We start from the raw sequence: 68597 nt of genomic DNA on the forward strand, positions 1-68597 counted from the left end.
GTCTCAAGCCTCTCTCGCCAGTCCTTCTTGACTCTCTTCTCAAGCCTCTATCACCTGTCTTGCATGACTCTCGTCCCAAGACTCTCTCTCCTGTCTTTCCTGAGTCTCGTCCCAACACTTTCTCTCCTGCTCTCATTGAATCTCGTCGCAAGCCTCTTTCTCCTACCCTGCCTGACTCTCCTCTCAAGCCTCTCTCTCCAGTCCTTCTTGACTCTCTCCTCAAGCCTCTATCATCAATCTTGCCTGACTCTCGTCCCAAGACTCTCCTTTCCTGCCCGACTGTCGTCCCAAGCCTCTCTCTCCTGTCGTGCCTGACTCACTACTCAAGCCTCTCTCTCCTATCCTGCCTGACTCTCGTCCCAAGTCTATATCTCTTCTCCTGCCTGACTCTCGTCCCAAGCCTCTCTTCCCTGTCCTAACTGACTCTCACCTCAAACCTCTTCCTCCTCTCATACCTGACTCTTGTACCAACCCTCCCTCCCCTGTCCTCGACTGACATCATCACAAACCTTCTCTCTCCTATCATACCTGGACTCTCGTACCAACACTCTTCTCCTGCTCTCTGGAATCTCGTCGCAAGCCTCTTCTCCTACCCTGCTGACCTCGACTCTCTGTCCTAACTCCATCCAAGCCTCTCTCTCGTCTCATGTCATAACCTCTATCCAAGCCCTCTCCCTGTCTGCCTACTTCGTCCCAACCTATTTCTGTCCTGATCTCGTCCACAGACTCTTCTCTCCTGTCCTGCTGACTGTCGTCCCAGCCTATCTCTCCTGTCCTGACTGACTCTCGTCCATCATCCTCTTTCTCCTTTCCTGTTGACCTCGTCCCAAAGCCTCTCTCTCCTGTCCTGCCTGACTCTCTTGTCAAGAATCTCTCTCCTCTCCTGCTGACTTTCGTACCAAGCCTCTCTCTCCTCTCCTGCCTGACTCTCGTTCCAAGACTCTCTCCCTATCCTCTTGACTCTCGTCAAACCCCTCTATCCTGTTTGACCCCTTAATCTCTTCATCCCGCAAGTCTTCCTCAGCCTCGCTCCTCTCCTAACTTTCGTCTCAAGTCTCTCTCTCCTGTGCTGCCTGACTCTCTTCCCAAGCCTCTCTCTCCTGTCCTGGCTGACTCTCGTCCCAAGCCTCTCTCTCCTGTCTTGCCTGACTGTCGTCCCAAGCATCTCTCTCCTGTCTTGCCTGACTCTCGTCCCAAACCTCCCTCTCTTGACGTGGCTGACTCTCGTCCTAAGCCTCTCTCTCCTGTCCTGCTTGACTCTCTCGTAAAGCCTCTCTCTCCTGTCCTCCCTGACTCTCGTCCCAAGCTTTTCTCCCCTGTCCTGCCTGACTCTAGTCCCAATCCTCTCTGTCCTGTCCGGCCTGACTATCTTCCCATGCCTCTCCTGTCCTGCCTGACTCTCGGCCCATGCCTCTCTCTCCTGTCCTGCCTGACTCTCGTCCCAAGCCTCTCTCTCCTACCCTGCCTGACCGTTGTCTCAAGCCTCTATCTCCAGTCCTGCCTGACTCTCTTGTCAAGCCTCTCTCTCCTGTCCTGCCCGACTCTTGTACCAAGCTTTTCTCTCCTGTCCTGCCTGACTCTAGTCCCAAGCCTCTCTCTCTTGCCCTGCCTGACTCTCGTCCCATGCCTCTTTCTTCTGTCCTGCCTGACTCTTGTCCCATGCCTCTCTCTCCTGTCCTGCCTGATTGTCGTCCCAAGCTTCTCTCTCCTGTCCTGCCTGAATATCGCCCGAATCCCCTCTCTCATAACCTACCTGACTCTCGTTCAAAGTCTCTCTCCTGTCGAGTCTGACTTTCGTCCCAAGCCTCTCTCTCCTGTCCTGCTCGACTCTCGTCCCAAGCCCCTCTCTCCTGTCATGCCTGACTCTCGTCCCAAGCATCTTTCTCCTAATTGCCTGACTCTCGTTTCAAGACCTTCTCTCCTACCCTTCCTAACTCTCGTCCCAAGCCTCTATCTCCTCTCCTTCCTGACTATCGTAAAAACACTCTCTCTCCTGTCCTTCCTGACTCTCTTCCGAATCCTCTATCTCCTCTCCTGCCTGACTCTCGTCCTAATTCTCACTCTCCGGTTCTACCTGCTCTCGTCCCAGGTCTCTCTCTCCTGCCCTGCTGACTCTCGTCCAAGCCTCTCTCTACCTGTCCTACCTACTTCGTCCACAGCCTCTCTCCTGTCCTGCCTGACTCTCGTACCAAACCTCTCCTCCTCTCCTGACCTGACTCTCGTCCAACCTCTTTCTCCATTCCTGACTGACTCTCGTCCTAGGCATCTCTCTACTGTTCTGCCTGACTCTTGTCCCAGGGCTCTCTCTCCTGTTCCTGCCTGACTCTCGTCCCAAGGCTCTCTCTCCTGTCCTTCTTGATCTCGTCCAACACTCTCTCTCCTGCCTTCTGAATCTGTCGCAAGCCTTTCTCCTACCCTGCTGACTCTCGTCTCAATGCCTCTTATCCATCCTGCTGACTCTCTCCGTCAAACCTCTATCTCCTGTCTTGCCTGACTATCGTCCCAAGACTCTCTCTCTCTGCCTGCCTGACTGTCGTCCCAAGCCTCCTCTCCTGTCGTGCTGACTCTCGTTCCAAGACTCTCTCTCCTATCCTGCTTGACTCTCGTCTTAAACCTCTCTCTCATGTCCGGCCTGAGTCTCTCCTCAAGCCCCTCGCTCCTCTCCTGACTAACTTTCGTCTCAAGTCTCTCTCTCCTGTGCTGCCTGACTCTCTTCCCAAGCCTCTCTCTCCTGTCCTGGCTGACTCTCGTCCCAAGCCTCTCTCTCCTGTCTTGCCTGACTGTCGTCCCAAGCATCTCTCTCCTGTCTTGCCTGACTCTCGTCCCAAACCTCCCTCTCTTGACGTGGCTGACTCTCGTCCTAAGCCTCTCTCTCCTGTCCTGCTTGACTCTCTCGTAAAGCCTCTCTCTCCTGTCCTCCCTGACTCTCGTCCCAAGCTTTTCTCCCCTGTCCTGCCTGACTCTAGTCCCAATCCTCTCTGTCCTGTCCGGCCTGACTATCTTCCCATGCCTCTCCTGTCCTGCCTGACTCTCGGCCCATGCCTCTCTCTCCTGTCCTGCCTGACTCTCGTCCCAAGCCTCTCTCTCCTACCCTGCCTGACCGTTGTCTCAAGCCTCTATCTCCAGTCCTGCCTGACTCTCTTGTCAAGCCTCTCTCTCCTGTCCTGCCCGACTCTTGTACCAAGCTTTTCTCTCCTGTCCTGCCTGACTCTAGTCCCAAGCCTCTCTCTCTTGCCCTGCCTGACTCTCGTCCCATGCCTCTTTCTTCTGTCCTGCCTGACTCTTGTCCCATGCCTCTCTCTCCTGTCCTGCCTGATTGTCGTCCCAAGCTTCTCTCTCCTGTCCTGCCTGAATATCGCCCGAATCCCCTCTCTCATAACCTACCTGACTCTCGTTCAAAGTCTCTCTCCTGTCGAGTCTGACTTTCGTCCCAAGCCTCTCTCTCCTGTCCTGCTCGACTCTAGTCCCAAGCCCCTCTCCTCTGTCCTGCCTGACCCTCGTCCCAAGCCTCTTTCTCCTAATTGCCTGACTCTCGTTCCAAGCCCTTCTCTCCTACTCTTCCTGACTCTCGTCCACACGCCTCTATCTCCTGTCCTTCCTGACTGTTGTAAAAACTCTCTCCTCTCCTGACTGACTCTCGTCCCAAGCCTCTGTCTCCATTCCTGACTAACTCTCGTCCTAGGAATCTCTCTACTGTTCTGCCTTATTCTTGTCCCAGGGTTCTCTCTTCTTTCCTGCCTGACTCTCGTCCAAAGGCTCTCTCTCCTGTCCTTCCTGAGTCTCTTCCCAACACTCTCTCTACTGCCCTTCTTGAATCTCGTGGCAAGTCTCTTTCTCCTACCCTGCCTGACTCTCGTCTCATGCCTCTATATCCAGTCCTGCATGACTCTCTCCCGTCAAACCTCTATCTCCTGTCTTGCCTGACTATCGTCCCAAGACTCTCTCCTTGCCTGCCTGACTGTCGTCCCAAGCCTCTCTCCTATCGTGCCTGACTCTCTCCTCAAGCCTCTATCTCCTATCCTACCTGACTCTCGTCCCAAGTCTATCTCTCCTCTCCTCCCTGACTCTCGTCCCAAGCCTCTCTCTCCTGTCCTTACTGAATCTCACCTCAAGCCTCTCCCTCCCCTCATACCTGACTCTCGTACCAAACCTCCTTTCCTGCCTGACTCTCGTCCCAGGCCTCTTTCTCAAATCTTGCATAACTCTCGTCCGAAGCCTCTCCCTCCTGTCCTGCCTGACTCTCGTCCCAAGGGTCTCTCTCCTGTCCTTCCTGACTCTCGTCCAAAGCCTCTCTCTCCTGTCCTGCCTGACTTTCGTCCTAAGCCTCTCTCTCCTCTATTGCCTGTCTCTTGTCCCAAGCCTCTCTCTCCTGCCCTAATTGAGTCTCGTCGCAAGACTCTCTCTCCCATCCTGCCTGACTCCCGTCTCAAACCTCTCTCTCCTGTCCTGCCTGACTCTCTCCTCAAGCCTCTCTCTCCTATCCTGACTAACTCTCATTCCAAGTTTCTCTTCCGGTCCTACCTGACTCTCTTCCCAAGCCTCTCTCTACTGTCCTGGCTGACACTCGTCCCAAGCCTCTCTCTCCTGTCTTGCTTGACTGTCGTCACAAGCTTCTCTCTCCTGTCTTGCCTGACTCTCGTCGCAAAGCTCACTATCTTCTCCTGGCTGACTCCCTTCCCAAGCTTCTCTATCCTGTCCTGCTTGACTCTCTCGTCAGGCCTCTCTCTCCTGTCCTGCCTGACTCTCGTCCCAAGCCTGTCTCTCCTGTCCTTCCTGACTGTCGTACCAACACTCTCTCTCCTGTCCTGCCTGACTCTCGTCCAAAGCCTCTATCTCCTCTCCTGCCTGAATCTCGTCCTAAGTCTCTCTCTCCGGTCCTGCCTGACTCTCGTCCCAGGTGTCTCTCTCGTGTCCTGCCTGACTCTCGCCTGACTTTCGGACTAAGCATCTCTCTACGACTCTGCCCGACTCTTGTCCCAGGGCTCTCTCTCCTATCCTGCCGGACTCTCGTCCCAAGGCTTTCTCTCATGTCCTTCCTGAGTCTCATCCCAACACTTTCTCTCCTGCTTTTATTGAATCTCGTCGCAAGCCTCTTTCTCCTACCCTGCCTGACTCTCGTCTCAAGCCTCTCTCTCCAGTCCTTCTTGACTCTCTCCTCTCCTTTCTCTCTCCTGTCCTGCTTGACTCTCGTCCCATGCCTCTCTCTCCTGTCCTGCCTGACTCTCGTCCCAAGCCTGTCCCTCCTGTCGTGCCTGACTCTCTTGTCAAGCCTCTCTCTCCTGTCCTGCCTGACTCTCGTCCCAAGTCTGTCTCTCTACTTTTCTCTTTCCCATGTCCTGCCTGATTCTCGTCCAAAGCCTCTCTCACCTGTCCTACGCTGAATCTCGCGAGAATCCCCTCTGTCCTACACTATATGATTCTCGTCCCAAGCCTCTCTCACCTGTCCTGCCTGACTCTCGTCCCAACCCTCTCCCTCCTGTCCTGCCTGTCGTCCCACGCCTCTCTCTCCTGTCATGACGACTCTCGTACGAAACCTCCCTCTCCTGTCCTGCCTGACTCTCGTCCCCAAGCCTCTCTCCTATCCTGCCTGACTCTCGTCCCAAGTCTATATCTCTTCTCCTGCCTGACTCTCGTCCCAAGCCTCTCTCCCCTGTCCTAACTGACTCTCACCTCAAACCTCTCCCTCCTCTCATACCTGACTCTTGTACCAACCCTCCCTCCCCTGTCCTGACTGACTCTCACCTCAAACCTCTCCCTCCTCTCATACCTGACTCTCGTACCAACACTCTTTCTCCTGCCCTTCTGGAATCTCGTCGCAAGCCTCTTTCTCCTACCCTGCCTGACTCTCGTCCCAGGCCTCTCTCTCGTCTCATGCATAACTCTCATCCAAAGCCTCTCTCTCCTGTTCTGTCTGAATCTCGTACCAAGCCTCTCTCTCCTGTCCTGCCTGACTGTCGTCCCAAGCCTATCTCTCGTGTCCTGCCTGACTCGTCCACAACCTCTTTCTCCTTTCCTGGTTGACTCTCGTCAGAAGCATCTCTCTCCTCTCCTGCCTGACTCTCGCCCCAAGCCTCTCTCCCCTGCCCTAATTGACTCTCGTTCCAAGACTCTCTCTCCTATCCTGCTTGACTCTCGTCTTAAACCTCTCTCTCATGTCCGGCCTGAGTCTCTCCTCAAGCCTCTCGCTCCTCTCCTGACTAACTTTCATCTCAAGTCTCTCTCTCCGGTGCTGCCTGACTCTCTTCCCAAGCCTCTCTCTCCTGTCCTGGCTGACTCTCGTCCCAAGCCTCTCTCTCCTGTCTTGCCTGACTGTCGTCTCAAGCATCTCTCTCCTGTCTTGCCTGACTCTCGTCCCAAACCTCCCTCTCTTGACGTGGCTGACTCTCGTCCTAAGCCTCTCTCTCCTGTCCTGCTTGACTCTCTCGTAAAGCCTCTCTCTGCTGTCCTCCCTGACTCTCGTCCCAAGCTTTTCTCCCCTGTCCTTCCTGAATCTATTCCCAATCCTCTCTCTCCTGTCCGGCCTGACTCTCTTCCCATGCCTCTCTCTTCTGTCCTGCCTGACTCTCGTCCCAAGCCTCTCTCTCCTGTCCTGCCTGACTCTCGTCCCAAGCCTCTCTCCCCTACCCTGCCTGACCGTCGTCTCAAGCCTCTATCTCCTGTCCTGCCTGACTCTCTTGTCAAGCTTCTCTCTCCTGTCCTGCCAGACTCTTGTACCAAGCTTTTCTCTCCTGTCCTGCCTGACTCTAGTCCCAAGCCTCTCTCTCTTGTCCTGCCTGACTCTCGTCCCATGCCTCTTTCTTCTGTCCTGCCTGACTCTTGTCCCATGCCTCTCTCTCCTGTCCTGTCTGATTGTCGTCCCAAGCTTCTCTCTCCTGTCCTGCCTGAATATCGCCCGAATCCCCTCTCTCATACCCTGCCTGACTCTCGTTCAAAGTCTCTCTCCGGCGAGTCTGACTTTCGTTCCAAGCCTCTCTCTCCTGTCCTGCTCGACTCCCGTCCCAAGCCCCTCTCTCCTGTCATGCCTGACTCTCGTCCCAAGCATCTTTCTCCTAATTGCCTGACTCTCGTTCCAAGACCTTCTCTCCTACCCTTCCTGACTCTCGTCCCAAGCCTCTATCTCCTCTCCTTCCTGTCTGTCGTAAAAACACTCTCTCCTGTCCTGCCTGACTCTCTTCCGAATCCTCTATCTCCTCTCCTGCCTGACTCTCGTCCTAAGTCTCACTCTCCGGTTCTGCCTGACTCTCGTCCCAGGTCTCTCTCTCCTGCCCTGCGTGACTCTCGTCCCAAGCCTCTCTCTCCTGTCCTACCTGACTGTCGTCCCAAGCCTCTCTCTCATGTCCCGCCTGACTCTCGTCCCAAACCTCTCTCTCCTCTCCTGCCTGACTCTAGTCCTAACCCTCTTTTTTCATTCCTGACTGACTCTCGTACTAGGCATCTCTCTACTGTTCTGCCTGACTCTTGTCCCAGGGCTCTCTCTCCTGTCCTGCCTGACTCTCGTCCCAAGGCTCTCTCTCCTGTCCTTCCTGAGTCTCGTCCCAACACTCTCTCTCTCCTGCCATTCAAGAATCTTTTCGCAATCCTCTTTCTCCTTCCCTGCCTGACTCTCGCCTCATGCCTCTCTATTCAGTCCTGCCTGAGTCTATCCCGTCAAACCTCTAACTCCTGTCTTGCCTGACTATCGTCCCAAACTCTCTCTCCTGGCCTACCTGACTGTCGTCCCAAGCCTCTCTCCTGTCGTGCCTGACTCTCTCCTCAAGCCTCTCTCTCCTATCCTGCCTGACTCTCTTCCCAAGTCTATCTCTCTTCTCCTGCCTGACTCTCGTCCCAAGACTCTCTCTCCTGTCCTTACTGAATCTCAACTCAAGCCTCTCCCTCCTCTCATACCTGACTCTCGTACCAACCCTCTCTCTCCTTTCCTGCCTGACTCTCGTCCCAGGCTTCTTTCTCAAATCCTGCATAACTCTCGTCCCAAGCCTCTCTCTGCTGTCCTGCCTGACTCTCGTCCCAAGGGTCTCTCTCCTGTCCTTCCTGACTCTCGTCCTAAGCCTCTCTATTCTGTCCTGCCTGACTCTCGTCCTAAGCCTCTCTCTCCTCTATTGCCTGACTCTTGTCCCAAGCCTCTCTCTCCTGCCCTAATTGACTCTCGTCCCAAGACTCTCTCTCCCATACTGCCTGACTCTCGTCTCAAACCTCTCTCTCCTGTCCTGCCTGACTCTCTCCTCAAGCCTCTATCTGCTATCCTAACTAACTCTCATTCCAAGTGTCTCTCTCCGGTCCTGCCAGACTCTCTTCCCAAGAATCTCTCTCCTGTACTGGCTGACACTCGTCCCAAGCCTCTCTCTCCTGGGTTGCCTGACTGTCGTCCCAAGCTTCTCTCTCCTGTCTTGCCTGACTCCCTCTCTTGTTCTGGCTTACTCTCGTCCCAAGCCTCTTTCTCCTAATTGCCTGACTCTCGATCCAAGCCTTTCTCTCTTAACCTTCCTGACTCTCGTCCCAAGCCTGTCTCTCCTGTCCTTCCTGACTGTCGTACTAACACTCTCTCTCCTGTCCTGCCTGACTATCGTCCTAAGCCTCTATCTCCTCTCCTGCCTGACTCTCGTCCTAAGTCTCTCTCTCCGGTCCTGCCTGACTCTCGTCCCAGGTGTCTCTCTCGTGTTCTGCCTGACTCTCGTTCCAAGCCTCTCTCTCCTGTCCTGCCTGACCATCGCCCCAAGCCTCTCTCTCCTGTCCTGTCTGACTCTCGTCCCAAACCTCTCTCTCCTCTACCGCCTAACTCTCGTCCCAAGTATCTCTCTCCTGTCCTGCCTGACTTTCGGACTAAGCATCTCTCTACTGTTCTGCCTGACTCTTGTCCCAGGGCTCTCTCTCCTATCCTGCCTGACTCTCGTCCCAAGCCTCTCTCTCCTATCCTTCCTGAGTCTCATCCCAACACTTTCTCTCCTGCTTTTATTGAATCTCGTCGCAAGCCTCTTTCTCCTACCCTGCCTGACTCTCGTCTCAAGCCTCTCTCTCCAGTCCTTCTTGACTCTCTCCTCAAGCCTCTATCACCTGTCTTGCCTGACTCTCGTCCCAAGACTCTCTCTCCTTTCCTACCTGACTGTCGTCCCAAGCCTCTCTCTCCTGTCGTGCCTGACTCACTACTCAAGCCTCTCTCTCCTATCCTGCCTGACTCTCGTCCTAAGTCTATATCTCCTCTCCTGCCTGACTCTCGTCCCAAGCCTCTCTCCCCTGTCCTGACTGACTCTCACCACAAACCTCTCCCTCCTCTCATACCTGACTCTCGTACCAACCCTCTCTCCCCTGTCCTGACTGACTCTCACCTAAAACCTCCCCCTCCTCTCATACCTGACTCTCGTACCAACACTCTCTCTCCTGCCCTTCTTGAATCTCGTCGCAAACCTCTTTCTCCTACCCTGCCTGACTCTCGTCCCATGCCTCTCTCTCGTCTCATGCATAACTCTCATCCAAAGCCTCTCTCCTGTTCTGTCTGAATCTAGTCCCAAGCCTCTCTCTCCTGTCATGCCTGACTGTCGTCCCAAGCCTATCTCTCCTGTCCTGCCTGACTCTCGTCCACAACCTCTTTCTCCTTTCCTAGTTGACTCTCGTCAGATGCCTCACTCTCCTGTCCTGTCTGATTCTCACCCTAAGCCTCTTTCACCTCTCCTGCCTGACTCTCGTCCTTAGCCTCTCTCCCCTGCCCTAACTGTCTCTCGTTCCAAGACTCTCTCTCCTATCCTGCTTGACTCTCGTCTCAAACCTCTCTCTCATGTCCGACCTGAGTCTCTACTGAAGCCTCGCGCTCCTGTCCTGACTAACTTTCGTCTCAAGTCTCTCTCTCCGGTGCTGCCTGACTCTCCTCCCAAGCCTCTCTCTTCTGTCCTGCCTGACTCTCGGCCCATGCCTCTCTCTTCTGTCCTGCCTGACTCTCGTCCCAAGCCTCTCTCTCCTACCCTGCCTGACCGTCGTCTCAAGCCTCTATCTCCTGTCCTGCCTGACTCTCTCCTCAAGCCTCTCTCTCCTGTCCTGCCTGACTCTCGTAACAAGCTTTTCTCTCCTGTCCTGCCTGACTCTAGTCCCAAGCCTCTCTCCCTTGTCCTGCCTGACTTTCGTCCCATGCCTCTTTCTTCTGTCCTGCCTGACTTTCGTCCCATGCCTCTCTCTCCTGTCGTGCCTGATTGTCGTCCCAAGCATCTCTCTCCTGTCCTGCAAGAATATCGCCCGAATCCCCTCTCTCGTACCCTGCCTGACTCTCGTCCAAAGGCTCTCTCCTGTCGAGTCTGACTTTCGTCCCAAGCCTCTCTCTCCTGTCCTGCTCGACTCTCGTCCCAAGCCCCTCTCTCCTGTCCTGCCTGACCCTCGTCCCAAGCCTCTTTCTCCTAATTGCCTGACTCTCGTTCCAAGCCCTTCTCTCCTACCCTTCCTGACTCTCGTCCCAAGGCTCTATCTCCTGTCCTTCCTGAATGTTGTAAAAACACTCTCTCTCCTCTCCTGACTGACTCTCGTCCCAAGCCTCTGTCTCCATTCCTGACTAACTCTCGTCCTAGGCATCTCTCTACTGTTCTGCCTTATTCTTGTCCCAGGGCTCTCTCTTCTTTCCTGCCTGACTCTCGTCCCAAGGCTCTCTCTCCTGTCCTTCCTGAGTCTCTTCCCAACACTCTCTCTCCTGCCCTTCTTGAATATCGTGGCAAGCCTCTTTCTCCTACCCTGCCTGACTCTCGTCTCATGCCTCTCTATCCAGTCCTGCCTGACTCTCTCCCGTCAAACCTCTATCTTCTATCTTGCCTGACTATCGTCCCAAGACTCTCTCCTGGCCTGCCTGACTGTCGTCCCAAGCCTCTCTCATGTCGTGCCTGACTCTCTCCTCAAGCCTCTCTCTCCTATCCTGCCTGACTCTCGTCCCAAGTCTATCTCTCCTCTCCTCCCTGACTCTCTTCCCAAGCCCTGTCCTTACTGAATCTCACCTCAAGCCTCTCCCTCCTCTCATACCTGACTCTCGTACCAAACCTCCTTTCCTGCCTGACTCTCGTCCCAGGCCTCTTTCTCAAATCTTGCATAACTCTCGTCCCAAGCCTCTCCCTCCTGTCCTGCCTGACTCTCGTCCCAAGGGTCTCTCTCCTGTCCTTCCTGACTCTCGTCCAAAGCCTCTCTCTCCTGTCCTGCCTGACTTTCGTCCTAAGCCTCTCTCTCCTCTATTGCCTGTCTCTTGTCCCAAGCCTCTCTCTCCTGCCCTAATTGAGTCTCGTCGCAAGACTCTCTCTCCCATCCTGCCTGACTCCCGTCTCAAACCTCTCTCTCCTGTCCTGCCTGACTCTCTCCTCAAGCCTCTCTCTCCTATCCTGACTAACTCTCATTCCAAGTTTCTCTTCCGGTCCTACCTGACTTTCTTCCCAAGCCTCTCTCTCCTGTCCTGCCTGACTTTCGGAATAAGCATCTCTCTCCTGTCCTGCCTGACTCTCGTCCCAAGCCTCTTTCTCCAGTCCTTCCTGAGTCTCGTCCCAACACTTTCTCTCCTGCTCTTATTGAATCTCGTCGCAAGACTCTTTCTCCTACCCTGCCTGACTCTCGTCTCAAGCCTCTCTCTCCAGTCCTTTTTGACTTTCTCCTCAACCTTTTATCACCTGTCTTGCCTGACTCTCGTCCCAAGACTCTCTCTCCTTTCCTACCTGACTGTCGTCCCAAGCCTCTCTCTCCTGTCGTGCCTGCCTCACTACTCAAGCCTCTCTCTCCTATCCTGCCTGACTCTCGTCCTAAGTCTATATCTCCTCTCCTGCCTGACTCTCGTCCCAAGCCTCTCTCCCCTGTCCTGACTGACTCTCACCACAAACCTCTCCCTCCTCTCGTACCTGACTCTCGTACCAACCCTCTCTCCCCTGTCCTGACTGACTCTCACCTAAAACCTCTCCCTCCTCTCATACCTGACTCTCGTACCAACACTCTCTCTGCTGCCCTTCTTGAATCTCGTCGCAAGCCTCTTTCTCCTACCCTGCCTGACTCTCGTCCCATGCCTCTCTCTCGTCTCATGCATAACTCTCATCCAAAGCCTCTCTCCTGTTCTATCTGAATCTAGTCCCAAGCCTCTCTCTCCTGTCATGCCTGACTGTCGTCCCAAGACTAACTCTCCTGTCCTGCCTGACTCTCGTCCACAACCTCTTTCTCCTTTCCTGGTCGACTCTCGTCAGAAGCCTCTCTCTCCTGTCCTGTCTGACTCTCACCCTAAGCCTCTCTCACCTCTCCTGCCTGACTCTCGTCCTTAGCCTCTTTCCTCTGCCCTAACTGACTCTCGTTCCAAGACTCTCTCTCCTATCCTGCTTGACTCTCGTCTCAAACCTCTCTCTCATGTCCGACCTGAGTCTCTACTGAAGCCTCGCGCTCCTGTCCTGACTAACTTTCGTCTCAAGTCTCTCTCTCCGGTGCTGCCTGACTCTCTTCCCATGCCTCTCCTGTCCTGCCTGACTCTCGGCCTATGCCTCTCTCTTCTGTCCTACCTGACTCTCGTCCCAAGCCTCTCTCTCCTACCCTGCCTGACCGTCGTCTCAAGCCTCTATCTCCTGTCCTGCCTGACTCTATCCTCAAGCCTCACTCTCCTGTCCTGCTTGACTCTCGTAACAAGCTTTTCTCTCCTGTCCTGCCTGACTCTAGTCCCAAGCCTCTCTCCCTTGTGCTGCCTGACTTTCGTCCCATGCCTCTTTCTTCTGTCCTGCCTGACTTTCGTCCCATGCCTCTCTCTCCTGTCCTGCCTGATTGTCGTCCCAAGCATCTCTCTCCTGTCCTGCAAGAATATCGCCCGAATCCCCTCTCTCGTACCCTGCCTGACTCTCGTCCAAAGGCTCTCTCCTGTCGAGTCTGACTTTCGTCCCAAGCCTCTCTCTCCTTTCCTGCTCGACTCTCGTCCCAAGCCCCTCTCTCCTGTCCTGCCTGACCCTCGTCCCAAGCCTCTTTCTCCTAATTGCCTGACTCTCGTTCCAAGGCCTTCTCTCCTACCCTTCCTGACTCTCGTCCCAAGCCTCTATCTCCTGTCCTTCCTGAATGTTGTAAAATCACTCTCTCTCCTCTCCTGACTGACTCTCGTCCCAAGCCTCTGTCTCCATTCCTGACTAACTCTCGTCCTAAGCATCTCTCTACTGTTCTGCCTTATTCTTGTCCCAGGGCTCTCTCTTCTTTCCTGCCTGACTCTCGTCCCAAGGCTCTCTCTCCTGTCCTTCCTGAGTCTCTTCCCAAAACTCTCTCTCCTGCCCTTCTTGAATCTCGTGGCAAGCCTCTTTCTCCTACCCTGCCTGACTCTCGTCTCATGCCTCTCTATCCAGTCCTGCCTGACTCTCTCCCGTCAAACCTCTATCTTCTATCTTGCCTGACTATCGTCCCAAGACTCTCTCCTGGCCTGCCTGACTTTCGTCCCAAGCCTCTCTCATGTCGTGCCTGACTCTCTCCTCAAGCCTCTCTCTCCTATCCTGCCTGACTCTCGTCCCAAGTCTATCTCTCCTCTCCTCCCTGACTCTCTTCCCAAGCCTCTCTCTCCTGTCCTTACTGAATCTCACCTCAAGCCTCTCCCTCCTCTCATACCTGACTCTCGTACCAAACCTCCTTTCCTGCCTGACTGTAGTCCCAGGCCTCTTTCTCAAAACTTACATAACTCTCGTCTCAAGCCTCTCCCTCCTGTCCTGCCTGACTCTCGTCCCAAGGGTCTCTCTCCTGTCCTTCCTGACTCTCGTCCAAAGCCTCTCTCTCCTGTCCTGCCTGACTTTCGTCCTAAGCCTCTCTCTCCTCTATTGCCTGTCTCTTGTCCCAAGCCTCTCTCTCCTGCCCTACTTGAGTCTCGTCGCAGACTCTCTCTCCCATCCTGCCTGACTCCCGTCTCAAACCTCTCTCTCCTGTCCTGCCTGACTCTCTCATCAAGCCTTTCTCTCCTATCCTGACTAACTATCATTCCAAGTTTCTCTTCCGGTCCTACCTGACTCTCTTCCCAAGCCTCTCTCCCCTGTCCTGACTGACTCTCACCACAAACCTCTCCCTCCTCTCATACCTGACTCTCGTACCAACCCTCTCTCCCATGTCCTGACTGACTCTCACCTAAAACCTCTCCCTCCTCTCATACCTGACTCTCGTACCAACACTCTCCTGCCCTTCTTGAATCTCGTCGCAAACCTCTTTCTCCTACCCTGCCTGACTCTCGTCCCATGCCTCTCTCTCGTCTCATGCATAACTCTAATCCAAAGCCTCTCTCCTGTTCTGTCTGAATCTAGTCCCATGCCTCTCTCTCCTGTCATGCCTGACTGTCGTCCCAAGACTATCTCTCCTGTCCTGCCTGACTCTCGTCCACAACCTCTTTCTCCTTTCCTAGTTGACTCTCGTCAGAAGCCTCTCTCTCCTGTCCTGTCTGACTCTCACCCTAAGCCTCTCTCAACTCTCCTGCCTGACTCTCGTCCTTAGCCTCTCTCCGCTGCCCTAACTGACTCTCGTTCCAAGACTCTCTCTCCTATCCTGCTTGACTCTCGTCTCAAACCTCTCTCTCATGTCCGACCTGAGTCTCTACTGAAGCCTCGCGCTCCTGTCCTGACTAACTTTCGTCTCAAGTCTCTCTCTCCGGTGCTGCCTGACTCTCTTCCCATGCCTCTCTCTTCTGTCCTGCCTGACTCTCGGCCCATGCCTCTCTCTTCTGTCCTGCCTGACTCTCGTCCCAAGCCTCTCTCTCCTACCCTGCCTGACCGTCGTCTCAAGCCTCTATCTCCTGTCCTGCCTGACTCTATCCTCAAGCCTCACTCTCCTGTCCTGCTTGTCTCTCGTAACAAGCTTTTCTCTCCTGTCCTGCCTGACTCTAGTCCCAAGCCTCTCTCCCTTGTCCTGCCTGACTTTCGTCCCAAGCCTCTTTCTTCTGTCCTGCCTGACTTTCGTCCCATGCCTCTCTCTCCTGTCCTGCCTGATTGTCGTCCCAAGCATCTCTCTCCTGTCCTGCAAGAATATCGCCCGAATCCCCTCTCTCGAACCCTGCCTGACTCTCGTCCAAAGGCTCTCTCCTGTCGAGTCTGACTTTCGTCCCAAGCCTCTCTCTCCTGTCCTGCTCGACTCTCGTCCCAAGCCCCTCTCTCCTGTCCTGCCTGACCCTCGTCCCAAGCCTCTTTCTCCTAATTGCCTGACTCTCGTTCCAAGGCCTTCTCTCCTACCCTTCCTGACTCTCGTCCCAAGCCTCTATCTCCTGTCCTTCTTGAATGTTGTAAAATCACTCTCTCTCCTCTCCTGACTGACTCTCGTCCCAAGCCTCTGTCTCCATTCCTGACTAACTCTCGTCCTAGGCATCTCTCTACTGTTCTGCCTTATTCTTGTCCCAGGGCTCTCTCTTCTTTCCTGCCTGACTCTCGTCCCAAGGCTCTCTCTCCTGTCCTTCCTGAGTCTCTTCCCAACACTCTCTCTCCTGCCCTTCTTGAGTCTCGTGGCAAGCCTTTTTCTCCTACCCTGCCTGACTCTCGTCTCGTGCCTCTCTATCCAGTCCTGCCTGACTCTCTCCCGTCAAACCTCTATCTCCTGTCTTGCCTGACTATCGTCCCAAGACTCTCTCCTGGCCTGCCTGACTGTCGTCCCAAGCCTCTCTCATGTCGTGCCTGACTCTCTCCTCAAGCCTCTCTCTCCTATCCTGCCTGATTCTCGTCCCAATTCTATCTCTCCTCTCCTCCCTGACTCTCTTCCCAAGCCTCTCTCTCCTGTCCTTACTGAATCTCACCTTAAGCCTCTCCCTCCTCTCATACCTGACTCTCGTACCAAACCTCCTTTCCTGCCTGACTCTAGTCCCAGGCCTCTTTCTCAAATCTTACATAACTCTCGTCCCAAGCCTCTCCCTCCTGTCCTGCCTGACTCTCGTCCCAAGGGTCTCTCTCCTGTCCTTCCTGACTCTCGTCCAAAGCCTCTCTCTCCTGTCCTGCCTGACTTTCGTCCTAAGCCTCTCTCTCCTCTATTGCCTGTCTCTTGTCCCAAGCCTCTCTCTCCTGCTCTAATTGAGTCTCGTCGCAAGACTCTCTCTCCCATCCTGCCTGACTCCCGTCTCAAACCTCTCTCTCCTGTCCTGCCTGACTCTCTCCTCAAGCCTCTCTCTCCTATCCTGACTAACTATCATTCCAAGTTTCTCTTCCGGTCCTACCTGACTCTCTTCCCAAGCCTCTCACTCCTGTCCTGGCTGACACTCGTCCCAAGCCTCTCTCTCTCCTGTCTTGCTTGACTGTTGTCCCAAGGGTCTCTCTCCTGTCCTTCCTGACTCTCGTCCAAAGCCTCTCTCTCCTATCCTGCCTGACTTTCGTCCTAAACCTCTCTCTCCTCTATTGCCTGTCTCTTGTCCCAAGCCTCTCTCTCCTGCCCTAATTGAGTCTCGTCGCAAGACTCTCTCTCCCATCCTGCCTGACTCCCGTCTCAAACCTCTCTCTCCTGTCCTGCCTGACTCTCTCCTCAAGCCTCTCTCTCCTATCCTGACTAACTCTCATTCCAAGTTTCTCTTCCGGTCCTACCTGACTTTCTTCCCAAGCCTCTCTCTCCTGTCCTGGCTGACACTCGTCCCAAGCCTCTCTCTCCTGTATTGCTTGACTGTCGTCCCAAGCTTCTCTCTCCTGTCTTGCGTGACTCTAGTCGCAAACCTCACCATCTTCTCCTTGCTGACTCTCTTCCCAAGCCTCTCTATCCTGTCCTGCTTGACTCTCTCGTAACGCCTCTCTCTCCTGTCCTGCCTGACTCTCGTCCCAAGCATGTCTCTCCTGTCCTTCCTGACTGTCGTACCAACACTCTCTCTCCTGTCCTGCCTGACTCTCGTCCAAAGCCTCTATCTCCTCTCCTGCCTGAATCTCGTCCTAAGTCTCTCTCTCCGGTCCTGCCTGTCTCTCGTCCCAGGTGTCTCTCTCGTGTCCTGCCTGACTCTCGTCCCAAGTATCTCTCTCCTGTCCTGCCTGACTTTCGGACTAAGCATCTCTCTACTACTCTGCCTGACTCTTGTCCCAGGGCTTTCTCTCCTATCCTGCCTGACTCTCGTCCTAAGCCTCTCTCTCCTGTCCTTCCTGAGTCTCATCCCAATACTTTCTCTCCTGCTTTTATTGAATCTCGTCGCAAGCCTCTTTCTCCTACCCTGCCTGACTCTCGTCTCAAGCCTCTTTCTCCTACCCTGCCTGACTCTCGTCTCAAGCCTCTCGCTCCAGTCCTTCCTGACTCTCTCCTCTCCTTTCTCTCTCCTGTCCTGCTTGACTCTCGTCCCATGCCTCTCTCTCCTGTCCTGCCTTACTCTCGTCCCAAGCCTGTCTCTCCTGTCCTGCCTGACTCTCGTCAAGCCTCTCTCTCCTGTCCTGCCTGACTATCGTCCCAAGCCTGTCTCTCTACTTTTCTACCTGACTCTCGTCCGAAGACTCTCTTTCCCATGTCCTGCCTGATTCTCGTCCCAAGCCTCTCTCACCTGTCCTACGCTGAATCTCGCCAGAATCCCCTCTGTCCTACACTATATGATTCTCGTCCCAAGCCTCTCTCACCTGTCCTGCCTGACTCTCGTCCCAACCCTCTCCCTACTGTCCTGCCTGTCGTCCCACGCCTCTCTCTCGTACGAAACCTCCCTCTCCTGTCCTGCCTGACTCTCGTCCCCAAGCCTCTCTCTCCTATCCTGATTGACACTGTCCCAAGCCTCTCTCTCCTCTCCTGCCTGACTCTCGTCCCATGCTTCTCTCTCCTGTCCTGCCTAACTCTCGTCCCAAGTCTCTCTCTCCTGTCCTGTCTGACTCTCGTCCCAAGCCTCTCTCTCCTCTGATGCCTGACTCCTGTCCCAAGCTTCTCTCTCTTGTCCTGCCTGCGTCTCGTCCCAAGCCTCTTTCTCCTACTTGCATGACTCTCGTCCATAGCCCTTCTCTCCTACTCTGCCTGACTCTCGTCCCAAGCCTCTCTCTCTTATCCTGCCTAACTCGTGTTTCAAGTCCCTCTCCCCTGTCCTGCCTGACTCTCGTCTCAAGCCTTTCTCTTGTATCCTACCTGACTCTGGTCCCAAGTCTCTCTTTCCGGTCCTGCCTGACTCTCGTCCCAAGCCTCTCTATCCTGTCCTGCCTGACTCTCTCATGTCCAGTCTGACTCTCGTCACAACCCTCTCTCTCCGGTCAAGCCTTATTCTCGTTCCCAGCCCCTCTCCCCTGTCCTGCCTGACTCTGGTCCTAAGCCTCTCTCTTGTAACCTACCTGACTCTCGTCCCAAGTCTCTCTCTCCGGTCCTGCCTGACTCTCGTCCCAAGCCTCTCTATCGTGTCCTGCCTAACTCTCGTCCCAACCCTCTCCCTCCTGTCCTGCCTGTCGTCCCAAGCCTCTCTCTCCAGTCATTCCTGACTCTCGTACGAAACCTCCCTCTCCTGTCCTGGCTGACTCTCGTCCTAAGGCTCTCTCTCCTGTCCCGCCTTTCTCTCGTCCCAAGCCTCTCTCTCTCCTGTCCTGCTTGACTCTCGTCCCATGATTCTCTCTCCTGTCCTGCCTGACTCTCGTCCCAAGCCTGTCTCTCCTGTCGTGCCTGACTCTCTCGTCAAGCCTCTCTCTTCTGTCCTGCCTGACTCTCTTCCCAAGCCTGTCTCTCTACTGTTCTACCTGACTCTCGTCCGATGACTCTCTCTCCTGCCCTGCCTGATTCTCGTCCCAAGCCTCTCTCACCTGTCCTGCGCTGAATCTCGCCCGAATCCCCTCTGTCCTACACTGTATGATTCTCGTCCTAATCCTCTCTCACCTGTCCTCCCTGACTCTCGTCCCAAGCCCCTCTTTATTACCCGGCCTGAAACTCGTCCACATGCTCTCTCCTATCGAATCTGACTTTCGTCAATAGCTTTTCTCTCCTCTCCTGCCTGACTCCTATCCCAAGCTTCTCTCTCTTGTCCTGCCTGACTCTCGTCACAAGCTTCTTCTATTTGCCTGACTCTCGTCCATAGCCCTTCTCCCCTACCCTGCCTGACTCTCGTCCCAAGCCTCTCTCTCCTGTCCTACCTGACTCTGGTCTCAAGCCTCTCTCTCCTGCCCTTCCTGACTGTCGTACAAACACTCTCTCCTGTCCTGCCTGACTCTCGTACCAAGCTTCTCTCTCCTGTCCTGCCTGACTCTCGTCCCAAGCCTCTCTCTCCTGTCATGCCTGACAGTCGTCCCAAGCCTCTCTCTCCTGTCCCACCTGACTCTCGTCCCTAAACTCTCTCTCCTATCCTGCCTGACTCTTGTCCCAAGCCTCTCTTTCCTGTCCTGCCTGACTCTCGTCCTAAGCATTTCTCTACTTTTCTTCCTGACTGTTGTCCCAGGGCTCTCTCTCCTCTCCTGCCTGACTCTCGTCCCAAGCCACTCTCTTCTCTCCCTCCTGAGTCTCCTCCCAAGACTCTCTCTCCTGCCCTCCTTGAATCTCGTCGCAAGCCTCTGTCTCCTACCCTGCCTGACTCTCGTCTTAAGCCTCTCTCACCAGTCCTGCCTGACTCTCTCAACAAGCCTCTATCTCATGTCTTGCCTGACTCTCGTCCCATCCCTCTCTCTCCTGTCCTGCCTGACTCTCGTCACAAGCCTCTCTCTCCTGTCGTGCCTGACTCTCTCCTAAAGCCTCTCTCTCCTATCCTGCCTGACTCTTGTCCCAAGTCTATGTCTCCTCTCCTGTCTGACTCTCGTTCCAAGCCTCTCCCTCCTGTCCTGACCTACTTTCACCTCAAGCCTATCCTTCCTCTCATACCTGACTGTCACCTCAAGCCTATCCTTCCTCTCATACCTGACTCTCGTACCAACCCTCTCTCTCCTGTCCTACCTAACTCTCGTTCCCAGGCCTCTTTCTCCTGTCCTGCATAACTCTCGTCCCAAGCCTCTCTCTCCTGTCCTGCCTGACTCTCGTCCCAAGCCTCTCTCTCCTGTCCTGCCTGAATGACGTCCCAAGCCTCTCTCTCCTGTCCTGCTTGACTATCGTCCCAACCTCTTTCTCCTCTCCTGGTTGACTCTCGTCCCAAGCCTCTCTTTCCTCTCCTGCCTGACTCTCGTCCTAAACCTCTCTTTCTTCTCCTTCCTGAATCTCGTCCCAAGCCTCTCTCTCCTACCCTGCATGACTGTCGTCAAAAGCCTTCCTCTCCTATCCTGCCTAACTCTCTCTTCAAGTCTCTCTTTCCTGTCCTGCCTGACTCTCGTCCCAAGCCTCTTTATCCTGTCCTGCCTGACTCTCTCATGTCCAGTCTGACTCTCGTCACAACCCTCTCTCTCCGGTCAAGCCTTATTCTCGTTCCCAGCCCCTCTCCCCTGTCCTGCCTGACTCTGGTCCTAAGCCTCTCTCTTGTAACCTACCTGACTCTCGTCCCAAGTCTCTCTCTCCGGTCCTGCCTGACTCTCGTCCCAAGCCTCTCTATCGTGTCCTGCCTAACTCTCGTCCCAACCCTCTCCCTCCTGTCCTGCCTGTCGTCCCAAGCCTCTCTCTCCAGTCATTCCTGACTCTCGTACGAAACCTCCCTCTCCTGTCCTGGCTGACTCTCGTCCTAAGGCTCTCTCTCCTGTCCCGCCTTTCTCTCGTCCCAAGCCTCTCTCTCTCCTGTCCTGCTTGACTCTCGTCCCATGATTCTCTCTCCTGTCCTGCCTGACTCTCGTCCCAAGCCTGTCTCTCCTGTCGTGCCTGACTCTCTCGTCAAGCCTCTCTCTTCTGTCCTGCCTGACTCTCTTCCCAAGCCTGTCTCTCTACTGTTCTACCTGACTCTCGTCCGATGACTCTCTCTCCTGCCCTGCCTGATTCTCGTCCCAAGCCTCTCTCACCTGTCCTGCGCTGAATCTCGCCCGAATCCCCTCTGTCCTACCCTGTATGATTCTCGTCCTAATCCTCTCTCACCTGTCCTCCCTGACTCTCGTCCCAAGCCCCTCTTTATTACCCGGCCTGAAACTCGTCCACATGCTCTCTCCTATCGAATCTGACTTTCGTCAATAGCTTTTCTCTCCTCTCCTGCCTGACTCCTATCCCAAGCTTCTCTCTCTTGTCCTGCCTGACTCTCGTCACAAGCTTCTTCTATTTGCCTGACTCTCGTCCATAGCCCTTCTCCCCTACCCTGCCTGACTCTCGTCCCAAGCCTCTCTCTCCTGTCCTACCTGACTCTGGTCTCAAGCCTCTCTCTCCTGCCCTTCCTGACTGTCGTACAAACACTCTCTCCTGTCCTGCCTGACTCTCGTACCAAGCTTCTCTCTCCTGTCCTGCCCGACTCTCGTCCCAAGCCTCTCTCTCCTGTCATGCCTGACAGTCGTCCCAAGCCTCTCTCTCCTGTCCCACCTGACTCTCGTCCCTAAACTCTCTCTCCTATCCTGCCTGACTCTTGTCCCAAGCCTCTCTCTCCTGTCCTGCCTGACTCTCGTCCTAAGCATTTCTCTACTTTTCTTCCTGACTGTTGTCCCAGGGCTCTCTCTCCTCTCCTGCCTGACTCTCGTCCCAAGCCACTCTCTTCTCTCCCTCCTGAGTCTCCTCCCAAGACTCTCTCTCCTGCCCTCCTTGAATCTCGTCGCAAGTCTCTGTCTCCTACCCTGCCTGACTCTCGTCTTAAGCCTCTCTCACCAGTCCTGCCTGACTCTCTCAACAAGCCTCTATCTCATGTCTTGCCTGACTCTCGTCCCATCCCTCTCTCTCCTGTCCTGCCTGACTCTCGTCACAAGCCTCTCTCTCCTGTCGTGCCTGACTCTCTCCTCAAGCCTCTCTCTCCTATCCTGCCTGACTCTTGTCCCAAGTCTATGTCTCCTCTCCTGTCTGACTCTCGTTCCAAGCCTCTCCCTCCTGTCCTGACCTACTTTCACCTCAAGCCTATCCTTCCTCTCATACCTGACTGTCACCTCAAGCCTATCCTTCCTCTCATACCTGACTCTCGTACCAACCCTCTCTCTCCTGTCCTACCTAACTCTCGTTCCCAGGCCTCTTTCTCCTGTCCTGCATAACTCTCGTCCCAAGCCTCTCTCTCCTGTCCTGCCTGACTCTCGTCCCAAGCCTCTCTCTCCTGTCCTGCCTGAATGTCGTCCCAAGCCTCTCTCTCCTGTCCTGCTTGACTATCGTCCCAACCTCTTTCTCCTCTCCTGGTTGACTCTCGTCCCAAGCCTCTCTTTCCTCTCCTGCCTGACTCTCGTCCTAAACCTCTCTTTCTTCTCCTTCCTGAATCTCGTCCCAAGCCTTTCTCTCCTACCCTGCATGACTGTCGTCAAAAGCCTTCCTCTCCTATCCTGCCTAACTCTCTCTTCAAGTCTCTCTTTCCTGTCCTGCCTGACTCTCGTCCCAAGCCTCTTTATCCTGTCCTGCATAACTCTCGTCCGAAGCCTCTCTCTCCTGGCCTGCCTGACTCTCGTCCCATGCCTCTCTCTCCTGTTCTACCTGGCTCTGCACCCAAGCCTCTCGCTCTTCTCCTGCCTGACTCTCGTCTAAAGCCTCTCTCTCCTGTCCTGCCTGACTGTCGTCCCAAGTTTCTCTCTCCTGTACTGCATGACTATCGTCCCAAGCCTCTCTCTCCTGTCTTGCTGAACTTTCGTCCCAAGCCTCTCTCTCCTGTCCAGTCTGACTCTCGTCCCAAGACCCTCTCTCCTTTTCTGCCTAACTGTCGTCCCAAAACTCTCTCTCCTGTCCTGACTGACTCCCACCTCAATCCTCTCTCTCCTCTCATGCCTGACTCTCGTACCAACCCTCTCTCTCCTGTCCTGCCTGACTCGCGTCCCAGGCCTCGTTCTCCTGTCCTGCATAACTCTCGTCTCAAGCCTCTCTCTCCTGTTTTGCCTGACTCTCACCTCAGTCCTCTCTCTCCTCTCACACCTGACTCTCGTCCCAAGCCTCTCTCTCCTGTCCTGTCTGACTCTCGTCCCCAACCTCTTTCTCCTCTCCTGGTTGACTCTCGTCACAAGCCTCTGTTTCCTGTCCTGCCTGACTCTCGTCTCAAGCCTCTTTCTCCTCTCCTGCCTTACTCTCGTCCCAAGCTCCTCTCTCCTGTCCTTCCTGAGTTTCGTCCCAAGCATCTCTCTCCTGCCCTAATTGACTCTCGTCCCAAAACTTTCTCTCATATCCTGCCTGACTCTCGTCTCAAACCTCTCCTTCAATTCCTGACTGACTCTCTCCCCAAGCCTCTCTCTCCTATCCTTCCTAACTCTCCTCCCAAGTCTCTCTCACTGATCATGCCTGACTCTCTTCCCAAGCCTCCCTCTCCTGTCCTGGCTGACTCTCGTCCCAAGCCTCTCTCTCCTGGCTTCCCTGACTGTCGTCCTAAGCCTCTCTCTCCTGTCCTGCCTGACTCTCGTCCCAAGACTATATCTCTCCTGTCCTGCTTGACTCTTGTCCCAGGCTTCTCTCTCCTGTCCAGTCTGACGCTCGTCCCAAGCCTCTCTCTCCTGTCCTGCCTGACTGTCGTCCCAAGTCTTTCTCTCCTGTCCTGCCTGATCATCGTCCCAAGCATCTCCCTCCCGTCGTGCCAGACTCTTGTCCCAAGCCTCTCTCTCTTGTCCAGTCTGACTCTCGTCCCAAGCCCCTCTCTCCTCTCCTGCCTGACTGTCGTCTCAAGCCTCTATCTCCTGTCCTGACTGACTCTCACCGCAAGCCTCTCTCTCCTCTCATGTCTGACTCTCGTACCAACCCTGTTTCTCCTGTCCTGCCTGACTCTCGTCCCAGGCTTCTTTTTCCTGTCCTGCATAACTCTCGTCCCAAGACTTCCTCTCCTGTCCAGCCTGATTCTCGTCCCAAAACTCTCACTCCTGACCTGCCTGACTCTCGTCCGAAGACCCTCTCTCATACCCTGCATCATTCTCGTACCAAGCCTCTCTCTCCTGTCCTGCCTGGCTTTCGTCCTAGCCCCCTCTCTCCTACCCTGCCTGACTCTCGTCCAAAGCCTCTCTCCTGTCGAGCCTGAATCTCGTCCCAAGCCTCTGTCTCCTGTCATGCCTGACTCTTGTCGCAAGCCTCTCTCTCCTGTCCTGACTGATTCTCGTCCCAAGCCTCTCTCTCCGGTCCTGTCTGACTCTCGACACAAGCCTCTCTTTCCTGTCTTGCCTGACTCTCGTTCCAAGCCTCTTTTTCCTGTCCTGTCTGACACTCGTCCCATGACTCTATCTCCTGTTATGACTGACTGTCGTCCTAACCCTCTCTCTCCTGTCCTGAATGACTCTCGTCCTAAGCATGTCTCTCCTACCCTGCCTGACCGTCATCCCAAGCCTCTCTCTCCTGTCTTGCTTGACTCTCTTGTCAAGCCTCTCTCTCCTGTCCTGCTTGACTCTCGCCCCAAGCTTTACTCCCCTGTCCTGCCTGACTCTAGTCCCAAGCCTCTCTCTCCTTTCCTGCCTGACTCTCGTCCCATGTCTCTCTCTTCTGTCCTGCCTGACTGTCGTCCCATGCCTCTCTCTCCTGTCCTGACTGATTGTCGTCCGAAGCCTCTCTCTGCTGTTCTGCCTGAATCACGCCCGAATCCCCTCTCTCCTACCCTGTATGATTCTCGTCCCAAGCCTCTCTCACCTGTCCTGCCTGACTCTCGTCCCAAGCCCCTCTCTCCTACCCTGCCGGACTCTCGTCCAAAGGCTCTCTTCTATCGAGTCTGACATCCGTCCCAAACCTCTCTCTCCTCTCCTGCCTGACTCTCGTCCCAAGCCTCTCTCTCCTTTCCTGCCTTACTCTAGTCCTAAGCCTCTCTGTCCGGTCCTGCCTGACTCTCGTTCCAAGCCCTTTTCTCCTACCCTTCCTGACTCTCGTCCCAAGCCTCTCTCTCCTGTCCTTCCTGACTGTCGTACCAACAATCTCTCTCCTGTCCTGCGTGACTGTCGTCCCAAGACTCTCTCTCCTGTCCTGCCTGACTCTCGTCACAAACCTCTCTCTCCTCTCTTGCCTGACTCTCGACCCAAGCCTCTCTCTCCTGTCCTGCCTGACTCTCGTCCTAAGCATCTGTGTACTGTTCTGCCTAACTCTTGTCCGAAGGCTCTCTCTCCTGTACTGCCTGACTCTCGTCCTAAGCCTCTTTCTCCTGTCCTTCCTTATTATCGTGCCCTCCTTGAATCTCGTCGCAAGCCTCTCTCTACTACACTGCCTGACTCTCCTCTCAAGCCTCTGTCTCCAGTCCTGCCTGAATCTCTCCTCAAGCCTCTATTTCGTCTTGCCTGAATCTCGTCCAAAGCCTCTCTGTCCTGTCCTGAGTGATTATCACAGCAAGCCACTCTCTCCTCACATGCCTGACTCTCGTACCAACCCTCTTTCTCATGTTGTGCCTGACTCTCGTCCCAGGCTTCTTTCTCCTGTCTTGGATAATTCTCGTCCAAAGACTTCCTCTCCTGTCCAGCCTGATTCTCGTCCCAAAATTCTCCCTCCTGAACTGCCTGACTCTAGTCCGAAGACCCTCTCTCATACAGTGCATGATTCTCGTCCCAAGCATCTCTCTCCTGTCCTGCCCGGCTTTCGTCCAAGCCCCTCTCTCCTACCCTGCCTGACTCTCGTCCAAAGCCTCTCTCCTGTCGAGCCTGACTCTCGTCACAAGCCTCTGTCTCCAGTCCTGCCTGACTCTTGTCACAAGCCTCTCTCTCCTGTCCTGACTGACTCTCGTCCCAAGCCTCTCTCTCCGGTCCTGCCTGACTCTCGTCCCAAGCTTCTCTCTCCTGTCCTGCCTGACTCTCGTCCCAAGCCTCTTTTTCCTGTCCTGCCTGACACTCGTCCCATGATTCTATCTCCTGTTATGACTGACTGTCGTCCTAACCCTCTCTCTCCTGTCCTCCATGACTCTCGTCCCAAGCCTGTCTCTCCTACCCTGCCTGACCGTCATCCCAAGCCTCTCTCTCCTGTCCTGCCTGACTCTCGTCCCATGCATCTCTCTTCTGTCCTGCCTGACTCTCGTCCCATGCCTCTCTCACCTGTCCTGCCTGATTGTTTTCCGAAGCCTCTCTCTCCTATCCTGCCTGAATCTCGCCTGAATCCCCTCTCTCCTACCCTGTATGATTCTCGTCCCAAGCCTCTCTCAACTGTCCTGCCTGACTCTCGTCCCAAGCCCCTCTCTCCTACCCTGCCGGACTCTCGTCAAAAGGCTCTCTCCTATCGAGTCTGACATTTGTCCAAAGCCTCTCTCTCCTCTCCTGCCTGATTCTCGTCCCAAGCCTCTCTCTCCTTTCCTGCTTGACTCTCGTCCTAAGCCTCTCTTTCCAGTCCTGCCTGACTCTCGTTCCAAGCCCTTTTCTCCTACCCTTCCTGACTCTCGTCCCAAGCCTCTCTCTCCTGTCCTTCCTGACTGTCGTACCAACACTCTCTCTCCTGTCCTGCCTGACTGTCGTCCAAAGCCTCTCTCTCCTGTCCTGCCTGACTCTTGTCACAAACCTCTCTCTCTTCTCCTGCCTGACTCTCGTCCCAAGCCTCTCTCTTCTGTCCTGTCTGACTCTCGTCCTAAGCATCTCTCTACTGTTCTGCCTAACTCATGTCCGAGAGCTATCTCTCCTGTCCTGCCTGACTCTCGTCCTAAGCCTCTTTCTCCTGTCCTTCCTGATTCTTGTCCCAAAACTCTCTGTCCTGCCCTCCTTGAATCTCGTTGTAAGCCTCTCTCTCCTACCCCGCCTGACTCTCCTCTCAAGCCTCTCTCTCCAGTCCAGCCTGACTCTCTCCTCAAGCCTCTATCTCGTCTTGACTGACTCTCGTCCCAAGCCTCTTTGTCCTGTCCTGGCTGACTCTCACCTCAGTCCTCTCTCTCCTCTCACACCTGACTCTCGTACCAACCCTCTCTGTCCCGTCCTGCCTGACTCTCGTCCCAGGCCTCTTTCTCCTGTCCTGCAACACTGTCGTCCCAAGCATCTCTTTCCTTACCTGCCTGACTCTCGTCACAGGCCTCTCTCTCCTGTCCTGCCTGACTCTCGTCCCAAGCCTCTCTCTCCTGTCCTGCCTGACTCTCGTCCCCAACCTCTCTCTCCTCTCCTGGTTGACTCTCTTAACATGCCTCTGTTTCGTGTCCTGCCTGACTCTCGTCCCAAGCCTCTCTCTCCTATCTCGTCTGCCTCTGGTCTCAAACCTCTTTCTCCTGTCCTTCCTGATTCTCACTTCAAGCCCCTCTCTCCTATCCTGCTTAACTCTCCTCCCAAGTCTCTCTCTCCGGTCCTGCCTGACTCTCTTCCCAAGCCTCTCTCCCCTGTCCTGGCTGACTGTCGTCCCAAGCCTCTCTCTCCTGTCCTGCCTTACTCTCGTGCGAAGCCTCTCTCTCCTCTCCTTCCTGACACTCGTGCCAACCCTCGCTCTTCTGCCCTCCCTGATTCTCGTCCCAAGCCTCTCTCTCCTGTCCTGCCTGAATCTCGTCTTATGCCTCTCTCTCCTGTTCTGCCTGAGTCTCCTCCCAAGCCTTTCTCTCTTGTCCTGCCTGACTCTTGTCCCAAGCCTCTTTCTCCTGTCCTGCCTGACTGTCGTCCCAAGTGTCTTTTTCCTGTCCTGCCTGACTCTCGTCCGAAGCCTCTCTCTCGTGTCCTGCCTAACTGTCATCCCAAGTCTCTCTCCCCTGTCCTGCCTGATTATAGTCCCAAGACTCTCTCTCTTGTCCTGCCAGACTCTCGTCCCAAGTCTCTCTCTCTTGTCCAGTCTGACTCTCGTCCCAAGCCCCTCTCTCCTCTCCTGCCTGACTGTCGTCCCAAGCCTCTCTCTCCTCTCAAGCCTGACTCTCGTACCAATCCTCTTTCTCCTGTCCTGCCTGACTCTCGTCCCTGGATTCTTTCTCCTGTCCTGCATAACTCTCGTCCTAAGCCTTCCTCTCCTGTCCAGCCTGATTCTCGTCCCAGAACTCTCCCTCCTGACCTGCCTGACTCTCGTCTGAAGACCCTCTCTCCTACCTTGCATGATTCTCGTACCAAGCCTTTCTCTCGTGTCCTGCCTGACTCTCGTCCCAGCTCCCTCTCTCCTACCCTGCCTGACTCGTGCAAAGCCTCTCTCCTGTCGAGCCTGACTCTTGTCCCAAGCCTCCCTCTCCTATCCTGCCTAAATCTCTAGTCAAGCCTCTCTCTCCTGTTTTGCCTGACTCTCGTCCAAAGCCTCTCTCTCCTCTCCTGCCTGAATCTCGTCCTATGCCTCTCTCTCCTGTTCTGCCTGACTCTCCTTCCAAGCTTCTGTCTGTGTTCCTGCCTGACTCTCGTCCCAAGCCTCTCTCTCCTGTCCTGCCTGACTGTCATCCCAAGTCTTTCTCTCCTGTCATGCCTGATCATCTTCCCAAGCTTCTCCCTCCTATCATGCCAGACTCTCGTCCCAAGCCTCTCTCTCTTGTCCGGTCTGACTCTCGTCCCAAGCCCCTCTCTCCTCTCCTGCCTGACTGTCGTCTCAAGCCTCTCTTTCCTGTCCTGACTGACTCTCACCGCAAGCCTCTTTCTCCTCTCATGCCTGACTCTAGTACCAACCCTCTTCCTCCTGTACTGCCAGACTCTCGTCCCAGACTTGTTTCTCCTGTCCTGCATAACTCTCGTCCCAAGACTTCCTCTCCTGTCCAGCCTGATTCTCGTCCCAAAACTCTCCCTCCTGACCTGCCTGACTCTCGTACGAAGACCCTCTCTCATACCCTGCATGATTCTCGTACCAAGCCTCTCTCTCCTGTCCTGCCTGGCTCTCGTCCTAGCCCCCTCTCTCCTACCCTGCCTGACTCTCGTCCAAAGCCTCTCTCCTGTCGATCCTAACTCTCGTCCCAAGCCTCTGTCTCCTGTCCTGCTTGACTCTTGTTGCAAGCCTCTCTCTCCTGTCCTGACTGATTCTCGTCCCAAGCCTCTCTCTCCGGTCCTGCCTGACTCTCGACACAAGCCTCTCTTTCCTGTCCTGCCTGACTCTCGTTCCAAGAACCTTTTTTCCTGTACTGTCTGACACTCGTCCCATGACTCTATCTCCTGTTATGACTGACTGTCGTCCTAACCCTCTCTCTCCTGTCCTGCATGACTCTCGTCCCAAGCTTGTCTCTCCAACCCTGCCTGACCGTCATCCCAAGCCTCTCTCTCCTGTCCTGCCTGACTCTCGTCCCATGCCGCTCTCTTCTGTCCTGCCTGACTCTCGTCCCATGCCTCTCTCACCTGTCCTGCCTGATTGTTTTCCGAAGCCTCTCTCTACTGTCCTTCCTGAATCTCGCCCGAATCCCCTCTCTCCTACACTGTACGATTCTCGTCCCAAGCCTCTCTCACCTGTCCTGCCTGACTCTCGTCCCAAGCCCCTCTCTCCTACCCTGCCGGACTCTCGTCCAAAGGCTCTCTCCTATCGAGTCTGACATTCGTCCCAAGCCTCTCTCTCCTCTCCTTCCTGACTCTCGTCCTAAGCCTCTCTATCCGGTCCTGCCTGACTCTCGTTCCAAGCCCTTTTCTCCTACCCTTCCTGACTTTCGTCCCAAGACTCTCTCTCCTGTCCTTCCTGACTGTCGTACCAACACTCTCTCTCCTGTCCTGCCTGACTCTCGTCCCAAGCCTCTCTCCCCTATCCTGCCTGACTCTCGTCACAAACCTCTCTCTCTTCTCCTGCCTGACTCTCGTCCCAAGCCTCTCTCTCCTGTCCTGTCTGACTCTCGTCCTAAGCATCTCTCTACTGTTCTGCCTAACTCTTGTCCGAGAGCTATCTCTCCTGTCCTACCTGACTCTGGTCCTAAGACTATTTCTCCTGTCCTTCCTGATTCCCGTCCCAACACTCTCTGTCCTGCCCTCCTTGAATCTCGTCGCAAGCCTCTCTGTCCTACCCTGCCTGACTCTCCTCTCAAGCCTCTCTCTCCAGTCCAGCCTGACTCTCTCCTCAAGCCTCTATTTCGTCTTGCCTGACTCTCGTCCCAAGACTCTCTGTCCTGTCCTGGCTGTTTCTCACCTCAGTCCTCTCTCTCCTCTCACACCTGACTCTCGTACCAACCCTCTCTCTCCTGTCCTGCCTGACTCTCGTCCCAGGCCTCTTTCTCCTGTCCTGCAACACTGTCGTCCCAAGCATCTCTTTCCTTACCTGCCTGACTCTCGTCAGAAGCCTCTCTCTCCTGTCCTTCCTGACTGTCGTACCAACACTCTCTCTCCTGTCCTGCCTGACTGTCGTACCAAGCCTCTCTCTCCTGTCCTGCATGACTCTCGTCCCAAGCCTGTCTCTCCTACCCTGCCTGACCGTCATGCCAAGCCTCTCTCTCCTGTCCTGTCTGACTCTCGTCCTAAGCATCTCTCTATTGTTCTGCCTAACTCTTGTCCGAGAGCTATCTCTCCTGTCCTACCTGACTCTCGTCCTAAGCCTCTTTCTCCTGTCCTTCCTGATTCTCGTCCCAACATTCTCTATCCTGCCTTCCTTGAATCTCGTCGCAAGCCTCTCTCTCCTACCCTGCCTGACTCTCCTCTCAAGCCTCTCTCTCCAGTCCTGCCTGACTCTCTCCCCAGGCCTCTACCTCGTCTTGCCTGACTCTCGTCCCAAGACTCTCTGTCCTGTCCTGGCTGTTTCTCACCTCAGTCTTCTCTCTCCTCTCACACCTTACTCTCGTACCAACCCTCTCTGTCCTGTCCTGCCTGACTTTCGTCCGAGGCCTCTTTCTCCTGTCCTGCAACACTGTCGTCCCAAGCATCTCTTTCCTTACCTGCCTGACTCTCGTCACAAGCCTCTCTCTCCTGTCCTGCCTGACTCTCGTCCCAAGCCTCTCTCTCCTGTCCTGCCTGACTCTCGTCCCCAACGTCTTTCTCCTCTCCTGGTTGACTCTCTTAACATGCCTCTGTTTCTTGTCCTGCCTGACTCTCGTCCCAAGCCTCTCTCTCCTATCCCGCCTGACTCTGGTCTCAAACCTCTTAGTCCTGTCCTTCCTGATTCTCACTTCAAGCCCCTCTCTCCTATCCTGCTTGACTCTCCCCCCAAGTCTCTCTCTCCAGTCCTGCCTGACTCTCTTCCCAAGCCTCTCTCTCCTATCCTGGCTGACTGTCGTCACAAGCCTCTCTCCCCTGTCTTGCCTGACTGTCGTCCCAATCCTCTCTCTCCTGTCCTGCCTTACTCTCGTGCGAAGCCTCTCTCTCCTCTCCTTCCTGACACTCGTGCCAACCCTCTCTCTTCTGCCCTCCCTGATTCTCGTCCCAAGCCTCTCTCTCCTGTCCTGCCTGAATCTCGTCTTATGCCTCTCTCTCCTGTTCTGCCTGAGTCTCCTCCCAAGCCTTTCTCTCTTGTCCTGCCTGACTCTCGTACCAAGCCTCTCTCTCCTGTCCTGTCTGACTGTCGTCCCAAGTGTCTTTTTCCTGTCCTGCCTGACTCTCCCTCTCTCTCGTGTCCTGCCTAACTGTCATGCCAAGTCTCTCTCTCCTGTCCTGCCTGATTATCGTCCCAAGCCTCTATCTCTTGTCGTGCCAGACTCTCGTCCCAAGTCTCTCTCTCTTGTCCAGTCTGACTCTCGTCCCAAGCCCCTCTCTCCTCTCCTGCCTGACTGTCGTCCCAAGCCTCTCTCTCCTCTCATGCATGACTCTCGTACCAACCCTATTTCTCTTGTCCTGCCTGACTCTCGTCCCTGGCTTCTTTATCCTGTCCTGCATAACTCTCGTCCCAAGCCTTCCTCTCCTGTCCAACCTGATTCTCGTCCCAGAACTCTCCCTCCTGACCTGCCTGACTCTCGTCTGAAGACCCTCTCTCCTTCCCTGCATGATTCTCGTACCAAGCCTTTCTCTCGTGTCCTTCCTGACTCTCGTCCCAGCTCCCTCTCTCCTACCCTGCCTGACTCGTGCAAAGCCTCTCTCCTGTCGAGCCTGAATCTCGTCCCAAGCCTCTTTTTCCTCTCCTGCCTGACACTCGTCCCATGACTCTATCTACTGTTATGACTGACTGTCGTCCTAACCCTCTCTCTCCTGTCCTGCCCGAATCTCGTCCCAAGACTGTCTCTACTACCCTACCTGACCGTCATCCCAAGCCTCTCTCTCCTGTCTTGCCTGACTCTCTCGTCAAGCCTCTCTCTCCTGTCCTGCTTGACTCTCGCCCCAAGCTTTGCTCCCCTGTCCTACCTGACTCTAGTCCCAAGCCTCTCTCTCATGTCCTGCCTGACTCTCGTCCTATGCTTCGCTCTTCTGTCCTGCCTGACTCTCGTCCCATGCCTCTCTCTCCTGTCCTGCCTGATTGTCGTCCCAAGCCTCTCTCTCCTGTCCTGCCTGAATTTCGCCCGAATCCCCTCTCTCCTACCCTCTATGATTCTCGTCCCAAGCCTCTCTCATCTGTCCTGCCTGACTTTCCCCCCAAGCCCCACTCTCCCACCCTCCCTGACTCCCGTCCAAAGGCTCTCTCCTATCGAGTTTGACATTCGTCCCAAGCCTCTTTCTCCTCTCCTGCCTGACTCTCGTTCCAAGCCTCTCTCTTCTTTCCTACCTGAATCTCGCCCTAAGCCTCTCTATCCGGTCCTGCCTGACTCTCGTTCCAAGCCCTTCTCTCCTACACTTCCTGGTTCTCGTTCCAAGCCTCTCTCTCCTGTCCTTCCTGACTGTCGTACCAACACTCTCACTCCTGTCCTGCCTGATTCTCGTAACAAGCTTCTATCTCCTCTGCTGCCTGACTCTCGTCCTAAGTCTCTCTCTCTTGTTGTGCCTGACTCTCGTCCCAGGTCTCTCTCTCATGTCCTGCCTGACTCTCGTCCCAAGCCTCTCTGTCCTGTCATGCCTGACTGTCGTCCCAAGCGTCTCTCTCCTGTCCTGCCTGACTTTCGTCCTAAGCATCTCTCTACTTTCCTGCCTAATTCTTGCCTTAGGGCTCTCTCTCCTGTCCTGCCTGACTCTCGTCCTAAGCCTCTTTCTCCTGTCCTTCCTGATTCGCGTCCCAACACTCTCTCTCCTGCCTTCCTTGAATCTCGTCGCAAGCCTCTCTCTCCTCCCCTGCCTGACTCTCTTCTCAAGCCTCTTTCTGCAGTCCTTCCTGACACTCACCTCAAGCCTCTATCTCGTCTTGCCTGACTCTCGTCCCAAGCCTCTCTGTCCTGTCCTGGCTGACTCTCACCTCAGTCCTCTCTCTCCACTCGCACCTGACTCTCGTACCAACCATCTCTGTCCTGTCCTGCCTGAGTGTCGTCCCAGGCCTTTTTCTCCTGTCCTGCAACACTGTCGTCCCAAGCATCTCTTTCCTTACCTGCCTGACTCTCGTCACAAGATTCTCTCTCCTCTCCTGCCTGACTCTCGTCCGAAGCCTCTCTCTCCTGTCCTGCCTGACTCTCGTCCCCAACCTCTTTCTCCTCTCCTGGTCGACTCTCTTCCTGTGCCTCTGTTTCCTGTCCCGCCTGACTCTCGTCCCAAGCCTCTCTCTCCTATCCCGCCTGACTCTCACCTCAATCCTCTTTCTCCAGTCCTTATTGATTCTCTCATCAAGCCCTTCTCTCCTATCCTGCTTGAGTCTCCTCCCAAGTCTCTCTCTCCGTTACTGCCTGACTCTCTTCCCAAGCCTCTCTCTCCTGTCCTGGCTGATTCTCGGCCCAAGCCTCTCTCCCCCGTCTTGCCTGACTGTCGTCCCAAGCCTCTCTCTCTCTCCTGTCTTGCCAGACTCTCGTCCCAAACCCCCCTCTCTTGTCCTCGCTGACTCTTGTCCCAAGCCTCTCTCCTGCCCTGCCTGATTCTCGTCCTAAGCCTCTCTCTCTCCTGTCCTGCTTGACTATCGTCCCAGGCCTCTCTCTCCTGTCCTGCCTTACTCTTGTCCCTGACCTCTCTCTCCTGTCCTGCCTTAATCTCGTCCGAAGCCTCTCTCTCCTCTCCTTCCTGACACTCGTGCCAAGCCTCTCTCTTCTGCCCTCCCTGATTCTCGTCCCAAGCCTCTCTCTCCTGTCCTGCCTGAATCTCGTCTTATGCCTCTCTCTCCTGTTCTGCCTGACTCTCCTCCCAAGCCTTTCTCTCTTGTCCTGCCTGACTCTCGTCCCAAGACTCTCTCTCCTGTCCCGTCTGACTCTCGTCCAAGGTGTCTTTTTCCTGTCCTGCCTAACTGTCATCCCAAGTCTCTCTCCCCTGTCCTGCCTGATTATCGTCCCAAGACTCTCTCTCCTGTCGTGCCAGACTCTCGTCCCAAGTCTCTCTCTCTTGTCCAGTCTGACTCTCGTCCCAAGCCCCTCTCTCCTCTCCTGCCTGACTGTCGTCCCAAGCCTCTCTCTTCTCTCATGCCTGACTCTCGTACCAACCCTCTTTCTCCTGTCCTGCCTGACTTTCGTACCAACCCTCTTTCTCCTGTCCTGCATAACTGTCGTCCCAAGCCTTCTCCTGTCCAGCCTGATTCTCGTCCCAAGCCATCCTCTCCTGTCCAGCCTGATTCTCGTCCTAGAACTCTCCCTCCTGACCTTCCTGACTCTCGTCTAAAGACCCTCTCTCCTACCCTGCATGATGCTCTTACCAAGCCTTTCTCTCATGTCCTGCCTGACTCAGTCCCAGCTCCCTCTCTCCTACCCTGCCTAACTCGTGCAAAGCCTCTCTCCTAACGAGACTGACTCTCGTCCCAAGCCTCTGTCTCTTGTCCTGCCTGACTCTTCTCCCAAGATTCTCTCTCCTGTCCTGCCTGACTCTCGTCCCAAGCCTCTCTCTCCGGTCCTGCCTGACTCTCGTCACAAGCTTTTCTCTCCTGTCCTGCCTGACTCTCGTCTAGGCCTTTTTCCTGTCCTGCCTGAAACTCGTCCCATGACTCTATCTCCTGTTATGACTGACCGTCGTCCTAACCCTCTCTCTCCTGTCCTGCCTAACCGTCATCCCAAGGCTCTCTCTCCTGTCTTGCCTAACTCTCTCGTCAAGCCTCTCTCTCCTGTCCTGCTTGACTCTCGCCCCAAGCTTTGCTCCCCTGTCCTGCCTGACTCTAGTCCCAAGCCTCTCTCTCATGTCCTGCCTGACTCTCGTCCCATGCCTCTCTCTTCTGTCCTGCCTGACTCTCGTCTCAAGCTTTTCTCTCCTGCCCTGCCTCACTCTCATCCCAAGCCGCTTTTTCCTGTCCTGCCTGACACTCGTCCCATGACTCTATATCCTGTTATGACTGACTGTCGTCCTAACCCTGTCTCTCCTGTCCTGCCCGAATCTCTTCCCAAGCCTGTCTCTCCTGTCCTGCCCGAATCTCGTCCCAAGCCTGTCTCTCCTACCCTGCCTGACCGTCATCCCAAGCCTCTATCTCCGGTCCTGTCTGACTCTCGACACAAGCCTCTCTTTCCTGTCTTGCCTGACTCTCGTTCCAAGCCTCTTTTTCCTGTCCTGTCTGACACTCGTCCCATGACTCTATCTCCTGTTATGACTGACTGTCGTCCTAACCCTCTCTCTCCTGTCCTGAATGACTCTCGTCCTAAGCATGTCTCTCCTACCCTGCCTGACCGTCATCCCAAGCCTCTCTCTCCTGTCTTGCTTGACTCTCTCGTCAAGCCTCTCTCTCCAGTCCTGCTTGACTCCCGCCCAAAGCTTTGCTCCCCTGTCCTGCCTGACTCTAGTCCCAAACCTCTCTCTCATGTCCTGCCTGACTCTCGTCCCATGCCTCTCTCTCCTGTCCTACCTGATTGTCGTCCCAAGCCTCTCTCTCCTGTCTTGCCTGAATCTCGCCCGAATCCCCTCTCTCCTACCCTGTATGATTCTCGCCCCAAGCCTATCTCACCTGTCCTGCCTGACTCTAGTCCCAAGCCCCTCTCTCCTACCCTGCCTGACTCTCGTCCAAACGATCTCTCCTATCGAGTTTGACATTCGTCCCAAGCCTCTCTCTCCTCTCCTGCCTGACGCTCGTCACAAGGCTCTCTCTCCTTTCCTACCTGACTCTCGTCCTAAGGCTCTCTATCCGGTCCTGCTTGACTTTCGTTCCAAGCCCTTCTCTCCTACACTTCCTGACTCTCGTCCCAAGCCTTTCTCTCCTGTCCTTCCTGACTGTTGGACCTAACCCTCTCTCTCCTGTCCTGTCTGATTCTCGTCCCAATCTTCTATCTCCTCTGCTGCCTGACTCTCGTCCTAAGTCTCTCTCTCCGGTTGTGCTTGACTCTCTTCCCAGGTCTCTCTCTCGTGTCCTGCCTGACTCTCGTCCCAAGCCTCTCTGTCCTGTCCAGCCTGACTGTCGTCCCAAGCCTCTCTCTCTCCTGTCCTGCCTGACTCTCGTCACAAACCTCTCCTCTCCTGCCTGACTCTCGTCCCAAGCCTCTCTCTCCTGTCTTGCCTGACTCTCCTCCTAAGAATCTCTCTACTTTCCTGCCTAACTCTTGTCCTAGGGCTCTCTCTCCTGTCCTGCCTGACTCTCGTCTTAAGCATCTCTCTACTTTCCTGCCTAACTCTTGTCCGAGGGCTGTTTCTCTAGTCCTTCCTGATTCTCGTCCCAACACTCTCTCGCCTGCCTTCCTTGAATCTCGTCACAAGCCTCTCTCTCCTACCCTGCCTGACTCTCCTCTCAAGCCTCTCTCTCCAGTCCTGCCTGACTCTCTCCTCAAGCCTCTATCTCGTCTTGCCTGACTCTCGTCCCAAGCCTCTCTGTCCTGTCCTGGCTGACTCTCACCTCAGTCCTCTCTCTCCTCTCACACCTGACTCCCGTACCAAACCTCTCTCTCCTGTCCTGCCTGACTGTCGTCCCAGGCCTCTTTCTCCTGTCCCGCAACACTGTCGTCCCAAGCATCTCTTTTCTTACCTGCCTGACTCTCGTCACAAGCCTCTCTCTCCTGTCCTACCTGACTCTCGTCCCAAGCTTCTCTCTCCTGTCCTACCTGACTCTCGTCCCCAACCTCTTTCTCCTCTCCTGGTTGACTCTCTTCCCATGCCTCTTTTTCCTATCCTGCCTGACTCTCGTCCCAAGCCTGTCCCGCCTGACTCTCGTCTCAAAACTCTTTCTCCTGTCCTTCCTGATTTTCTCCTCAAGCCCCTCTCCTATCCTGCTTGACTCTCCTCCCAAGGGTCTCTCTCCGATACTGCCTGACTCTCTTCCCAAGCCTCTCTCTCCTGTCCTGGCTGACTCTCGTCCCAAGACTCTCTTCCCATGTCTTGCCTGACTCTCGTCCCAAGCTTTTCTCTCCTGTCCTGCCTCACTCTCATCCCAAGCCTCTTTTTCCTGTCCTGCCTGACACTCGTCCAATGACTCTATCTCCTGTTATGACTGACTGTCGTCCTAACCATATCTCTCCTGTCCTGCCCGAATCTCGTCCCAAGCCTGTCTCTCCTACCCTGCCTGACCGTCATCCCAAGCCTCTATCTCCTGTCTCGCCTGACTCTCTCGTCAAGCCTCTCTCTCCAGTCCTGCTTGACTCCCGCCCAAAGCTTTGCTCCCCTGTCCTGCCTGACTCTAGTCCCAAACCTCTCTCTCATGTCCTGCCTGACTCTCGTCCCATGCCTCTCTCTCCTGTCCTACCTGATTGTCGTCCCAAGCCTCTCTCTCCTGTCTTGCCTGAATCTCGCCCGAATCCCCTCTCTCCTACCCTGTATGATTCTCGCCCCAAGCCTATCTCACCTGTCCTGCCTGACTCTAGTCCCAAGCCCCTCTCTCCTACCCTGCCTGACTCTCGTCCAAACGATCTCTCCTATCGAGTTTGACATTCGTCCCAAGCCTCTCTCTCCTCTCCTGCCTGACGCTCGTCACAAGGCTCTCTCTCCTTTCCTACCTGACTCTCGTCCTAAGGCTCTCTATCCGGTCCTGCTTGACTTTCGTTCCAAGCCCTTCTCTCCTACACTTCCTGACTCTCGTCCCAAGCCTTTCTCTCCTGTCCTTCCTGACTGTTGGACCTAACCCTCTCTCTCCTGTCCTGTCTGATTCTCGTCCCAATCTTCTATCTCCTCTGCTGCCTGACTCTCGTCCTAAGTCTCTCTCTCCGGTTGTGCTTGACTCTCTTCCCAGGTCTCTCTCTCGTGTCCTGCCTGACTCTCGTCCCAAGCCTCTCTGTCCTGTCCAGCCTGACTGTCGTCCCAAGCCTCTCTCTCTCCTGTCCTGCCTGACTCTCGTCACAAACCTCTACTCTCCTGCCTGACTCTCGTCCCAAGCCTCTCTCTCCTGTCTTGCCTGACTCTCCTCCTAAGAATCTCTCTACTTTCCTGCCTAACTCTTGTCCTAGGGCTCTCTCTCCTGTCCTGCCTGACTCTCGTCTTAAGCATCTCTCTACTTTCCTGCCTAACTCTTGTCCGAGGGCTGTTTCTCTAGTCCTTCCTGATTCTCGTCCCAACACTCTCTCGCCTGCCTTCCTTGAATCTCGTCACAAGCCTCTCTCTCCTACCCTGCCTGACTCTCCTCTCAAGCCTCTCTCTCCAGTCCTGCCTGACTCTCTCCTCAAGCCTCTATCTCGTCTTGCCTGACTCTCGTCCCAAGCCTCTCTGTCCTGTCCTGGCTGACTCTCACCTCAGTCCTCTCTCTCCTCTCACACCTGACTCCCGTACCAAACCTCTCTCTCCTGTCCTGCCTGACTGTCGTTCCAGGCCTCTTTCTCCTGTCCCGCAACACTGTCGTCCCAAGCATCTCTTTTCTTACCTGCCTGACTCTCGTCACAAGCCTCTCTCTCCTGTCCTACCTGACTCTCGTCCCAAGCTTCTCTCTCCTGTCCTACCTGACTCTCGTCCCCAACCTCTTTCTCCTCTCCTGGTTGACTCTCTTCCCATGCCTCTTTTTCCTATCCTGCCTGACTCTCGTCCCAAGCCTATCCCGCCTGACTCTCGTCTCAAAACTCTTTCTCCTGTCCTTCCTGATTTTCTCCTCAAGCCCCTCTCCTATCCTGCTTGACTCTCCTCCCAAGGGTCTCTCTCCGATACTGCCTGACTCTCTTCCCAAGCCTCTCTCTCCTGTCCTGGCTGACTCTCGTCCCAAGACTCTCTTCCCATGTCTTGCCTGACTCTCGTCCCAAGCTTTTCTCTCCTGTCCTGCCTCACTCTCATCCCAAGCCTCTTTTTCCTGTCCTGCCTGACACTCGTCCCATGACTCTATCTCCTGTTATGACTGACTGTCGTCCTAACCATATCTCTCCTGTCCTGCCCGAATCTCGTCCCAAGCCTGTCTCTCCTACCCTGCCTGACCGTCATCCCAAGCCTCTATCTCCTGTCTCGCCTGACTCTCTCGTCAAGCCTCTCTCTCCTGTCCTGCTTGACTCTCGCCCTAAGCTTTGCTCCCCTGTCCTGCCTGACTCTAGTCCCAAACCTCTCTCTCATATCCTGCCTGACTCTTGTCCCATGCCTCTCTCTCCTGTCCTACCTGATTGTCGTCCCAAGCCTCTCTCTCCTGTCTTGCCCGAATCTCGCCCGAATCCCCTCTCTCCTACCCTGTATGATTCTCGTCCCAAGCCTCTCTCACCTGTCCTGCCTGACTCTAGTCCCAAGCCCCTCTTTCCTGCCCTGCCTGACTCTCGTCCAAAGGCTCTCTCCTATCAAGTTTGACATTCGTCCCAAGCCTCTCTCTCCTCTCCTGACTGACTCTCGTCACAAGGCTCTCTCTCCTTTCCTACCTGACTCTCGTCCTAAGGCTCTCTATCGGGTCCTGCTTGACTCTCGTTCCAAGCACTTCTCTCCTACACTTCCTGACTCTCGTCCCAAGCCTTTCTCTCCTGTCCTTTCTGACTGTTGGACCTAACCCTCTCTCTCCTGTCCTGTCTGATTCTCGTCCCAATCTTCTATCTCCTCTGCTGCCTGACTCTCGTCCTAAGTCTCTCTCTCCGGTTGTGCCTACTCTCTTCCAAGGTCTCTCTCTCGTGTCCTGCCTGACTCTCGTCCCAAGCCTCTCTGTCCTGTCCTGCCTGACTGTCGTCCCAAGCCTCTCTCTCTCCTGTCCTGCCTGACTCTCGTCACAAACCTCTACTCTCCTGCCTGACTCTCGTCCCAAGCCTCTCTCTCCTGTCATGCCTGACTTTCCTCCTAAGCGTCTCTCTACTTTCCTGCCTAACTCTTGTCCTAGGGCTCTCTCTCCTGTCCTGCCTGACTCTCGTCTTAAACATCTCTCTACTTCCCTGCCTAACTCTTGTCCGAGGGCTGTTTCTCTAGTCCTTCCTGATTCTCGTCCGAACACTCTCTCGCCTGCCTTCCTTGAATCTCGTCACAAGCCTCTCTCTCCTACCCTGCCTGACTCTCCTCTCAAGCCTCTCTCTCCAGTCCTGCCTGACTCTCTCCTCAAGCCTCTATCTCGTCTTGCCTGACTCTCGTCCCAAGCCTCTCTGTCCTGTCCTGGCTGACTCTCACCTCAGTCCTCTCTCTCCTCTCACACCTGAATCCCGTACCAACCCTCTCTCTCCTGTCCTGCCTGACTGTCGTCCCAGGCCTCTTTCTCCTGTCCTGCAACACTGTCGTCCCAAGCATCTCTTTTCTTACCTGCCTGACTCTCGTCACAAGCCTCTCTCTCCTGTCCTGCTTGACTCTCGCCCTAAGCTTTGCTCCCCTGTCCTGCCTGACTCTAGTCCCAAACCTCTCTCTCATATCCTGCCTGACTCTTGTCCCATGACTCTCTCTCCTGTCCTACCTGATTGTCGTCCCAAGCCTCTCTCTCCTGTCTTGCCCGAATCTCGCCCGAATCCCCTCTCTCCTACCCTGTATGATTCTCGTCCCAAGCCTCTCTCACCTGTCCTGCCTGACTCTAGTCCCAAGCCCCTCTTTCCTGCCCTGCCTAACTCTCGTCCAAAGGCTCTCTCCTATCAAGTTTGACATTCGTCCCAAGCCTCTCTCTCCTCTCCTGACTGACTCTCGTCACAAGGCTCTCTCTCCTTTCCTACCTGACTCTCGTCCTAAGGCTCTCTATCGGGTCCTGCTTGACTCTCGTTCCAAGCCCTTCTCTCCTACACTTCCTGACTCTCGTCCCAAGCCTTTCTCTCCTGTCCTTCCTGACTGTTGGACCTAACCCTCTCTCTCCTGTCCTGTCTGATTCTCGTCCCAATCTTCTATCTCCTCTGCTGCCTGACTCTCGTCCTAAGTCTCTCTCTCCGGTTGTGCCTACTCTCTTCCAAGGTCTCTCTCTCGTGTCCTGCCTGACTCTCGTCCCAAGCCTCTCTGTCCTGTCCTGCCTGACTGTCGTCCCAAGCCTCTCTCTCTCCTGTCCTGCCTGACTCTCGTCACAAACCTCTCCTCTCCTGCCTGACTCTCGTCCCAAGCCTCTCTCTCCTGTCATGCCTGACTTTCCTCCTAAGCGTCTCTCTACTTTCCTGCCTAACTCTTGTCCTAGGGCTCTCTCTCCTGTCCTGCCTGACTCTCGTCTTAAGCATCTCTCTACTTCCCTGCCTAACTCTTGTCCGAGGGCTGTTTCTCTAGTCCTTCCTGATTCTCGTCCCAACACTCTCTCGCCTGCCTTCCTTGAATCTCGTCACAAGCCTCTCTCTCCTACCCTGCCTGACTCTCCTCTCAAGCCTCTCTCTCCAGTCCTGCCTGACTCTCTCCTCAAGCCTCTATCTCGTCTTGCCTGACTCTCGTCCCAAGCCTCTCTGTCCTGTCCTGGCTGACTCTCACCTCAGTCCTCTCTCTCCTCTCACACCTGAATCCCGTACCAACCCTCTCTCTCCTGTACTGCCTGACTGTCGTCCCAGGCCTCTTTCTCCTGTCCTGCAACACTGTCGTCCCAAGCATCTCTTTTCTTACCTGCCTGACTCTCGTCACAAGCCTCTCTCTCCTGTTCTGCCTGACTCTCGTCCCAAGCTTCTCTCTCCTGTCCTACCTGACTCTCGTCACCAACCTCTTTCTCCTCTCCTGGTTGACTCTCTTCCCATGCCTCTTTTTCCTATCCTGCCTGACTCTCGTCCCAAGCCTATCCCGCCTGACTCTCGTCTCAAAACTCTTTCTCCTGTCCTTCCTGATTCTCTCCTCAAGCCCCTCTCTCCTATCCTGCTTGACTCTCCTCCCAAGGGTCTCTCTCCGATACTGCCTGACTCTCTTCCCAAGCCTCTCTCTCCTGTCCTGCCTGAATCTCGTCTTATGCCTCTCTCTCCTGTTCTGCCTGACTCTCCTCACAAGGCTTTCTCTCTTGTCCTGACTGACTCTCGTCCCAAGCCTCTCTCTCCTGTCCTGTCTGACTGTCGTCCCAAGTGTCTTTTTCCTGTCCTGCCTGACACTCGTTCGAAGACTCTATCTCCTGTCCTGCCTAACTGTCAACCCAAGTCTCTATCCTATGTCCTGCCTGATTATCGTCCCAAGCCTCTCTCTCTTGTCGTGCCAGACTCTCGTCCCAAGTCTCTCTCTCTTGTTCAGTCTGACTCTCGTCCCAAGACCTTCTCTCCTCTCCTGCCTGACTGTCGTCCCAAGCCTCTCTCTCCTCTCATGAATGACGCTCGTACCAACCCTCTTTCTCCTGTCCTGCCTGACTCTCGTCCCTGGCTTCTTTCTCCTGTCCTGCATAACTCTCGTCCCAAACCTTCCTCTCCTGTCCAGCCTGATTCTCGGCCCAGAACTCTCCCTCCTGACCTGCCTGACTCTCGTCTGAAAACCCTCTCTCCTACCCTGCATGATTTTTGTACCAAGCCTTTCTCTTGTGTCCGTCCTCACTCTCGTCCCAGCTCCCTCTTTCCTACCCTACCTGACTCGTCCAAAGCCTCTCTCCTGTCGAGCCTGACTCTCGTCCCAAGCCTCTGTCTCCTGTCCTGCCTGACTCTTGTCCCAAGCCTCTCTCTCCTGTCCTGCCTTACTCTCGTACCAAGCCTTTCTCTCCGGTCCTGCCTGACTCTCGTCCCCAGCTTCTCTCTCCTGTCCTGCCTGACTCTAGTCCCAAGCCTCTTTTTCCTGTCCTGCCTGACACTCGTCCCATGACTCTATCTCCTGTTATGACTGACTGTCGTCCTAACCCTCTCTCTCCTGTCCTGCCTGACTCTCGTCCCAAGCCTGTCTCTCCTACCCTGCCTGACCGTCATCCCAAGCCTCTCTCTCTTGTCTTGCCTGACTCTCTCGTCAAGCCTCTCTCTCCTGTCCTGCTTGACTCTCGCCCCAAGCTTTGCTCCCCTGTCCTGCCTGACTCTAGTCCCAAGACTCTCTCTCATATCCTGCCTGACTCTCGTCCCATGCCTCTCTCTCCTGTCCTGCCTGATTGTCATCCCAAGCCTCTCTCTCCTGTCCTGCCTGAATCTCGCCCGAATCCCCTCTCTCCTACCCTGTTTGATTCTCGTCCAAAGCCTCTCTCTCCTCTCCTGCCTGAATCTCGTCCCAAGCCTCTCTCTCCTTTCCTATCTGACCCCCGTCCGAAGCCTCTCTATCCGGTCCTGCCTGACTCTGGTTCCAAGCCCCTCTCTCCTACACTTCCTGACTCTCGTCCCAAGACTCTCTCACCTGTCCTTCCTGACTGTCGTAACAACACTCTCTCTCCTGTCCTGCCTGATTCTCGTCCCAAGCTTCTATCTCCTCTGCTGCCTGACTCTCGTCCTAAGTCTCTCTCTCCGGTTGTGCCTAACTCTCTTCCCAGGTCTCTCTCTCGTTTCCTGCCTGACTCTCGTCCCAAGCCTCTCTGTCCTGTCCTGGCTGACTGTCGTCCCAAGCTTCTCTCTCCTGTCCTCCCTGACTCTCGTCACAAACCTCTCTCTCATCTCCTGCCTGACTCTCGTCCCAAGCCTCTCTCTCCTGTCCTGCTTGACTTTCGTCCTAAGCATCTCTCTACTTTCCTGCCTAACTCATGTCCTAGGGCTCTCTCTCCTGTCCTGCCTGACTCTCGTCCTAAGCCTCTTTCTCCTGTCCTTCCTGATTCTCGTCCCAACACTCTCTCGCCTGCCTTCCTTGAATCTCGTCGCAAGCCTCTCTCTCCTACCCTGCCTGATTCTCCTCTCAAGCCTCTCTTTCGAGTCCTGCCTGACTATCTCCTCAAGCCTCTATCTCGTCTTGCCTGACTCTCGTCCCAAGCCTCTCTGTCCTGTACTGGCTGACTCTCACCTCAGTCCTCTCTCTCCTCTCACACCTGACTCTCGTACCAACCCCCTCTCTCCTGTCCTGCAACACTGTCGTCCCAAGCATCTCTTTTTTTACCTGCCTGACTCTCGTCACAAGCCTCTCTCTCCTGTCCTACCTGACTCTCGTCCCAAGACTCTCTCTCCTGTCCTGCCTGACTCTCGTCCCCAACCTCTTTCTCCTCTCCTGGTTGACTCTCTTCCCATGCCTCTGTTTCCTGTCCTGCCTGACTCTCGTCCCAATTTTCTCTCTCCTATCCCGCTTGACTCTCGTCTCAAACCTCTTTCTCCTGTCCTTCCTGATTCTCTCTTCAAGCCACTCTCTCCTATCCTGCCTAACTCTCCTCCCAAGTCTCTCTCTCCGATACTGCCTGACTCTCTTCCCATGCCTCTCTCTCATGTCCTGGCTGACTCTCGTCCCAAGCCTCTCTCCCCATGTCTTGCCTGACTGTCGTCCCAAGCCTCTCTCTCCTGTCCTGCCTGACTCTCGTCCCAAACCTCGATCTCTTGTCCTGGCTGACTGTCGTCCCAAGCCTCTCTCTCCTGTCCTGCCTGATTCTCGTCATAAGCCTCTCTCTCTCCTGTACTGCTTGACTTTCTTCCCAGGCCTCTCTCTCCTGTCCTGCCTTACTCTTGTCCCAGGCCTCTCTCTCCTTTCCTGCCTTACTCTCGTGCGAAGCCTCTCTCTCCTCTCCTTCCTGACACTCGTGCCAAGGCTCTCTCTTCTGCTCTCCCTGATTCTCGTCCCAAGCCTCTCTCTCCTGTCCTGCCTGAATCTCGTCTTATGCCTCTCGCTGACTGACTCTCCACCCAAGGCTTTCTCTCTTGTTCTGACTGACTCTCGTCCCAAGCCTCTCTCTCCCGTCCTGCCTAACTGTCATCCCAAGTCTCTCTCCCCTGTCCTGCATGATTTTCGTCCCAAGCCTCTCTCTCTTGTCGTGCCAGACTCTCGTCCCAAGTCTCTCTCTCTTGTCCAGTCTGACTCTCGTCCCAAGCCCTTCTCTCCTCTCCTGCCTGACTATCGTCCCAAGCCTCTCTCTTCTCTCATGATGACTCTCGTACCAACAATCTTTCTCCTGTCCTGCCTAACTCGTCCCTGGCTTCCTTCTCATGTCCTGCATAACTCTCGTCCCAAGCCTTCCTCTCCTGTCCAGCCTGATTCTCGTCCCAGAACTCTCCCTCCTGACCTGCCTGACTCTCGTCTGAAGACCCTCTCTTCTACCCTGCATGATTCTCGTACCAAGCCTTTCTCTCGTGTCCGTCCTGACTCTCGTCCCAGCTCCCTCTCTCCTGTCCTGCCTGACTCGTCCAAAGCCTCTCTCCTGTCGAGCCTGACTCTCGTCCCAAGCCTCTGTCTCCTGCCCTGCCTGACTGTCCCAAGCCTCTCTCTCCTGTCCTGCCTGACTCTCGTCCAAACCCCTTCTCTCCGATCCTGCCTGACTCTCGTCCCAAGCCTGTCTCTCCTACCCTGCCTGACCGTCATCCCAAGCCTCTCTCTCCTGTCTTGCCTGACTCTCTCGTCAAGCCTCTCTCTCCTGTCCTGCTTGACTCTCGCCCCAAGCTTTGCTCCCTGTCCTGCCTGACTCTAGTCCCAAGCCTGCCTCTCATGTCCTGCCTGACTCTCGTCCCATGCCTCTCTCTTCTGTCCTGCCTGACTCTCGTCCCATGCCTCTCTCTCCTGTCCTGCCTGATTGTCGTCCCAAGCCTCTCTCTCCTGTCCTGCCTGAATCTCGCCCGAATCCCCTCTCTCCTACCCTATATAATTCTCGTCCCAAGCCTCTCTCACCTGTCCTGCCTGACTCTAGTCCCAAGCCCCTCTCTCCTACCCTCCCTGACTCTCGTCCAAAGGCTCTCTCCTCTCGAGTTTGACATTCGTCCCAAGCCTCTCTCTCCTCTCCTGCCACACTCTCGTCCCAAGCCTCTCTCTCCTTTCCTACCTGACTCTCGTCCTAAGCCTCTCTATCCGGTCCTGCCTGACTCTCGTTCCAAGCCCTTCTCTCCTACACTTCCTGACTCTCGCCCCATGCTTCTCTCTCCTGTCCTTCCTGACTGTCGTAACAACACTCTCTCTCCTGTCCTGCCTGATTCTCGTCCCAAGCTTCTATCTCCTCTGCTGCCTGACTCTCGTCCTAAGTATCTCTCTCCGGTTGTGCCTGACTCTCTTCCGAGGTCTCTCTCTCTCGTGTCCTGCCTGCCTCTCGTCCCAAGCCTCTCTGTCCTGTCCTGCCTGACTCTCGTCCCAAGCCTCTCTGTCCTGTCCTGCCTGACTCTCGTCACAAACCTCTCTCCTCTCCTGCCTGACTCTCGTCCCAAGCCTCTGTCTCCTGGCCTTCCTGACTTTCGTCCTAAGCACCTCTCTACTTTCCTGCCTAACTCTTGTCCGAGGGCTCTCTTTCTTGTCCTGCCTGACTCTCGTCCTAAGGCTCTTTCTCCTGTGATTCCTGATTCTCGTTCCAACACTCTCCCTCCTGCCTTCCTTGAATCTCGTCGCAAGCCTCTCTCTCCTACCTTGACTGACTCTCCTCTCAATCCTCTCTTTCCAGTCCTGCCTGACTCTCTCCTCAAGCCTCTATCTCGTCTTGCCTGACTCTCGTCCCAAGCCTCTCTTTCCTGTCCTGGCTGACTCTCACCTCAGTCCTCTCTCTCCTGTCCTGCCTGACACTCGTCCCTGGCCTCTTTCTCCTGTCCTGCATAACTGTCGTCCCAAGCATCTCTTTTCTTAACTGCCTGACTCTCGTCCCAAGACTTTCTCTCCTGTCCTGCCTGACTCTCGTCCAAAGCCTCTCTCTCCTGTCCTGCCTGACTCTCGTCCCCAACCTCTTTCTCCTCTCCTGGTTGACTCTCTTCCCAAGCCTCTCTCTCCTGTCCTGCCTGCCTCTCGTCTCAAGCCTCTCCTATCCCGCTTGACTCTCGTCTCAAACCTCTCTCTCTTGTCCTTCCTGATTCTCTCCTCGAGCCCCTCTCTCCTATCCTGCTTAACTCTCCTCCCAAGTCTCTCTCACCGGTCCTGCCTGACTCTCTTCCCAAGCCTCTCTCTCCTGTCCTGGCTGACTTTCGTCCCAAACCTCTCTTCCCTGTCTTGCCTGACTGTCGTCCCAAGCCTCTCTCTCCTGTCTTTCCTGACTCTCGACCCAAACCTCACTCTCTTGTCCTAGCTGACTCTTGTCCGAAGCCTCTCTCTCCTGTCCTGCCTGATTCTCGTCCTAAGCCCCTCTCTCTCCTGTCCTGCTTGACTCTCGTCCCAGGCCTCTCTCTGCTGTCCTGCCTTACTCTCGTCCCACGACTCTCTCTCCTGTCCTGCCTTACTATCGTGCGAAGTCTCTCTCTCCTCTCCTTCCTGACACTCGTGCCAAGCCTCTCTCTTCTGCCCTCCCTGATTCTCGTCCTAAGCCTCTCTCTCCTGTCCTGCCTGAATCTCGTCTTATGCCTCTCTCTCCTGTTCTGCCTAACTCTCCTCCCAATCCTCCCTCTCTTGTCCTGCTTGACTCTCGTCCCAAATCTCTCTCTCCTGTCCTGTCTAACTGTCGTCCCAAGTCTCTTTCTCCTGTCCTGCCTGACTCTCGTCCCAAGTCTCACTCTCCTGTCCTCTCTGACTGTCGGCCCAAGTCTCTTTCTCCTGTCCCGCCTGACTCTCGTCCCACGGCTCTCTCTCCTGTCCTGCATGACTGCGTCCCAAGTCTCTACTGTCCGGCCTGATTATCGTCCCAAGCCTCTCTCTCCTGTCGTGCCAGACTCTCGTCCCAAGCCTCTCTATCTTGTCCAGTCTGACTCTCGTCCTAAGCCCCGCTCTCCTCTCATGCCTGACTGTCATCCCAAGCCTCTCTCTCTCTTCCTGATTGACTCTCACCTCAAGCCTCTCTCTCCTCTCATGACTGACTCTCGTACCAACCCTCTTTCTCCTGTCATGCATGACTCTCGTCCGAGGTTTCGTTTTCCTGTCCTTCATAACTCTCGTCCCAAGCCTACCTCTCCTGTCCAGCCTGATTCTCGTCCCAAAACTCTCTCTCCTGACCTGCCTGACTGTCGTCCGAAGACCCTCTCTCCTACCCTGATTGATTCTTATACCAACCCTCTCTATCCTTTCCTGCCTGGATCTCGTCCCAGCTCCCTCTCTTCTACCCTGCCTGACTCTCGTCCCAAGCCTCGCTCCTGTCTAGCCTGACTCTCGTCAAAAGCCTCTGTCTCCTGTCCTGCCTGACTCTTGTCCAAAGCCTCTCTCTACTGTCCTACCTGACTCTCGTCCCCAAGCTTCTCTCTCGGGTCCTGCCTGACTCGTCCCAAGCCTCTCTCTCCTGTCCTGCCTGACTCTCGTTCCCAACCTCTTTCTCCTCTCCTGGTTGACTCTCTTCCCAAGCCTCTCTCTCCTGTCATGCCTGACTCTCGTCGCAAGCCTCTCTCTGCTATCCCGCCTGACTCTCGTCTCAAACCTCTCTCTCCTGTCCTTCCTGATTCTCTCCTCGAGCCCCTCTCTCCTATCCTCCCTAACTCTCCTCCCAAGTCTCTCTCTCCGGTCCTGCCTGACTCTCTTCCCAAGCCTCTCTCTCCTATCCTGGCTGACTCCCGTCCCAAGCCTCTTTTCCCTGTCTTGTCTGACTGTCGTCCCAAGCCTCTCTCTCCTGTCTTGCCTGACGCTCGTCCCAAACCTCCCTCTCTTGTCCTGGCTGACTCTTGTCAAAAGCTTCTCTCTCCTGTCCTGCCTGACTCTCGTCCTAAGCCTCTCTCTCTCTCTTCTGTCCTGCTTGACTATCGTCACAGGCCTCTCTCTCCTGTCCTGCCTTACTCTCGTCCCAGGACTCTCTCTCCTGTCCTTCCTTACTCTCGTCCCAAGCCTCCCTCTCTTGTCATGCCTGACTCTCCTCCCAAGACTCTCTCTCCTGTCCTGCCTGACTGTCGTCCCAAGTCTCTTTCTCCTGTCCTGCCTGACTCTCGTCCCAAGCCTCTCTCTCCTGTACTCTCTGACTGTCGTCCTAAGTCTCTTTCTCATGTCTTGCCTGACTCTCGTCTTAAGCTTCTCTCTCCTGTCCTGCCTGACTGTCGTCCCAAGTCTCTCTCTCCTGTCCTGCCTGAATCCCGTCTTATGCCTCTCTCTCCTGTTCTTCCTGACTCTCCTCCCAAGCCTCCCTCTCTTGTATTGCCTGACTCTCCTCCCAAGACTCTCTCTCCTGTCCTGCCTGACTGTCGTACCAAGTCTCTTTCTCCTGTCCTGCCTGACTCTCGTCCCAAGCCTCTCTCTCCTGTACTCTCTGACTGTCGTCCTAAGTCTCTTTCTCCTGTCTTGCCTGACTCTCGTCTCAAGCTTCTCTCTCCTCTCCTGCCTGACTGTCGTCCCAAGTCTCTCTCTCCTGTCCGGCCTGATTATCGTCCCAAGCATCTCTCTCCTATCGTGCCAGACTCTCGTCCTAAGTCTCTTTCTCCTGTCTTGCCTGACTCTCGTCTCAAGCTTCTCTCTCTTCTCCTGCTTGACTGTCGTCCCAAGCCTCTCTCTCTCTTCCTGATTGACTCTCAACTCAAGCCTCTCTCTCCTGTCATGCCTGACTCTCGTACCAACCCTCTTTCTCCTGTCATGCCCGACTCTCGTCTCAGGCCTCTTTCTCCTGTCCTGAATAACTCTCGTCCCAAGCCTTCCTTTCCTGTCCAGCCTGATTCTCGTCCCAAAACTCTCCCTCCTGACCTGCCTGACTCTCGCCCGAAGACCCTATCTCCTACCCTGCATGATTCTTGCACTAAGCCTCTCTCTCCTGTCCTGCCGGGCTCTCGTCCCAGCTCCCTCTCTCCTACCCTGCCTGACTCTCGTCCAAAGCCTCTCTCCTGTCGAGCCTGACTCTCGTCCTAAGCCTCTGTTTCATGTCCTGCATGACTCTTGTCCCAAGCCTCTCTCTTCTGTCCTGCCTGACTGTCGTCCCAAGCCTCTTTCTCCTGTCTTGCCTGACGCTCGTCCCAAACCTCCCTCTCTTGTCCTGGCTGACTCTTGTCCCAAGCTTCTCTCTCCTGTCCTGCCTGACTCTCGTCCTAAGCCTCTCTCTCTCTCCTGTCCTGCTTGACTATCGTCCCAGGCCTCTCTCTCCTGTCCTGCCTTACTCTCGTCCCAGGACTCTCTCTCCTGTCCTTCCTTACTCTCGTCCCAAGCCTCTCTCTCCTCTCCTTCCTGACACTCGTGCCAAGCCTCTCTCTTCTGCCCTCCCTGATTCTCGTCCTAAGCCTCTCTCTCCTGTCCTGCCTGAATCCCGTCTTATGCCTCTCTCCCCTGTTCTTCCGGACTCTCCTCCCAAGACTCCCTCTCTTCTGTCCTGCCTGACTCTCGTCCCAAGACTCTCTCTCCTGTCCTGCCTGACTGTCGTCCCAAGTCTCTTTCTCCTACCCTGCCTGACTCTCGTCCAAAGCCTCTCTCCTGTCGAGCCTGACTCTCGTCCTAAGCCTCTGTTTCATGTCCTGCATGACTCTTGTCCCAAGCCTCTCTCTTCTGTCCTGCCTGACTGTCGTCCCAAGCCTCTTTCTCCTGTCTTGCCTGACGCTCGTCCCAAACCTCCCTCTCTTGTCCTGGCTGACTCTTGTCCCAAGCTTCTCTCTCCTGTCCTGCCTGACTCTCGTCCTAAGCCTCTCTCTCTCTCCTGTCCTGCTTGACTATCGTCCCAGGCCTCTCTCTCCTGTCCTGCCTTACTCTCGTCCCAGGACTCTCTCTCCTGTCCTTCCTTACTCTCGTCCCAAGCCTCTCTCTCCTCTCCTTCCTGACACTCGTGCCAAGCCTCTCTCTTCTGCCCTCCCTGATTCTCGTCCTAAGCCTCTCTCTCCTGTCCTGCCTGAATCCCGTCTTATGCCTCTCTCCCCTGTTCTTCCGGACTCTCCTCCCAAGACTCCCTCTCTTCTGTCCTGCCTGACTCTCGTCCCAAGACTCTCTCTCCTGTCCTGCCTGACTGTCGTCCCAAGTCTCTTTCTCCTACCCTGCCTGACTCTCGTCCAAAGCCTCTCTCCTGTCGAGCCTGACTCTCGTCCTAAGCCTCTCTCTCCTGTACTGCTTGACTATCGTCACAGGCCTCTCTCTCCTGTCTTGCCTTATTCTCGTCCCAAGTCTCTTTCTCCTGTCCTGCCTGACTCTCGTCCCAAGCCTCTCTCTCCTGTACTGCTTGACTATCGTCACAGGCCTCTCTCTCCTGTCTTGCCTTATTCTCGTCCCAGGACTGTCTCTCCTGTCCTTCCTTACTCTCGTCCCAAGCCTCCCTCTCTTGTCCTGCCTGACTCTCGTCCCAAGACTCTCTCTCTTGTCCTGCCTGACTCTCGTCCTAAGCCTCTCTCTCTCTCCTGTCCTGCTTGACTATCGTCCCAGGCCTCTCTCTCCTGTCCTGCCTTACTCTCGTCCCAGGACTCTCTCTCCTGTCCTTCCTACCTCGTCCAAGCTCTCTCCTCTCTCCGACACCGTGCAAGCCTCTCCTTTGCCTCCTGATCTCGTCAAGCCTCTCTCTCCTGTCCTGCCTGATTTCCCGTCTTAGCACTCTCCCCGTTCTCCGGACTCTCTCCCAAGACTCCCTCCTTTGTCTGCCTGCTCTCGTCCCAAGACTCTTCCTGTCCTGCCTGACGTGTCCCAGCTCTCTCTCCTGCCCTGCCTGACTCTGTCCAAACTCCTCTCTCCTACCGGCTAAATCCTCCGAGCCCCCTCTTTTGTGGGCTTTGCTCTCGCCACCCTTTCTTTCTCCTGTCCTGCCTGTCTTGTCCAAAAAATTCTCCTGTCATTCCTGACTCTTCCCAAACCCTGTCCCGGTCCCCGGGTACTTCCCCAACCGTCCTCGGTCCTTCCTAAATCTCGCCAAGGGCTTTCTCTGTGGGTCCCCACTCTGGTCCGCTTCGGGCCCATCTGCTCTGGCCAAAAGCCTCTCCCCTCTGCTGGACTTGCCCAATCCCAAGCCTCCCCTCTTCCCCGGGAAATTGACTCCACCTCGCCTTCTCTCCTTTTCTTGACTGCCCTCCTTTACCACCTCTTTCCCCTTTGTCTTTCCGACTCTCGTCCCGGGGGGTTTCTTTTCTCCTGCCCGCTAACTCTCGTCCAAGCCTTCTCTCCTGTCCACTGATTCTGTCCCAAAACTGTCCCCCCCTAACCTCCCCAAACTCTCGTCCGAAGACCCTCTCCCCTCCCCTGCATGATTTTTGTCCCCAGGTTTACTCTCCGGGTCTCTACTTCTTTCCCAAGCTTCTCTCTCTGTCCTGCCGGACTCTTACAAGCCTCCTCCCCTTTTCCCCTGCCTGATTCTCGTTCCCACCTTTTTTTCCCTTTCCCGGGGGGGGGGAATCTTTCCAAGCCTCTCTCTCCGTCCTTTGCCTGACTCTTGTCCAAGCTCTCCTCCTATCCCCCGGACTCTCGTCTCAAACCTCTCTTCCTGTCCTTCCTGTTTCTCTCCTAAAAACCCCCTCTCTTCCTGCTACTCTCCTCAAGTCTTCTCCCCGGTCTGCGGCTCTTTTCCCCAAGCCTCTCTCTCCTTCCTGGCGGGACTCTCGTCCAAGCCTCTCTCCCTTTTTGCCTAAATGTCGTCCCAAGCCTCTTCCCTGTCTTGCCTGACTCTGTCCCAAACTTCCCTCTCTTTGTCTGGCTGATTCTTGTCCCAAGACTCCTCTCCGGGGCCTGCCTGACTCTGGTCCTAAGCCTCTCTCTTCTCCTTTTCCGGTTGACTTCTTTCAGGCCTCTCCCTCTCCTGCCCTCTTACTTTTTGGGCCCAGGCCTCTCTTCTCCTGTCCGCCTAACTCTCGCCCCAAGCCTCTTCCTTCTTCCTCCTTTCCTTTTTGCCCCCCCTTTCCCCAGGCCTTCTCCTGTCCTGCCCTTCTCTTTTGTCCCCCGGCCTCTCTCCCCCCTGTCGTCCTTTCTCTCGTTACCAAGCCTCTCTCTCCTCTCTTCCTGCATTTCTTTCCCAAGCCCCCTTCCTTTCTTGCCCAAACCGCCAGGAATTCTCTTCCCTAGCCAATTACCCCCCTCTACTTCCTTCCTGAATCTCTTTAGGCCTTCTCTCCTGTTCCCCATATCCCCTTTCCCAAAGGCCCCTTTTCTCATGTCCAGCCCGACTCCCCGTCCCCAAACCTCACCTTCCTGCCTGTTGACCCTTCTCCCCAATGTTCTTTTTTCCGTCCTGCCTGAATTATTCCCCCCCATGCCTACTTTTCCTTCGTGACAGCTCTTTTCCAACCCTTTCTTTCTCCTGTCCTCCCTGACTGTTGCCCAAGCTCTCTCCCCTTTCATTCCTGACCTCGTCCAACCCCTTTCCTCTCACCTGCGCCCTCTCGTCCAACCTCTTTTTTCCTGTCTCCTAACTTCGTCCAGACTTTCCGGTTTTGCCACTCTCGTCCCAACCTCTCTTTCCTGTCAGACCCCGTCCAAGCCTTCTTTTCCCTCTCTGCTACTGCCCATCCAACCCTTTCTCTTCTCCGTGACTCTCCCTAGTTTTCTCCCCTCCTGCTGACCCGTCCAACCCTTTTTCTCCTGTCGCTAATCTCGTCCAAGTCTTTTCTCCTGTTTTCCCTACTCTGTCCAAGCCTCTCTTCCTGTCCTGCTGACTTCGTCCCAACTTCTCCTGTCTTCCCTGAATTCGAAGCCTCTCTCTCCTGCCCTTTGCCTGACTCTGTCCAAACCCCTCTCTTTCCTATTTTCAAATCGTTCCTGTCCTGCCTGACTCTCGTCCCAAGGCCTCTTCTCTCTTCCTGACTTCGTCCAGCCTCTCTACCTATCCTGCCTTCTTTTTTCCCCGGCCCTCTCTCTCCTGTCCTGCCTTACTCTCGTCCCAAGCCTCTCCTCCTCTCCTTCTGACACCGTTCCAAGCCTTTTCTCTCTGCCCTCCCTGATTGTCGCCCCAAGCCAATCTCTCCTGTCCTGCCTGAATCCGCCTTATCCTCCTTTTCTCCTGTTCTGCCTGAACTCTCCTCCCAAGGCTCTCTTCCCCTTTTGTCCAGCCTGACTCTCGTCCCAAAGCATCTCTCTCTTGTCCTGTCTGACTGTCGTCCAAGTCTTTTTCTCCTGTCCTGTCTACTATCGTCCCAATCTCTCTCTCCTGTCGTGCCAGACTCTCCGTCCCAAGCCTCTCTCTCCTGTCCATCTGGACTTCCCTCAAGCCTCTCTCTCCTCTCATTCCGACTCTTGTACCAAACACCTATCTCTACTGCCGTGTCTGACTCTCGTCAGAGGCCCTCTTTCTTTTGTCCTACATAACTCTCGCCCCAGGCATCTTTCCCCTTGTCCAGCCTGACCCCTCGCCCCCAAAACTCTCCCTCCTGTCCTGCCTGCCCTCTCGTCCGAGTCCCTACTCTTCTTCCCTAAATGATTCTCGTACCAAGCCTCTCTCTCCTGTCCTGCCTGACTCTCGTCCCAACTCCCTCTCTCCTACCCTGCCTGACTCTCGTCCGAACCCCCTCTCCTGTCGAGCATGACTCTCGTCCAAGCCCCCGTCCGGCCTGATTATCGTCCCAAGCCACTGTCTCCTGTTGTGCCAGACTCTCGTCCCAAGCCTCTTTCTCTTGTCCAGTCTGACTCTCGTCCCAAGCCCCTCTCTCCTCTCCTGCCAGACTGTCGTCCCAAGCCTCTCTCTCTCTACCCGATTGACTCTCACCTTAAGCCTCTCTCTCCTCTCATGCCTGACTCTCGTACCAACCCTCTCTCTCCTGTCCTGTCTGACTGTCGTCCCAAGTCTCTTTCTCTTGTCCTGCCTTACTCTCGTCCCAAGCTTCTCTCTCCTGTCCTGCCTGACTTTCGTCCCAGGTCTCTCTCTCCTGTCCGGCCTGATTATCGTCCCAAGCCACTGTCTCCTGTTGTGCCAGACTCTCGTCCCAAGCCTCTTTCTCTTGTCCAGTCTGACTCTCGTCCCAAGCCCCTCTCTCCTCTACTGCCAGACTGTCGTCCCAAGCCTCTCTCTCTCTACCCGATTGACTCTCACCTTAAGCCTCTCTCTCCTCTCATGCCTGACTCTCGTACCAACCCTCTTTTTCCTGTCATGGCTGACTCTCGTCCCAGGCTTCTTTCTCCTGTCCTGCATAACTCTCGTCCCAAGCCTTCCTCTCCTGTCCAGCCTGATTCTCGTCCCAAAACTCTCCCTCCTGACCTGCCTGAATCTGGCCCGAAGACCCTCTCTCCTACCCTAAATGATTATTGTACCAAGCCTCTCTCTCCTATCCTGACTGGCTCTCTTCCCAGCTCCCTCTCTCTTACCCTGCCTGACTCTCGTCCAAAGCCTATCTCCTGTCGAGCCTGACTCTCGTCCAAAGCCTCAGTCTCCTGTCCTGCCTGACTCTTGTCCCAAGCCTCTCTCTCCTGTCCTGCCTGACTCTCGTCCCAAGCCTCTCTCTCCGGTCCTGCCTGACTCTCGTCCAAAGCCTCTCTCTCCTGTCCTGCCTGACTCTCGTCCCAAGCCTCTTTTTCCTGTCCTGCCTGATACTCGTCCCATGACTCTATCTCCTGTTATGACTGACTCTCTTCCTAAACCTCTCTCTCCTGTCCTGCCTGACTCTCGTCCCAAGCCTGTCTCTCCTACCCTGCCTGACCGTCATTCAAAGCCTCTCTCTCCTTTCCTGCCTGACTCTCTCGTCAAGCATCTCTCTCCTGTCGTGCTTGACTCTCGCCACAAGCTTTACTCCCCTGTCCTGCCTGACTCTAGTCCCAAGCCTCTCTCTCATGTCCTGCCTGACTTTCGTCCCATGCCTCTCTCTTCTGTCCTCCCTGACTCTCGACCTAAGCATCTCTATCCGGTCCTGCCTGACTCTCGTTCCAAGCTCTTCTCTCCTACCTTTCCTGACTGTCGTCCCAAGCCTCTCTCTCCTGTCCATCCTGACTGTCGTACCAAACCTCTCTCTCCTCTCCTGCCTGACTCTCGTCCCAAGCCTCTCTATCCTGTCCTGCCTGAATCTCGTCCTAAGCATCTCTCTACTGTTCTTCCTAACTCTTGTCCGAGGGCTCTCTCTCCTGTCCTGCCTGAATCTCGTCCTAAGCCTCTTTCTCCTGTCCTTCCTGATTCTCGTCCCAACACCCTCTCTCCTGCCCTCCTTGAATCTCGTCGCAAGCCTCTCTCTCCTACCCTGCCTGACTCTTCTCTCAAGCCTCTCTCGCCAGTCCTGCCTGACTCTCTCCTCAAGCCTCTAACTCGTCTTGCCTGACTCTCGTCCCAATTTTCTCTGTCCTGTCCTGTCCTGACTCTCACCTCAGTCCTGTCTCTCCTCTCACACCTGACTCGTACCAACCCTCTCTCTCCTGCCCTGCCAGACTCTCGTCCCAGGCTTCGCTCTCCTGTCCTCATTAACTGTCGTCCCAAGCATCTCTCTCCTTTCCTGCCTGATTCTCGTCCCAAGCCTCTCTCTCCTGTCCTGCCTGACTCTCGTCCCAAGACTCTCTCTCCTGTCCTGCCTGACTCTCGTCCCAAGCATCTCTCTCCTTTCCTGCCTAACTCTCGTACGAAGCTTCCCTCTCCTGTCCTGCCTGACACTCGTCCCAAGCCTCTCTCTCCTATCCCGATTGATTCTCGTCTAAAACCTCTCTCTCGTGTCCTTCCTAATTCTCTCCTCAAGCCACTCTCTCCTATCCTGCCTAACTCTCCTCCCAAGTCTCTCTCTCCGGTCCTGCCGGACTCTCTTCCCAAGCCTCTCTCTCCTATCCTGGCTGACTCTCGTCCCAAGCCTCTCTCCCCTTTCTTGCCTGACTGTCGTCCCAAGCCTCTCTCTCCTGTCTTTCATGACTCTCGTCCCAAACCTCCCTCTCTTGTCCTGGCTGACTCTTGTCCCAAGACTCTCTCTCCTGTCCTGCCAGACTCTCTTCCTAAGCCTCTCTCTCTCCTGTCCTGCTTGACTCTTGTCCCAGGCCTCTTTCTCCTGTCCTACCTTACTCTTGTCCCAGGACTCTCTCACCTGTCCTGCCATACTCTCGTCCCAAGCCTCTCTCTCCTCTCCTTCCTGACACTCGTGCCAAGCCTCTCTCTTCTGCCCTCCCTGATTCTTGTCCCAAGCCTCTCTCTCCTGTCCTGCCTGAATCACGTCTTATGCCTCTCTCTCCTTTTCTGCCTGACTCTCTTCCCAAGCCTCCCTCCTTGCCCTGCCTGACTCTCGTCCCAAGCCTCTCTCTCCTGTCCTGTCTGACTGTTGTCCCAAGCCTCTCTCTCCTGTCCTGCCTGGCTCTCGTTCCAAGACTCTCTCTCCTGTCCTGCCTGACTCTCGTCCCAAGCATCTCTCTCCTTTCCTATCTAGCTCTCGTACCAAGCTTCTCTCTCCTGTCCTGCCTGACACTCGTCACAAGCCTCTCTCTCCTATCCCGACTGATTCTCGTCTAAAACCTCTCTCTCCTGTCCTTCCTAATTCTCTCCTCAAGCCCCTCTCTCCTATCCTGCCTAACTCTACTCCCAAGTCTCTCTCCCCGGTCCTGCCGGGCTCTCTTCCCAAGCCTCTCTCTCCTATCCTGGCTGACTCTCGTCCCAAGCCTCTCTCCCCTTTCTTGCCTGACTGTCGTCCCAAGCCTCTCACTCCTTTATTTCATGACTCTCGTCCCAAACCTCCCTCTCTTGTCCTGGCTGACTCTTGTCCCAAGACTCTCTCTCCTGTCCTGCCAGACTCTCGTCCTAAGCCTTTCCCTCTCCTGTCCTGTTGACCCTTGTCCCAGGCCTCTCTCTCCTGTCCTACCTTACTTTTGTCCCAGGACTCTCTCACCTGTCCTGCCATACTCTCGTGCCAAGCCTCTCTCTCCTCTCCTTCCTGACACTCGTGCCAAGCCTCTCCCTTCTGCTCTCCCTGATTCTTGTCCCAAGCCTCTCTCTCCTGTCCTGCCTGAATCCCGTCTTATGCCTCTCTCTCCTTTTCTGCCTGACTCTCTTCCCAAGCCTCCCTCTCTTGCCATGCCTGACTCTCGTCCCAAGCCTCTCTCTCCTGTCCTGTCTGACTGTTGTCCCAAGTCTCCTTCTCTTGTCCTGCCTGACTCTCGTCCCAAGCTTCTCTCTCCTGTCCTGCCTGACTGTCGTCCCAAGTCTCTCTCTCCTGTCCGGCCTGATTATCGTCCCAAGCCACTCTCTCCTGTCGTGCCAGACTCTCGTCCCAAGTCTCTCTCTCTCGTCCAGTCTGACTCTCGTCCCAAGCCCCTCTCTCCTCTCCTGCCTGACTGTCGTCCCAAGCCTCTCTCTCTCTCCCCGATTGACTCTCACCTTAAGCCTCTCTCTCCTCTCATGCCTGACTCTCGTACCAACCCTCTTTTTCCTGTCATGGCTGACTCTCGTCCCAGGCTTCTTTCTCCTGTCCTGCATAACTCTCGTCCCAAGCCTTCCTCTCCTGTCCAGCCTGATTCGCGTCCCAAAACTCTCCCTCCTGACCTGCCTGAATCTGGCCCGAAGACCCTCTCTCCTACCCTAAATGATTATTGTACCAAGCCTCTCTCTCCTGTCCTGATTGGCTCTCTTCCCAGCTCCCTCTCTCTTACCCTGCCTGACTCTCGTCCAAAGCCTCTCTCCTGTCGAGCCTGACTCTCGTCCCAAGCCTCAGTCTCCTGTCCTGCCTAACTCTTGTCCCAAGCCTCTCTCTCCTGTCCTGCCTGACTCTCGTCCCAAGCCTCTCTCTCCGGTCCTGCCTGACTCTCGTCCAAAGCCTCTCTCTCCTGTCCTGCCTGACTCTCGTCCCAAGCCTCTTTTTCCTGTCCTGCCTGATACTCGTTCCATGACTCTATCTCCTGTTATGAAGGACTCTCTTCCTAAACCTCTCTCTCCTGTCCTGCCTGACTCTCGTCCCAAGCCTGTCTCTCCTACCCTGCCTGACCGTCATTCAAAGCCTCTCTCTCCTTTCCTGCCTGACTCTCTCGTCAAGCATCTCTCTCCTGTCGTGCTTGACTCTCGCCACAAGCTTTACTCCCCTGTCCTGCCTGACTCTAGTCCCAAGCCTCTCTCTCATGTCCTGCCTGACTTTCGTCCCATGCCTCTCTCTTCTGTCCTCCCTGACTCTCGACCTAAGCATCTCTATCCGATCCTGCCTGACTCTCGTTCCAAGCTCTTCTCTCCTACCTTTCCTGACTGTCGTCCCAAGCCTCTCTCTCCTGTCCATCCTGACTGTCGTACCAAACCTCTCTCTCCTCTCCTGCCTGACTCTCGTCCCAAGCCTCTCTATCCTGTCCTGCCTGACTCTCGTCCTAAGCATCTCTCTACTGTTCTTCCTAACTCTTGTCCGAGGGCTCTCTCTCCTGTCCTGCCTGAATCTCGTCCTAAGCCTCTTTCTCCTCTCCTTCCTGATTCTCGTCCCAACACTCTCTCTCCTGCCCTCCTTGAATCTCGTCGCAAGCCTCTCTCTCCTACCCTGCCTGACTCTTCTCTCAAGCCTCTCTCGCCAGTCCTGCCTGACTCTCTCCTCAAGCCTCTATCTCGTCTTGCCTGACTCTCGTCCCAATTTTCTCTGTCCTGTCCTGTCCTGACTCTCACCTCAGTCCTGTCTCTCCTCTCACACCTGACTCTCGTACCAACCCTCTCTCTCCTGCCCTGCCTGACTCTCGTCCCAGGCTTCGCTCTCCTGTCCTCATTAACTGTCGTCCCAAGCATCTCTCTCCTTTCCTGCCTGATTCTCGTCCCAAGCCTCTCTCTCCTGTCCTGCCTGACTCTCGTCCCAAGACTCTCTCTCCTGTCCTGCCTGAATCTCGTCCCAAGCATCTCTCTCCTTTCCTGCCTAACTCTCGTACGAAGCTTCCCTCTCCTGTCCTGCCTGACACTCGTCCCAAGCCTCTCTCTCCTATCCCGACTGATTCTCGTCTAAAACCTCTCTCTCGTGTCCTTCCTAATTCTCTCCTCAAGCCCCTCTCTCCTATCCTGCCTAACTCTCCTCCCAAGTCTCTCTCTCCGGTCCTGCCGGACTCTCTTCCCAAGCCTCTCTCTCCTATCCTGGCTGACTCTCGTCCCAAGCCTCTCTCCCCTTTCTTGCCTGACTGTCGTTCCAAGCCTCTCTCTCCTGTCTTTCATGACTCTCGTCCCAAACCTCCCTCTCTTGTCCTGGCTGACTCTTGTCCCAAGACTCTCTCTCCTGTCCTGCCAGACTCTCGTCCTAAGCCTCTCTCTCTCCTGTCCTGCTTGACTCTTGTCCCAGGCCTCTCTCTCCTGTCCTACCTTACTCTTGTCCCAGGACTCTCTCACCTGTCCTGCCATACTCTCGTCCCAAGCCTCTCTCTCCTCTCCTTCCTGACACTCGTGCCAAGCCTCTCTCTTCTGCCCTCCCTGATTCTTTTCCCAAGCCTCTCTCTCCTGTCCTGCCTGAATCCCGTTTTATGCCTCTCTCTCCTTTTCTGCCTGACTCTCTTCCCAAGCCTCCCTCCTTGCCCTGCCTGACTCTCGTCCCAAGCCTCTCTCTCCTGTCCTGTCTGACTGTTGTCCCAAGCCTCTCTCTCCTGTCCTGCCTGACTCTCGTCCCAAGACTCTATCTCCTGTCCTGCCTGACTCTCGTCCCAAGCATCTCTCTCCTTTCCTGCCTAACTCTCTTACCAAGCTTCTCTCTCCTGTCCTGCCTGACACTCGTCCCAAGCCTCTCTCTCCTATCCCGACTGATTCTCGTCTAAAACCTCTCTCTCCTGTCCTTCCTAATTCTCTCCTCAAGCCCCTCTCTCCTATCCTGCCTAACTCTCCTCCCAATTCTCTCTCTCCGGTCCTGCCGGACTCTCTTCCCAAGCCTCTCTCTCCTATCCTGGCTGACTCTCGTCCCAAGCCTCTCTCCCCTTTCTTTCCTGACTGTCGTCCAAAGCCTCTCACTCTTTTCTTTCATGATTCTCGTCCCAAACCTCCCTCTCTTGTCCTGGCTGACTCTTGTCCCAAGACTCTCTCTCCTGTCCTGCCAGACTCTAGTCCTGAGCCTCTCTCTCTCCTGTCCTGCTTGACTCTTGTCCCAGGCCTCTCTCTCCTGTCCTACCTTACTTTTGTCCCAGGACTCTCTCACCTGTCCTGCCATACTCTCGTCCCAAGCCTCTCTCTCCTCTCCTTTCTGACACTCGTGCCAAGCCTCTCTCTTCTGCCCTCCCTGATTCTTGTCCCAATCCTCTCTCTCCTGTCCTGCCTGAATCCCGTCTTATACCTCTCTCTCCTTTTCTGCCTGACTCTCGTCCCAAGCCTCTCTCTCCTCTCCTTCCTGACACTCGTACCAAGCCTCTCTCCTCTGCCCTCCCTGATTCTCGTCCCAAACCAGTCTCTCCTGTCCTGCCTGAATCTCGTCTTATGCCTCTCTCTCCTGTTCTGCCTGACTCTCCTCCCACGCCTCTCTCTCTTGTCCAGCCTGACTCTCGTCCCAAGCCTCTCTCTCCTGTCCTGTCTGACTGTCGTCCCAAGTCTTTTTCTCCTGTCCAGCCTGATTCTCGTCCCAAACTCTCCCTCCTGACCTGCCTGACTTTCGTCTGAAGACCCTCTCTCCTACCCTGCATGATTCTTGTCCCAAGCCTCTCTCTCCTGTCCTGCCTGACTCTTGTCCCCAAGCCTCTCTCTCCTGTCCTGCCTGACTATCGTCACAAGCCTCTCTCTCCTGTCGAGACAGACTCTCGTCCCAAGCCGATCTCTCCTGTCCAGTCTGACTCTCACCGCAAGCCTCTCTCTCCCCTCATTCCTGACTCTCGTACCAACACTATCTCTACTGCCGTGTCTGACTCTCATCACAGGCCTCTTTCTCCTGTCCTGCATAACTCTCGTCCCATGCATCTTTCTCCTGTCCAGCCTGACTCTCATCCCCAACCTCTCCCTCCTGTCCTGCCTGACACTCGTCCGAAGCCCTTCTCTTCTTCCCTGCATGATTCTCGTACCAAGCCTCTCTATCCTGTCCTGCCTGACTCTCGTCCCAAGCCTCTCTCTCCTGTCCTGTTTTCCTCTTGCCCCAAGCCTCTCTCTCCTGTCCTGCTTGACTCTCGTCCCAAACCTGTCTCTCATGTCCTGCCTGACTCTCGTTCGAAGCCTCTTTCTCCTGTCCTTGCCTGACTTTCGTCCCAAGCCTCTCTTTCCTGTCCTACCTGACACTCGTCCCATGACTCAATCTCCTGTCGTGCCAGACTCTCGTCCCAAGCCTCTCTCTCTTGTCCAGTCTGACTCTTGTCCCAAGCCCCTCTCTCCTCTCCTGTCTGACTGTCGTCCCAAGCCTTTCTCTCTCTTCCTGATTGACTCTCACCTCAAGCCTCTCTCTCCTCTCAAGACTGACTCTCGTACCAACACACTTTCTCCTGTCATGGCTGACTCTCGTCCCATGTTTCTATCTCCTGTCCTGCATAACTCTCGTCCCAAACCTTCCTCTCCTGTCCAGCCTGATTCTCGTCCCAAAACTCTCCCTCCTGACCTGCCTGACTTTCGTCCGAAGACCCTCTCTCCTACCCTGCGTAATTCTTGTCACAAGCCTCTCTCTCCTGTCCTGCCTGACTCTTGTCCCCAAGCCTCTCTCTCCTGTCCTGCATGACTCTCGTCCCATGCCTCTCTCTCCTGTCCTGCCTGACTCTAGTTCCCATCCTTTTTCTTCTCACCTGGTTGAATCTTTTCAAAAGCCTCTCTCTCCTGTCCTGCCTGACTCTCGTCTCAAGCCTCTCTCTCCTATCCCGCCTGACTCTCGTCTCAAACCTCTCTCTTCTGTCCTTCCTGATTCTCTCCTCGAGCCCCTCTCTCCTATCCTGCCTAACTCTCCTCCCAAGTCTCTCTCTCCGGTCCTGCCTCACTCTCTTCCCAAGCCTCTCTCTCCTGTCCTGGATGATTCTCGTCCCAAGCCTCTCTTCCCTGTCTTCCCTGACTGTCGTCCCAAGCCCCTCTCTCCTGTCTTGCCTGACTCTCGTCCCAAACCTCCCTCTCTTGTCCTGGCTGACTCTTGTCCCAAGCCTTTCTCTCCTGTCCTGCTTGACTCTCGTCCTAAGCCTCTCTCTCTCTCCTGTCCTGCTTGACTATCGTCCCAGGCCTCTCTCTACTGTCCTGCCTTACTCTCGTCCCAGGACTCTCTCTCCTGTCCTGCCTTACTCTCGTCCCAAGCCTCTGTCTCCTCTACTTCCTGACACTCGTGCCAAGCCTCTCTATTTTGTCCAGCCTGAATCCCGTCTTATGCCTCTCTCTCCTTTTCTGCCTGACTCTACTCCCAAGCCTCCCTCTCTTGTCCTGCCTGACTCTCGTCCCAAGCCTCTCTCTCCTGTCCTGTTTGACTTTCGTCCCAAGTCTTTTTCTCCGGTACTGCCTGACTCTCGTCCCAAGCCTGTCTCTCCTGTCCTGTCTAACTGTCGTCCCAAGTCTCTTTCTCCTGTTCTGCCTGACTCTCGTCCCAAGCCTTTCTCTCTCTTCCTGATTGACTCTCACCTCAAGCCTCTCTCTCCTCCCATGCCTGACTCTCATACCAACACTCTTTCTCCTGTCATGCCTGACTCTCGTCCCGGGCTTCTTTCTTCTGTCCTGCATAACTCTCGTCCTAAGCCTTCCTCTCCTGTCCAGCCTAATTCTCGTCCAAAAACTCTCCCTCCTGACATGCCTGACTCTCGCCCGAAGACCCTCTCTCCTACCCTGCATGATTCTTGTACCAAGCCTTTCTCTCCTGTCCTGCCTGGCTCTCGTCCCAGCTCCCTCTCTACTACCCTGCCTGACTCTCGTCCAAAGCCTCTGTCTCCTGTCGAGCCTGACTCTCGTCCCAAGCCTCTCTCTCATGTCCTGCCTGACTCTCGTCCCAAGCCTCTCTCTCCGGTACTGCCTGACTCTCGCCCCAAGCCTCTCTCTCCTGTCCTGCCTGACTCTCGTCCCAAGCCTCTTTTTCCTGTCCTGCCTGACACTCGTCCCATGACTCTATCTCCTGTTATGTCTGACTCTCGTCCTAACCCTCTCTCTCCTGTCCTGCCTGACTCTCGTCACAAGCCTGTCTCTCCTACCCTGCCTGACCGTCATCCAAAGACTCTCTCTCCTTTCCTGCCTGACTCTCTCGCCAAGCCTCTCTCTCCTGTCCTGCTTGACTCTCGCCCCAAGCTTTACTCCCCTGTCCTGCCTGACTCTAGTCCCAAGCCTCTCTCTCATGTCCTGCCTGACTCTCGTCCCATGCTTCTCTCTTCTGTCCTGCCTGACTCTCTTCCTAAGCCTCTCTATCCGGTCCTGCCTGACTCTTGTTCTAAGCTCTTCTCTCCTATCTTTCCTGACTCTCGTCCTAAGTCTCTCTCTCCTGTCCTTCCTGATTGTCGCACCAACAATGTCTCTCCTGTCCTGACTGACTCTCATCCCAAGCCTCTATCTCCTTTGCTGCCTGACTCTCGTCCTAAGTCTCTATCTCCGGTTTTGTACCTGACTCTCGTCCCAGGTCTCTCTCGTGTCCTGCTTGACTCTCGTCCCAAGCCTCTCTCTCCTGTCCTGCCTGACTCCCGTCCTAAGCCTCTCTATCTAGTCCTGCCTGACTCTCGTTCCAAGCTCTTCGCTCCTACCTTTCCTGACTCTCGTCCCAAGCCTCTCTCTCCTGTCCTTCCTGACTGTCGTACCAAACCTCTCTCTCCTCTCCTGCCTGACTCTCGTCCCAAGCCTCTCTCTCCTGTCCTGCCTGACTCTCGTCCTAAGCATCTCTCTAATGTTCTGCCTAACTCTTGTCTGAGGGCTCTCTCTCCTGTCCTACATGATTCTCGTCCTAAGACTCTTTCTCCTGTCCTTCCTGATTCTCGTCCCAACACTCTCTCTCCTGCCTTCCTTGAATCTCGTCGTAAGCCTCTCTCTCCTACCCTGCCTGACTCTTCTCTCAAGCCTCTCTCTCCAGTCTTGCCTGAATCACTTCTCAAGCCTCTATCCCGTCTTGCTTGACTCTCGTCCCAAGTTTCTCTGTCCTGTCCTGGCTGAGTCTCACCTCAGTCCTCTCTCTCCTCTCACACATGACTCTCGTACCATCCCTCTCTCTCCTGTCCTTCCTGACTCTCGTCGCAGGCCTCGTTCTCCTGTCCTGCATAACTGTCGTCCCAAGCATCTCTCTCCTTTCCTGCCTGACTCTCGTCCCAAGCCTCTCTCTCCTGTTCTGCCTGACTCTCGTCCCAAGACTTCTCTCCTGTCCTGCCTGACTCTCGTCCCAAGCATCTCTCTCCTTTCCTGCCTGACTCTCGTCCCAAGCATCTCTCTCCTGTCATGCATGACTCTCGTCCCAAGCCTCTCTCTAGTATCCCGCCTGACTCTCGTCTCAAAAGTCTCTCTCCTGTCCTTCCTGATTCTCTCCTCAAGCCCCTCTCTCCTATCCTGCCTAACTCTCCTCCCAAGTCTCTCTCTCCGGTACTGCCGGACTCTCTTCCCAAGACTCTCTCTCCTATCCTGGCTGACTCTCGTCCCAAGCCTCTCTCCCCTGTCTTGCCTGACTGTCGTCCAAAGCCTCTCTCTCCTGTCTTGCCTGACTCTCGTCCCAAACCTCCCTCTCTTGTCGTGGATGACTCTTGTCCGAAGACTCTCTCTCCTGTCCTGCCTCACTCTCGTCCTAAGCCTCTCTCTCTCCTGTCCTGCTTGACTTTCGGCCCAGGCCTCTCTCTCCTGTCCTCCCTTACTCTTGTCCCAGGCCTGTCTCTCCTGTCCTGCCTTACTCTCGTCCTAAGCCTCTCTCTCCTCTCCTTAATGACCCTCGTTCCAAGACTCTCTCTTCTGCCCTCCCTGATTCTCGTCCCAAGCCAATCTCTCCTGTCATGCCTGAATCTCGTCTTATGCCTCTCTCTACTGTTCTGCCTGACTCTCCTCCCAAGCCTCTCTTTCTTGTCCAGCCTGACTCTCGTCCCATGCCTCTCTCTCCTGTCCTGTTTGACTGTCGTCCCAAGTCTTTTTCTCCTGTCCTGCCTAACTATCGTCCCAAGCCTATGTCTCCTGTCGTGCCAGACTCTGGTCCCAAGCCTCTCTCTCCTGTCCAGTCTGACTCTCACATCAAGCCTCTCTCTCCTCTCATTCCTGACTCTCGTACCAACCCTCTCTCTCCTGCCATCTCTGACTCTCGTCCGAGGCCTCTTTTTCCTGTCCTGCCTGACTCTTGTCCCAAGAATCTCTCTCCTGTCCTGCCTGACTCTCGTCCCAAGCCTGTCTCTCAGGTCCTGCCTGAATCTCGTTCGAAGCCTCTCTCTCCTGTCCTACCTGACTCTCGTCCCAACCCTCTCATTCCTGTACTACCTGACACTCGTCCCATGACTCTATCTCCTGTCGTGCCAGACTCTCGTCCCAAGCCTCTCTCTCTTGTCCAGTCTGACTCTCGTCCCAAGCCCCTCTCTCCTCTCATGCCTGACTGTCATCCCAAGCCTCTCTCTCTCTTCCTGATTGACTCTCATCTCAAGCCTCTCTCTCCTCTCATGACTGACCTTCGTACCAACCCTATTTCTCCTGTCATGCTTGACTCTCGTACCAGGTTTCTTTTTCCTGTCCTGCATAACTCTCGTCCCACGCCTTCCTCTCCTGTCCAGCCTGATTCTCGTCCCAAAACTCTCCCTCCTGTCCTGCCTGACTCTCGTCCGAAGACCCTTTCTCATATCCTGCATGATTCTTGTCCCAAGCCTCTCTCTCCGGTCCTGCTTGACTCTTATCCCCAAGCCTCTCTCTCCTGTCCTGCCTGACTCTCGTCCCAAGCCTCTCTCTCCTGTCCTGCCTGACTCTCGTTCCCAACCTCTTTCTCCTCTCCTGGTTGAATCTCTTCCCAAGCCTCTCTCTCCTGTCCTGCCTGACTCTCGTTTCAATCCTCTCTCTCCTATCCCGCCTGACTCTCGTCTCAAACCTCTCTCTCCTGTCATTCCTGATTCTCTCCTCGAGCCCCTCCCTCCTATCCTGCCTAACTCTCCTCCCAAGTATCTCTCTCCGGTCCTGCCTGACTCTATTCCCAAGCCTCTCTTTCCTGTCCATGCTGACTCTCGTCCGAAGCCTCTCTTCCCTGGCTTGCCTGACTGTCGTCCCAAGCCTCTCTCTCCTGTCTTTCCTGACTCTCGTCACAGACCTCCCTCACTTGTCCTGGCTGACTCTTGTCCCAAGCCTCTCTCTCCTGTCCTGCCTGACTCTCGTCCCAAGACTCTCTCTCCGGTCCTACCCGACTCTCGTCCCAAGCCGCTCTCTCCTGTCCTCCCTGACTCTCGTCCCAAGCCTCTTTTTCCTGTCCTGCCTGACACTCGTCCCATGACTCTATCTCCTGTTATGACTGACTCTCGTAATAACCCTCTCTCTCCTGTCCTGCCTGACTCTCGTCCCAAGCCTGTCTCTTCTACCCTACCTGACCGTCATCCAAAGCCTCTCTCTCCTTTCCTGCCTGACTCTCTCGTCAAGTCTCTCTCTCCTGTCCTTCTTGACTCTCGCCCCAAGCTTTACTCCCCTGTCCTGCCTGACTCTAGTCCCAAGCCTCTCTCTCATGTCCTACCTGACTTTCGTCCCATGCCTCTCGTTTACTGTCCTGCCTGACTCTCGTCCTAAGCTTCTCTATCCGGTCCTGCCCGACTCTCGTTCCAAGCTCTTCTCTCACCCCTTTCCTGACTCTCGTCCCAAGCCTCTCTCTCCTGTCCTTACTGACTGTCGTACCAACACTCTCCCTCCTGCACTGCCTGACTCTCGTCCCAAGACTCTATCTTCTTTGCTGCCTGACTCTCGTCCTAAGTCTCTCTCTCCGGTTGTGCCTGACTCTCGTCCCAGGTCTCTCTCTCTTGTCCTGCTTGACTCTCGTCTCAAGCCTCTCTCTCCTGTCCTGCCTGACTCTCGTCCCAAGCCTCTCTCTCCTGTCCTGCCTGACTCCCGTCCTAACCCTCTCTATCCGGTCCTGCATGACTCTCGTTCCAAGTTCTTCTCTCCTACCTTTCCTGACTCTCGTCCCAAGCCTCTCTCTCCTGTCCTTCCTGACTGTCGTACCAAACCTTTCTCTCCTCTCCTGCCTGACTCTCGTCCCAAGCCTCTCTCTCCTGTCCTGCCTGACTCTCGTCCTAAGCATCTCTCTACTGTTCTGCCTAACTCTTGTCCGAGGGCTCTCTCTCCTGTCCTGCCTGACTCTCGTCCTAAGCCTCTTTCTCCTGTCCTTCCTGATTCTCGTCCCAACACTCTCTCTCCTGCCCTCCTTGAATCTCGTCGCAAGCCTCTCTCTCCTACCCTGCCTGACTCTTCTCTGAAGCCTCTCTCTCCAGTCCTACCTGACTCTCTCCTCAAGCCTCTATCTCGTCTGGCCTGACTCTCTTCCCAAGTTTCTATGTCCTGTCCTGGCTGACTCTCACCTCAGTCCTCCCTCTCCTCTCACACCTGACTCTCGTACCAACCCTCTCTCTCCTGTCCTGCCTGACTCTTGTCCCAGGCCTCGTTCTCCTGTCCTGCATAACTCTCGTCCCAAGCATCTCTGTCCTTTCCTGCCTGACTCTCGTCCCAAGCCTCTCTCTCCTGTCCTGCCTGACTCCCGTCCTAACCCTCTCTCTCCGGTCCTGCCTGACTCTCGTTCCAAGTTCTTCTGTCCTACCTTTCCTGACTCTCGTCCCAAGCCTCTCTCTCCTGTCCTTCCAGACTTTCGTACCAAGCCTCTCTCTCCTGTCCTGCCTGACTCTCGTCCTAAGCATCTCTCTACTGTTCTCCCTAACTCTTGTCCGAGGGCTCTCTCTCCTGTCATGCCTGACTCTCGTCCTAATTCCCTTTCTCCTGTCCTTCCTGATTCTCGTCCAAACGCTCTCTCTCCTGCCCTCCTTGAATCTCGTCGCAAGCCTCTCTCTCCTACCCTGCCTCACTCTTCTCTCAAGCCTCTCTCTCCAGTCCTACCTGACTCTCTCCTCAAGCCTCTATCTCGTCTTGCCTGACTCTCGTCCCAAGTTTCTATGTCCTGTCCTGGCTGACTCTCATCTCAGTCCTCTCTCTCCTCTCCCACCTGACTCTCGTACCAACCCTTTCTCTCCTGTCCTGCCTGACTCGTTCCAGGCCTTGTTCTCCTGTCCTGCATAACTCTCGTCCTAAGCATCTCTCTCCTTTCCTGCCTGACTCTCGTCCCAAGCCTCTCTCTCCTGTCCTGCCTGACTCTCGTCCCAAGACTCTCTCTCCTGTCCTGCCTGACTTTCGTCCCAAGCATC

This window comes from Panulirus ornatus, chromosome 54 (genome assembly GCF_036320965.1).
Source record: "Panulirus ornatus isolate Po-2019 chromosome 54, ASM3632096v1, whole genome shotgun sequence".
Classification (NCBI taxonomy): domain Eukaryota; kingdom Metazoa; phylum Arthropoda; class Malacostraca; order Decapoda; family Palinuridae; genus Panulirus; species Panulirus ornatus.